The sequence below is a fragment of the Bubalus bubalis genome, chromosome 4 (assembly GCF_019923935.1).
Source record: "Bubalus bubalis isolate 160015118507 breed Murrah chromosome 4, NDDB_SH_1, whole genome shotgun sequence".
Classification (NCBI taxonomy): domain Eukaryota; kingdom Metazoa; phylum Chordata; class Mammalia; order Artiodactyla; family Bovidae; genus Bubalus; species Bubalus bubalis.
Genome location: NC_059160.1, coordinates 161,371,919 through 161,441,667, shown reverse-complemented (window position 1 = coordinate 161,441,667; position 69,749 = coordinate 161,371,919). Strand labels below are relative to the sequence as shown.

The 69,749-nt window shown below is 50.3% G+C and overlaps 5 protein-coding genes across 6 annotated transcripts in view; 3 read left to right on the top strand and 2 right to left on the bottom strand.

Moving 5' to 3' along the window:
• The first annotated feature begins 17,556 nt into the window (after positions 1-17,556).
• Positions 17,557-30,627, top strand: GDF10 (growth differentiation factor 10). 2 transcript variants are annotated; one of them, XM_006066799.3, is made up of 3 exons: positions 17,586-18,498; positions 26,727-27,652; positions 29,657-30,627. In XM_006066799.3, exons 1-3 carry the CDS (start codon positions 18,180-18,182, stop codon positions 29,846-29,848), a joined length of 1,437 nt encoding a protein of 478 aa, XP_006066861.1. In that variant the 5' UTR covers positions 17,586-18,179; the 3' UTR covers positions 29,849-30,627. The 2 variants fall into 2 exon arrangements, with proteins under 2 accessions (XP_025140674.2, XP_006066861.1); XM_025284889.2 differs by lacking the exon at positions 26,727-27,652 and having other exon boundaries at positions 17,557-18,498.
• Positions 30,628-37,432: 6,805 nt separating this feature from the next.
• LOC102392466 (histone H2B type 1-C/E/F/G/I-like) lies at positions 37,433-37,898 on the bottom strand. Its single transcript, XM_006066798.3, has one exon. It carries the CDS (start codon positions 37,848-37,850, stop codon positions 37,470-37,472), a length of 381 nt encoding a protein of 126 aa, XP_006066860.1. The 5' UTR covers positions 37,851-37,898; the 3' UTR covers positions 37,433-37,469.
• A 1,851-nt stretch (positions 37,899-39,749) lies between these two features.
• On the top strand, positions 39,750-45,289 carry GDF2 (growth differentiation factor 2). The gene is made up of 2 exons (XM_006066797.3): positions 39,750-40,325; positions 43,159-45,289. The coding sequence occupies exons 1-2, from the start codon at positions 39,980-39,982 to the stop codon at positions 44,106-44,108; spliced, it is 1,296 nt and encodes a 431-aa protein (XP_006066859.1). The 5' UTR covers positions 39,750-39,979; the 3' UTR covers positions 44,109-45,289.
• Positions 45,290-51,935: 6,646 nt separating this feature from the next.
• On the top strand, positions 51,936-61,977 carry RBP3 (retinol binding protein 3). Its single transcript, XM_025284888.2, has 4 exons — positions 51,936-55,228; positions 57,437-57,627; positions 59,585-59,727; positions 61,206-61,977. The coding sequence occupies exons 1-4, from the start codon at positions 52,181-52,183 to the stop codon at positions 61,682-61,684; spliced, it is 3,861 nt and encodes a 1,286-aa protein (XP_025140673.2). The 5' UTR covers positions 51,936-52,180; the 3' UTR covers positions 61,685-61,977.
• A 5,588-nt stretch (positions 61,978-67,565) lies between these two features.
• Positions 67,566-69,749, bottom strand: part of ZNF488 (zinc finger protein 488) — an 11,569-nt gene continuing 9,385 nt past the window's right edge. The window contains exon 3 of the mRNA XM_006066796.4: positions 67,566-69,749. This exon is cut by the window's right edge and continues 1,725 nt beyond it. The gene's annotated coding sequence lies outside the window, so the exon portion shown is untranslated.

The window sequence follows — 69,749 nt, the reverse complement described above, 5'->3', positions numbered from 1 at the left end:
CATGGGTTTCTTAGTGAAACTCATGAACCACAAATGGGGCATTTGTTCATCTATGTCGAGGGCATTTCTGTTGTCAGAAGGGGACTTCCGTCCAGGGCGGGTCCCGAGGCAGGAGTATAGCTTCATCTGGGGGAGGCCTGAGCTCGATAAACATTTTGTCCACTGCTGGGAGTCTACTGAGCAGCCTCAGGGAGACCCGAGGAACAGGGTTGTGCAGGAGTTGGGTTCCTGAAAAGCGTGATCCACAGCCACTGTTCCCAGTGGGTCAGCCTTCCTTTCAAAAGAACCTGGAGGAGAACAGACTTCAGAGAAGTGAGTGTAATCATGAATGAATGAATGAATGATCTGTTCCTTACCTAAGTGAACCCTCAGACAAAGCCTGAGAGGAAATACCCACGGAAAGTCACGAGAGGTAGCAGGCTTGAGATGAATCTGGGTTCAAACCATACTCGTGAGTAACTTTCGGTAAGTCATTTCTTTGAACCTTGTTTTTTCCTTCCATTAAATGGGCATGATACCGTCACCTTCATAGGACTGGTATTCATATTAACTGACCTAATATGTTAGTTTGCTGGGGCTGCCGTTAACAGAGGACCACAAACTGGGAGGCTTGAAGAACAGGAATCTACTGTCTCACAGCTCTGTCGAGGGAAGCCTGAGGCTTGATGTATGGAGGCTAGAAGCCCCAGATTGAGGTGTCAGGAGCTTTCTGGGGTCTGGGATGGAGTGTCTGTTCCACACCTTTCCTCTGCCATCCGGTGGCTGGCTGTCAATCTTTGATGTTTATGGGCTTAGCAAAGACAAACTCCAAATTCTGCCTTCATTTTCAAGTCGCATTTTCCCTGTGTAAGTGAAAGTGAAGTCACTCAGTCATGTCCCACTCTTTGCGACCCACCAAGCTCCTCCATCCATGGAATTTTCCAGGCCCCTTTTGTATAAGGACACCAATATATAGGAGCCCACCTTAGTGACCTCATATTAACTAGTTACATTGGTAATGACTCAACAGTCAGGTAAAGTCACATTCTGAGGTAATAGGGGTGAGGACTTCAGCTTACATTTCTGAAGGACACAATTCAACCCACAAAGGGAAATAATGTAAAATGACTGGCATATAATAGCTCCTCAATAAACATAAATAAAATAATTGCATGTTGAAATACTAATATTTTTGAACTGTTGAGTTAAAAAAAACATATTACTGGAATTAACGTCACCTGGCTTTCCTTTTTTTAATGTGGCTATGAGAACACATAAAATTACATATTTGGCTCCTATCTGTGGCTCGGATTCTGTTTCTATTGGACGGTGCTGGTCTAGAGTCTGAAGCAGTAGACAAAGCATGAGCTTTTGAGTCAAACTCCGTCGTTAGCAGCTTTGTCGACAAGGGCAAATGATTTAACCTCTATAACCCTCAGATTTCCTATACGTGAGATGGAGATAAGAATGGATTTCACTGTATTGTGGTGAGGATTACGTGGGATCAGGTACATGGGATGCCTAGCAGGAGTTTGCTACCTGGAAGAAACTTGGTACATATGTGTCTCCAACCCCCTCGTTAGGAGGAAGAGAAAGCCACACTGTCCATGCACTCTTAATCAACACCAGATGCAGACCTAGTGGCTTTGCAAAGATGGAGCTCTGAGAAAGCACAGAGAGGGAGGGGAAGCTCAAGCATGCAGCCAAAGTCCTCCATGTCGCTCTGTGTGCAAAGCTTTCAGGGTTTTGGGGGAGAAGGTCTTCATTTGAACTTACCTTCTTGCATTTCTTTTGCTCTAAAATGTGGACTGTGTCCCTGCGGAACAGAGAATTGTGCTGCATCAATACTGGTGCTTCATGTCTGATGAAGTCACGGTGTGTGATTTGCTCCTGTTCTCACTGTCCCAACCCAAACCTTAGAAACTCTGGGGAGGTGCTCTCATCTCCTGGTTTTCAGGCCACCTCTATCTCCCAAGTGCTCTGGGGACTACACCTCAGAGCACTCTCAGAAACCAGTCCAAGATAACCAGCCTCAAATATAATAGTTCAGTTCAGTTCAGTCACTCTCATGTCCGACTCTTTGCGACCCCATGAATCGCAGCATGCCAGGCCTCCCTGTCCATCATCAACTCCTAGAGTTCACCCAAACCCATGTCCATTGAGTCGGTGATGCCATCCAGCCATCTCATCCTCTGTTGTCCCCTTCTCCTCCTGCCCCCAATCCCTCCCAGCATCAGAGTCTTTTCCAATGGGTCAACTCTTTGCATGAGGTGGACAAAGTATTGGAGTTTCACCTTCAACATCAGTCCTTCCAATGAACACCCAGGACTGATCTCCTTTAGGACGGACTGGTTGGATCTCCTTGCAGTCCAAGGGACTCTCAAGAGTCTTCTCCAACACCACAGTTCAAAAGCATCAATTCTTTGGCACTCAGCTTTCTTTACAGTCCAACTCTCACATCCATACATGACCACTGGAAAAACCATAGCCTTGACTTGACAGACCTTTGTTGACAAAGTAATGTCTCTGCTTTTTAATATGCTGTCTAGGTTGGTGCAATCACCATCTGCAGTGATTTTGGAGCCCCAAAAAATAAAGTCAGCCACTGTTTCCACTGTTTCCCCATTCTATTTCCCATGAAGTGATGGGACCAGATGCCATGATCTTCATTTTCTGAATGCTGAGCTTTAAGCCAACTTTCTCACTCTCCTCTTTCACTTTCATCAAGAGGCTTTTGAGTTCCTCTTCACTTTCTGCCATAAGGGTGGTGTCATCTGCATATCTAAGGTTATTGATATTTCTCCCGGCAATCTTGATTCCAGCTTGTGCTTCTTCCAGCCCAGCGTTTCTCATGATGTACTCTGCATATAAGTTAAATAAGCAGGGTGACAATATACAGCCTTGACGTACTCCTTTTCCTATTTGGAACCAGTCTGTTGTTCCATGTTCAGTTCTAATTTTTGCTTCCTGACCTGCATACAGGTTTCTCAAGAGAAACTGCAATTGAGAGAAGCCAAATATCCTGTCATAGAGAGAAGGGTCTTACCTTGGTTTGGTTGCCTAGATGTTCATGTTAAAGGATGGGTGTATGGGGGTTAGGGTGAGGGGGACGGTGTGTTTATTGGCTGTGCGTTGAGTCAAAGGCCATGGTGGGCTGCTCGATGCATCAGATGGAGTCTGGAGGCACAGGGAGTCCAGAACACTGGTCCCAATGGCTCCATGTGCATGGGTTCATCTGAAGAATTGATCAGTTCTACAGACCACATTCTAAGAGGGGAAATTGATTAGTGGGGCTTGTCCTAAGGAAGATAAGCAAGTAGGAACCAGGTCATATGGAAACCATTGGCAGAATGGGAAGGTTTACTCTGAAAAGCGGAGACAGAGGAAGTCTATAAGAGTTGGGTTCCTTGCGTGTGAAGAAAGTTCTTGTCTCACTCTGCTGGCTCCTTTGGGTGTGACAGAGACCAGTGGGTAAACTCTCTGGGAGAGAGGTAATTGCCTTCCATGGAGGAGAGTGCATTTAATGATTGGTGCCTCCCCTTATTCCTAAAAAGATTTAAAATAACTGAAACAAACGGACGGAGCCCCAGTTCAGCAAGGAGTCTTGTGAGGCTGTGGGCTCCACGTCCCTGGAGACATCTGAGTAAACGTTTGCTGCCTGTGCTCCCGAGCAGAGGCCTTGGTTGAGCGAGAGCCTCCAGTCCTGGACCTGGAAGTGCAGACAGAGCTCCTGAGAGCAGCGGGGTGTTCCCATGAGATGCAGGGGGCCCGCCTGCTGCCTACCCCTCAGCATCACAAATGCTGGGCACTCTCAGGGCCATGTGCATGCTGTGAGGTTACGCGTGTGGCTTGGAACCTCCTTACCTCCTGAAAAATACACCTGCTATTTGTAAATTTCACTTTTTCATACCCCTTCTCCAGGTTCTGGTAACCTCAGGCTCCTGACCCCACCATCAGGGTGAAAGAGACTCCCAGACCAGCCTTTTATCTAATGCCCACATACAAAGGAAAATCCAAGCCAAGAGTGGCCAGCACACAGCTGGCATGGGTGGAGGAGGGCTGAGGCAGGTTGAAGGAAGCGTCTCCAGGGCTGAGGAGGAGCCCCCGGGCGGGGGTCGCCATGTGTGCCCACCTTCGCCTGGCTCTTGTTGTTTTCACCGGCCCTGCCTACGCCCCAGGATGAGCCAGCCCTGGGGACGGGCTGCTGCTGGGCGGGGTGGGAGGTGCTTTCAGTGTTTTCCAATTGCAGTTGCCTTTGGGGATGGGAAAGAGTGAGTCAGACACAGTTATTTGAACCTAGGACCCCCGGCCCACACTCTGAGGAGACAGGAAGGCACATGGGTTCGTCACTGAGTTGCTGTGGGCCATGTCGGGGTTGGGGCCTGCTCACGTGTTTTGCCATCACCAGCCTTTCCATGGGTGGGACAGGATGCTTGGGAGCAAGGGCTTCCATGGAATTGCCCAGGGCCAGCCAAGCACCCCAGCCTGGAATGCTCTTCAAGGCCTCTGAAGACCACAGCTTCCCACAGCTCTGGACAAGAGATGAGAAGTGGGGGGCGGGGAAAGGCCAGCCAAGAAGGGCCGCACATTTTTCAGGAGGTAAGAAGGTTCCAAGCCAAACGCATAACCTCACAAGCATGCACATGGCCCTCACAAGCATCCTCATGGTCAGATTGAGGCCAGTTGGCTGGTCAAAAACAAGTGGACAGGGGACTGATGCTGTTCCCTCTGGGCACACAGACGGTGGAATCCTCAGGTTGGCCTTCCACATGGGAGATCAAGAACCTGAAAGGGTATTCACACTGCTTCAAGTAGCTGTTCCACTCTGAGAACTGACTGTAAATAATTAATTCCAGATTTGAAAAAAAAAAAAATCTACCAGATGGCCACTGCACTATTATTTATCACAGTCAATGCTTAAAATGGACTAATTAACCAATAATTTGACTAAATTAACCTACTTTATGTTCTCAGTCACTACTTGTGGTGTTTAGGAAAATTTTGTAATTACATGGGAATATGTTTGTGTCTTTCAGTAAAAAACATAAAATCACAATACAAATGTATATAATTGTATAGCCCCAGCTGTGTTAAAAAGCAAAAACACAAGCAGGAAAAGTCAAAGATGGAAGAGACCAAAATGGTAGTTGCTGCTGCTGCTGCTGCTAAGTCACTTCAGTCATGTCTGACTCTGTGCAACCCCATAGACGGCAGCCCACCAGGCTCCCCCATCCCTGGGATTCTCCAGGCAAGAACACTGGAGTGGGTTGCCATTTCCTTCTCCAATGCATGAAAGTGAAAAGTGAAAGTGAAGTCGCTCAGTCGCATCTGACCCTCAGCGACCCCATGGACTGCAGCCCACCAGGCTCCTCCGTCCATGGGATTTTCCAGGCAAGAGTACTGGAGTGGGGTGCCACTGACTTCTCCAAAATGGTAGTTAACACTATGTAATAGGAATGAGGATTATATTTCTTCTTTCTTCAGTATCTTCCAAACTGCTTCTGATGAGTGGATATGTTTGATCATTATTTTGATGTTTTTCAAAGTAACTTCAGGCTTAAAGCAAATCAGTAGCCTTCCACGCGTCCACAAGTGGTCCCATGTATGGTAACCGAGAATAAGCTTTTTTATGCAAGAGGTTTCTGTACTGATGGAATTCAAAGAAACGTGAAGGCTCATGTCACAGAAAGTTGCCTGAGGATGAAAGTGCCCATTCCACCAAGCAGTCACCGGCTGTTCAGGGCTTTCATCTTGCCCTCCCCCACAGATCTCCACAAGCCCCAGGGAAACCTGACCATTTTTCAGGGGAGATTCTCGGTCCCCCACGAGGCCGCAGGGGAGGAGATGTCTACCGTCCCAGTGTCCCCGACACAGCCCAGAGATGGACAGACCCTGGGTGTGGACTGACTGTACGTTCTTAGTCTCCTGACACAATTCTGTCTCTCTTCTCATGCCGATGGTCACAAAGTGAACTATTTCCTCACTCTTCCCGTGAGTCTGGCCCCAGGACAGAGAGATACAATTGCCACATGCGTCCCGTTTACCAGCCTCAGAGGCTCTGACATTCACTGTGCCCGGGGAGGGATGTGATGACGCACACGCGGCAGGAACTGGCGCATGCCTTATGTTTCTCCATCACCACTGCTGCTTTCCTGTTAGCCCCACCAAATCAGGATGTTTTTGCCCTTCAGTTGGGTGTGCTTCCGGACCCCACAGACTTGCGCAAAAATAGTATTATGGTCTTAACAAGAGCATCTGTCCCTGAAGGGATTAAGGACTATCAACAAAGTGATTAACTATAAAAATCTCCTATTGGATCAACATGAAGTCTCTTGTTTCTGCCCCTGAGCAAGGGGGTGGAACAGCTGGCAGAGACCCCACCTGGGTGAAACGTCACTAGACTGCTGTGGACACTCATCTGGATCACAGACATGACTGAGAGCTAGAACATGTCTCTCCGTGATTGTGTTGAGAGTCCCCAGTTATGCGTCCCTTAGGGAAGGAAGATAACATAGAATGGGCTCAGGAGCTCACGGGCAGGACCCTGCTGCCTGTCCCCTGAGTTCCCAGGGGACACAAGCCTAGCACGAGCCCCGGCAGGAACTGGAGGAATGTGGCTGAAAGGGCCATGATGCTTCCTTGCTCTAAAACGCCTGCAGCCCTGGAGCTCCCAGCAATCCCGGGCTCCCAGGAACCTGTCTCTGCCTACCCACCTGACATCTGGCTCTATCCCCCTGCACCTGGCTCAACCCAGCCCTCCTGTGAACTAATGGAAAGACTCATCTCAGGAGAGGAAAGCTGCAGCCAGGAAAGCCCAGCCGCCCCTGCTCTGTGTCTGGGCCTGAGGGAGTGGGGTGGGGCAGTCCCCAGGGTGGGCCAGCTGGGGTGGCCGATGGCTTCTATTCTTGGGGCCCAGTCAGGAGCACGGACACCCCCCAGCCACCCACACACCTAGTCAGACACATATCTGCCAGGCTGCACCATGAAACCCTAACTAGGCACATAAAAGCTGCCTGCCAGCCCTCCGGTGCCTCTGCTGGCTCCACAGAGCCTCCCAAACCAGCCAAGACAGACGGAAAGGGTCCGGACACAGTGGCACCAGGGTACACAGGGTCCCCAGATACCTGACACCTCGGCACAGATTGTAGCCACAGCAAGGCTGTGGTGGCCAGTTTGGAGAATCACCTGGCTGCCCCCTCTCTCGGGAGTAGAAGAGACTTGGCATCACCAAAGTGGCTTAAAGAATGAAGTTTAAGCCTTGGGATCCACCAGGCAAGGTGAATATTACACGAGATGCAGACAGTATGCTTGGAAAGTTAAAGGTCATCCAAGGTCACACAGTCAGAGGTCAGGCTAGTCCTCTACCCTCTGCTGTCTGGGGGATAGCCACTCTCCGTTACTGTTCCCCTCCATGGACCAGGCTTTAGAGAACCACTTTTGGGTTGGCAGGAAGTTAGACCCTGTCCTCAGGGAGAGCAGAGAGCCACTGTTTCCAGAATCCCAGATCCAGGGAGGGTGATGGCTCCAGGAGATGGTGTGGTTGGCAACCCTAGACCTGATCCTGCTTCATGACTCTCTTAATTGTCTCACCTGAAGGGAGGCCCCAGGCCCCAGGCATCTGCCCATGAACAGTCTCTGAGTTTCTTAAACGGCCTTGAAGAGCCACATCTCTTATTCAGTGGACACCACATGCTTCTCCTTCTCTCCTAAAGACTCACCTCTGTTGTGCTGGTGGCTGACTGGGCAGAGTCTACAAGGGCCAGGGGTTACCTTCCACCCTACTTGCAGTTCTTGGAAAGACCATGCCTCTTCCTCTCCCTCTTACTCTGTATACTCCCTTGGCTGGAACATCCCTCTTTTCTCTCTCCTTATGCTATTTCACCACCTCCTCCAGGAAGCCTTCCTGGACCTCTCCACCCAGGCTCAACTAGGTCTCCCAGTGACATCTCTACCATGGCTTTCACTCTACACCTACCTCTCTGACCGCATCTTGTGACCCACCCACCTTACTCTCAGGTCTTGGAAGCCTTGAACCCACCTGCTTTTTCTGCATTCCCAGGACTACCTGCCCAGCACTCAGCTCATCATAGATCCTCAAGAAACATTGTTAAATGGATTCTGAACAGGAAAAAAATTTCCATATCCTGCGGATGTAGTGAGAGTCCAGAAACAAGACTCCAAAGAGCTGTGTAAGTGGACTGGGATGAGAGCCAGCACCTCCCTGAGCTGCTCTTGAGGGGCGCCCTGGTACCTGCTCCAGTCTCCTCTCATTTGCACGTGGGACCAGGCCCCATGCTGGCTGGCTGACTGCCCTGGATAATGGCAGTGGGGGGCTGTTCAGGGGCCTATCAGTGTTCCAGAATGAGGCTGGGGTGCAGGGATGCAAAGAAGACCACCAAGGGAGGATGTGAGGTGTAAGGGGTGCCCCTTCCACACCACAGCCCTGCCAGTAGGCTCCTGGAATATTATTACAGCATTTCACATTCCCTTATAACCCCTCGGCTCCACCACGAAGGGTGCACAAAACCTGACTGATGAGCTCAGAGGAGGGAAGGCGGCTTGGGAGGTGAGTGTATTCCTAGATTTTACGCCCAAGCAAATTAGAAGCCAGCAATCAGAGCCCAACTACCTTACCTCACATGGCAGGTCAAAGAAACTGCACCCAGACCAAATGGCAAATGTAACAATGTATAATAATAAAACGAAATAAATAAACAGCATAGGACAAAACTGCCATTGCATATTTAATCTGTAGAAGAGGCTGTAACAAGGCTTAGAAGTATAAATGATATAAGAAGAACCAGACATGATTTTATAAAACATGTACAACTTGATACATTAAAAAAATTAACTTTAGTAATAAGCTTACTGGACAGAAGTTTAAGATATGCAAATAAGTCCTGTAAAATATTCATACTCATTGATCAAATAATTTCATTTCTGAAAATCCATTTTTGGTATTATTTGCAAAATTCAATAATTTTAAATGTGGAAAAAACATTTATTGCACAAAGATGTATCTTTTGGTATTGTTTATCATAGGAAAAATGAGAGTAATCAATAAGAGAATATTGGTTAATTGAACCATGGTAAAGCTACTCAATGAAATATGCAGTCAATTAAAATACACTTTTGTAAAAATTTTTTGCATTATAAATAAATATTTATGCTCCAAAGTTTACTGACAAATGAAAAATTGAAGCCTGTGAATCCAGAATGATGTCAACCATGTGAAAACAAAAGACATTCACAGAGTTAGAATGGGCGAGAACTGAATAATCTATTGACACTGAGTTTGGATGGTACAAAAATAGAGAATTCTTTTCATCTCTGCTTTTCATATTTTCCATATATTCTTTAATGAGGTTGAAGTATATTTATAATAAGAAAGCAAATATCCTTCTGAAGCAAAGCTAAAATGCTTCTGCTTTATGCTCTGACACTGTGCTGACTTGGGTGTGAGGGCCTAACACACTGGCCGCGGGCTCAGGGTCCCTGGTCAGAGACAGCACCCCCGGCAGCAGGGCTGAACTCGGCAGTATTTACTGCGCCCAGAGATGGGCAAACGGAAGCAGTAAGCCACACAGAGGAGCACATACTGAGAAGCACCGCATCTTATGGCTTTACCTGAAGCAGGCAAATTTAAGACATACTAGAATTCCGGATTGGGTAAAAAAAAAAAAAAATGCTCATAAAGAAAAAAAGCGGGAAAAACTCAATAGATTACCAACTGTCTCATACAGGGCAAAGTTATCCCAGGTGAAATGTTAATCTGATTAACCTAAGTCTGAGATAAGAGCATCACTGCACACTGGCCCTAGAAGAATGGACTATAATCTAGCTTGCTTTCAGGGCACTTGGCTTTAAGTCCCTTCATCAGCTCAGCCTTGGTCATAGGAGAACATGTACAGGCCAAGGACCTTGCACCCTGGTGTCACGTGACACTCCTGCGCCCCTCAGCAGGCACCACAAACACAGGACAGAAGGACCACTGTCCGAGTCCTCAGGAAGCAGGTGGGGATGCGGCAGCCCCTCATAGGCCTCTTGGCATACTCTCCAGGCCCAGCCCCCCACTCTTCTGAACCCCTCCCCATGTAGCCTGTCCCTGCTGGCAAGCCTCCCCAGGGCTCCCAGGGCCACAGAAGACATACACCTGCAGCCTAGCAGTCCAGCTGCCTTCTCAGTCCAGCCCGCCTCATCCTGTTTCATTTCATATTCCTCACAGCAAGTCCACCAAACCATTACATTTTCCCGAAAATAGCTAAACTTTGGGAAAGAGCCTAAACGGTATCATGAACAGGAGCCCCCAGGAGGTAGTGCCTGGCATGCAGAGAAGGAGGAGGTTGCACAGAGCTTGGAAAGCCAGGAGGGGTGCCCAATGCCACAGCGGAAGGGAGGCGAGAGCAGAGGACCCTCTGCGGACTGGCAGTTTTCATCGGCACATTTGTCCTTTGTCAGGCAGGCCTGAGTGAGTGTCAGCACACATGGTGGAGCTGGGACTTGGGTGTGATGGACAGCAGGGCATGTCCCAGGCTTGCAGCAGGGCCTGAGTCCTCCTAGGATGGAACAGTAGGGAAAGCTGAGGCTGAGCCCAGCGTAAAGAGGACACTCAGAGTGGGGTATCATCCTGGGGTCTGAGCACAGCAGGAGAAGGAGCTGTTCTCCATGCAGCAGCTTAGGGAATTCCAAAGCTGGAAATGAAGGTGTATGAGGACATCATCCCCTGTGAAAGGGCCCCACTGGGAGAGGAGGAAAGCAGAAGTGATGTTTCCTACAGCATCTGCTGCAGTATTCATTTGCCCAGGTCTGAGAGTTTCCTGGGATGCAGGACTCTCAGCACTAAAACCAGGAAGGTCCTGGGTGAGCAGACATCACTGCCACCCTCACCTTAGAGTGAGTCAAGAATAGGGCTCACCTCAATCGTTTTACTTTTCACAAGCAACCCATGAGGTCCATTCACTATTCTCTGCATTTTACAAAAGAGAAAGTAGAGCTTGCCAAAGTCTCATACCAGCTCAAGGATGAAGCCTTGGGCCAGACCTTGATCCACAGATCCCATTGTGATCTCTTTCCACAGGATCATGGTGCTTTCCAGCGGACCAGACATTTAAATAGTGCATACTGAAGTCTAAGCTAAAGCCAGAGGTGAATGGAAGCCAGAGAAGGGAAGAGCAGTCAGTCAGACCATTCAGGCAGGTCCAAAAGGAAATTGGAGACAGGTGGGCTGATCCCAGAGGTGAGCTGGGCTTGGGGACTTCGGGCAGCCAGGGAAGGAGGTAGAGGGTAGGGTCTCCTCCACGGTCTCTAAGGTGCAAAGCGACTCAGTCACTAGTCTGAATCTGTAGCTTGTCTGAGCTGGGATAGATGCCTGGGTTCGTGACAGGTTGAGCTGGGTTCACAGGTAGGGATTGAGGGGCTCAACCATCAGAGTCAAAAGTAGGAGGTCAGGGCACAGTTTTGGCCATAATGGGATCTGACCAGACAGAAGCCTGTCAACAGCCTCTAGAGTCTGACCTATTCATGGCAGGAGATGGAATGGAGAAGGGCTGTGGGGAAGGGGGACACATTAATAAGAAACCAGGTAGGTCCCAGGAGGCCAATATTCTGAGTCTCTCTGAGTGTAAAAATACCAGTTAGGAGACACATGCCAAAGCCTGGAGTGCATTTACAAGGATGGGAATGGATCGGGGACCAACTAAACTCTGAGGTGGTAACAATAGTGAGACATGAGAACATTTTTTTTTTTAATCATGCTGTAGTAATAGACTGATTTCACAAAAGCTGAGCTTTATGACCGGGATCCATTAATGACCTAGTCCCATAAACGTCTGCTCTAACAGGAAGTTAGTGATGCTCTGAGTACCCCATACCAATGTTAACTTGGATCTTGTGTCCATCCACCCCTGAAGTTCTGGATGGTCCCCTTCTCCCAGGTATAGCTGCTCTCTGGCTGAATGCCGTGGGTCCTCTGGGGAAGGATGGGGAATCGCCACTGTTTACCTTTGCTGTGCTTTTGCAGTCTCCATCCTCCTGGGGACCCAGCCTCTCTAGTCCATGTGTCCTGGGCCTAAAAACTGTCTCAGGGCCAGAAATTGGGCAAGACTGTGATTTTTATTGGGGTGGCTGCCCCAAGTCTCGCTCATCTACCCTTGATCTCATTTTGATGTTCAAATTAAGCAGTGCTCCCATTGGGCTGCCCATCTAAGGATTCTGGGTTCCTCTAGGGAGTCTGGGTTCTACTGAGCATCTCCATAGCTTCATGTGAGTCAGGCATCCTGGCTGCACTCCAATTATGCCTTCTTCTGATAATTGTTTTACCCCGAACAGGCAACTATTCCATTATCTGGGGATCCTTCTATCCCATGTCTACTAAGGATCCCAGTTCAGTAGTACCATCTCCTATCCCAAGCCCCAGTCCACAGAGAACAGCCATCAGTGAGCTCTTTATGGTGTTGATGCCCTACTCACCACCGAATTCCTTGTCACCGGTAAATGAAGAGTCCTCTGAACCCTTCCATGGAATATACAGGCTTGTAGTTCTCTGGTCCATAGGAGTCCTGGAGCCAGATGGTCCTTGTAGATGGCCCTGCCTTGGGGACAAGGGATCCTTCAGGGCATTCAACACAGCACTCAGACTGTCCTGGGGAGAGGGACAGCTTTGGGTGAGGTAATGCTTGGGATAGGAGGATGCTGGAGGTGGGGGGGTGGGGGGGATTCAGCTGTGAGTGATCAGCAGATTACTGTCCTGGCTGCCGGAGATGACGAGGGCTTGAGTCCTGGAAGGGGTACTGGTGAGGCACCATAGCCTGTGTGTAGGGAAGCATTGCAAGGGGAGGCTGGGATGTGTCCTGAGAGCATGTGGAGACTTCTAATTCTGGGGCACAAGAGGACTGGCAGGAAGAGAGAGACTAGAGCAAGACTCTACCAAGACGGATAAAATGGCTGAGCCAGAGGATGAGAGCTTGGATGCCAGCACAAGAACTTCAGGCTTGGTCCCTCCCTCAAAGGTTTTGAGGAAGATTATTTGAGATTGTAAAGAGATGGTGCAGCCCCTAAGGGGTACACATTTCTAAAGTGTCCCTATGGCTGCCTCCCCCACCGACTTCTAACTGGCTTGTTCTGGCCAACTCACACACACCACCCCCTCTTCCCTCAAGTCGGCTCCCTTCAAATTGTCACTCCCCACAGTGCAGCATTCATGCATCGGCTCTAAATAGTCCCACTGTTCAGCTTTAACGAGAAGTAATACCAATTCCCATGTTTGCTCAGAGAGCACCATATTTCATCAAACCAGAGCCCATGCCGGCTCAGATTACTGGCCAAGACAATGTTCTGTAATCCTGGTTTATTCACATGTCACGGGTATTTTAGCAAAACAGAAATGAATGGCCTGAGCCACCCTAGGAAGTAACGGGAGAGTTGGGTTCCCGCCCGGGGAAAGTCATGCTTTCTCCTGCCACGGTTCTCCGAGGAGCTGACTTTGATTCTCTGAGTTTTTCCCAACTTTCAGAAAGAGAATATGGGCTGAGGAGGAGTCACAAAGTGGGTAGTTATTTCCCTATAAAATGTTAACTCCATGGATGGATTTTGCCAGAGCAAAAATAAAATCTGTCATTGATTATAAAGTCTTTTGTGCTTGTTATTTCACAGATTTATTACACTCGGGCCTGGCGGCCTGGGGGAGGCCCTGGGATTCTTGTCTCTAGCGTCCCAGCAAACCCTTCAGCCGCCTTTTCACAGCTCATGCCCCAAATGGGAAGAGGGATTTGCTCGCATTTCTTTTGTCCTAAGGGCCAAGAGCTTAGCAAATCTATATGAAGAGGCATGAATCATTCACCCTATCCTTGGATGGAGACCCACAGATACTGATGATAAAGGCACGTTAGTTGAAGTCTATGACTTCTTAAATAAGGAAACATTCTCTCTTTTTCTTTATCTTTTCAGCTCTTGGCACTGTGCACTAAGAAATACATTTCCTCTGCAGAACAAGGAATGAGCAGGCTGAACTTCTCATCAGATCTCCCAGAATCTGGAGCCATTTTAAACAGGCTACAACCTCTTTGAAACACATGATAAACAAAAAGAGTAGTTAATAAGGATCAATGCTATTCAGTACCACCTCATGTTAAAACCTTAACGATGATAATCCTAATAACCTACTTTTGTCCCCATTTTAGAGTTGAAGAAACCAAGACCCAGAGAAGACAAGTAACTTGCTTAAGGCCATACAACAAGAAAGGATTAAAAATAGGGCTACGAATCTTATCTCAATAGACTCTAAAAGCTCATGGAGATGTTCTCATTTCCAAGAGTGAGTTGACATGGACTCAGGCATATAGACTCAGGCATAGCGTGTTGGGGCCTTCTTGTTTAAACAGGAGGCACCCAGGGGTTCCAAAGAGATGATGGGGCTGTCCCTAGGTGACAGAGATAATTAGAGCCACAAACCGATTCTCCCACAAGGTAACTGGACAACATCATGAAACAACTTCTCAGGCACATTTCCTTCGGGTTTACTTGGGGTGAGGTTCCACATGAAACCAAACGAGCCTACTTCCCCAACTGTCCAGAGTTTGATTTCTCCTTTATTCAAGTGTAGAGTTTTATAATTGTGGAGCCTCAGGGTTTTCTGAGCCCAAGAAAAGTCTGCTATCCCAGAATATGGAGCAGATAGACCTGGGAGACACAGGGGCCCCAAACAATCTCTCACCACCCAAGAGAGAACATTTTCTACCCCCAACAGTAAGTTCAAGACTTCAGAGCCCTTGATAAAAATAGCGTCGGATGCTCCCAGGACTCGGACCATTTTGGTAACAAGCTGCAAGAAATCACAGCTCTGGGGACTTGTATCTACCGTCCGCCATCTCAACTCTTATTTTGAGCTGCAGCCTGAGCTATTAAAAACCAAACATTCTCATTGGCAAGCTCCACAATTAGCCTCATTTCCACGCTCGGAACACTGTTGTGCTTGAGCTGAAGTTGCACAGTGATTGTTTCTTGTCTCAGCGATGCTGTTTGCAGGCGATGCTGGGAGCCAGCGAGGATGTGACCCGGTGGTAATCTGAATTGCTTCACCAAACACATTTTTATCCCATCATCTCGGCTACATGAAAGGGGGCCATAGTGCTCCAGTGTTCAAGACTTTACAGTCCCGCTGTTCGGCAATAAAATGAGGCAAGAAATATTAGCCGTCCCCGGCTGATGCCTTAATTCTTCCCCAACAATGTCAGAGAATCTGTACCCTCCAGGTTTTAGTGCCGTCTAAAGCCTGACCCTCAGGCTGGCTTGAATGGAGCGGGAATGAGTTAAGGAGAGCAAGGAGGCTTTAATGGACACAGACCCCAAATAGCCCAGCTTGTCCCGGCCTCCTGCGGACTCACCCTCCTTTTCACAGGCCTCGATTGTGTATGGCCCCAGCAGAGACAAAACTACCCATGAGCAGAGGTTACCCCCAGCCGGTACAGGTCAGAGGCATTCTGGGGGAGAAGAAGAGAGGGGGGCGGAGGGGAAGTAAGGGGCACACGAAGAAAGAGGGAAGTGAGGATGGGGGTGGGAGAATGGAGTAGTAAAAGTTGGTGTGGATCATTTATGAGGAGAGATTCATCAAGTCCAAGACTGTGACTGGTCACCTCGCCTTCAAGCAAATCGCTTTCGAAAACGGTTTCACTGGACGAAGGGGAGCTATACTAATGGGGAGTTGAACATGAAGTGTGTGAATTATCAAAAGAAATAAAATGCTTCTCTATCATTCTTCCAAAATATATAGGCCTAAGGTTCTGAGGCTTTCAATGGGATGGCCTCTAATTTGACACTACAAGATTTTGAAAAATTACAAATGGGTTGTGCTTTACGCACCAAATGGAAGATTTCTCCAGCAATTTTTCAATTATTGAATTGTGAGCCCTCCAAGAAAAGTAACTATTTTGGCTCACGCAACCCAGAGTTATCAAGGAATGGGAAAAGCATGTTTGCAAGTTTGCAGATAGTCCTTTAAAATGTAGTATGGTTAGCATCCTGGACCTTGCTGGAAGAATATGAGTTTGAAGAGGTCCTTTCCTTCCCTCAGAAGGGTTCCTAAACCTTCTGTGACTCCTAGCTCGGTCCAAAGAAGCCTATAGACCCTTTCTCAAAAGACTGTTCTTACTATGCAGGGTTACAGAGGAAGCCAATCACGTTCAAATAGAGCTATCAAAATGTTTTTTAAAACAACTTTGCTACATAGTATACATTTCTTTTAATGAATTCATTAAGTAAATAGCAGCAGAATTAATTACTTTAATTTCAGAATAGTGATGAGCAAGAGTGATAATCTTGAGAACCTTGAAAACATGATAAGAAAATGTGATATGAAAATATCTGTGGTTGGTGGCCATTGGTGACAAAGTCACAGGGAGGGTTAATACCATTTTGGTTGTGTTTACCTGGGTTTTTTTACATTACAGAATGTAAGTTTCACGGAGAAGGCAATGGCACCCCACTCCAGTACTCTTGCCTGGAAAATCCCATGGACAGAGGAGCCTGGTAGGCTGCAGTCCATGGGGTCTCGAAGAATCGGACACGACTGAGCAACTTCACTTTCACTTTTCACTTTCATGCTTTGAAGAAATGGCAACCCACTCCAGTGTTCTTGCCTGGTGAATCCCAGGGATGGGGGAGCCTGCCGTCTATGGGGTCGCACAGAGTCGGACACGACTGAAGCGACTTAGCAGTAGCAGCAGCAAGTTTCAAGCTTCTCTGGTGGCTCAGTTGGTGAAGAATCTGCCTGAAATGCAGGAGACCCAGGTTTGATCCCTGGGTCAGGAAGGTCCCATAGAGAAGGGCATGGCAACCCACTCCAGTATTCTTGCCTGGAGAATTCCACCAACAGAGGAGCCTGGTGGACTACTGTCCACGGGGTTGCAAAGAGTTAGACATGACTGAGGGTCTAACACACACACACACAAGTTTCAGGTATAGGTTAGTGAAAATACAGATGGAAGCTTTTTCCATCCAAGTTCACAGATGCCCTAAAATTTTATCTCTGGACAAGAAATCCAGCTAAAGGCAAGATGAAGTTCAGGACCTCCTGCCCTAGGGCTAAACTGAGAGGCAGTGGTCCAGGATTCACTGTACCCTCACTGTGGAACTTTCTTGGGAAAGTCAAGTTTTTTTCTTCTCCTGTCCTGAAGCTCTGGAAACGTTTTGTAAAACAATTTAAAACCATGTCCTTTTTTCAGGACAAGCCTGATGTCCAAAGATTAATAAGCGCCTTTGATGTGTTTCTTCAACAGGAATTATTGTTGCCAAAAAAAGGGTCAGTTAATCGACTAATTATGAATTTTAATCAGGATCTTGTTTCAGTTACCCTAGGTTGGTTGAGCTTTAGTGTCAAGGTTTTTCTTTTCAAAGGATGCCCAGGGAGGGTTTGTGTTCCCCTCACTTTTGCATTTTGGATGCACACTGGCTCAGAGACACCCGGGCGCACACACATCCCCCTTCCCCTCCCCAGCCCGCCTCTGTTGCTCACGGGGGAGCTGTCATCTTGCAACCACAATCATCGCATGCCATTGCAGGGGCAACCCGGCAGGAGGGCCCCCCTCTAAATGCCTCCCAGCCCTCGCGCAGTCCAGGCCAGGCCAAGGCGCCGACACACAGGAGCCGGGCTGGGTCCCCGGGTCTCCGGCTCTCCGCAGGGGAGCGACGAGCGCGCCTGCCTACGCCCACGCCCCCTATATTTTGGGCGCACACTCGGGCGCACACCCCTGCGAGCGCGCGCCGCCACACTCGGGCGTAGGCACACCGCTGTCGGGCCAGGGATTGCCGTGTCGGCGGCGGCCCGGAGTGGTCCGGGGCGCTCAGCCCGGTCTCCCTCTAGGGCTCCGCCGGCCGCCCCGCCCCGCCCCGCCCCTCGAACCCGCCGAGCCGAGCGCGCCTGGGGCTGCAAAGTTTTGCCTTCTGTCCGCCAAGGCAGCGCGCAGGCTTGGGCTCGGCTCGGCTCTGCGTGGCTCCGGATTGCCGTGACCGCTGGCCTTACCGTGCGCCCGGCTGTGCGCCCCGCTCTGCCCCGCGCCCCGCGCGGATCTCGGCATCCCGAGCCCCCGCCTGCGTGTGCAGTCTGCGTGCCCTCCTGCCGCAGGGTCTGTTCTCAGCCTCCTGTGCGTCCTCGATCTCCTTTCTCCTCCTCCCCGGCGGCTCCGGCCCCTTCGCCTCCGCCACCCATCATGGCTCGTGGCCCCGCTCGGACCAGCCTGGGACCCGGGTCCCAACAGCTGCCGCTGCTGTCGCTACTGCTGCTGCTGCTGCTCCGGGACGCGGACGGCAGCCACACGGCCGCCGCTCGGCCTGCCCCGCCCGCGGCCGCCGACGGCCTTGCAGGGGACAAGAACCCCCAGCGGTCTCCAGGAGACGTGGCCGCTGCACAGAGCCCAGGCGCGCAGGACATGGTCGCTGTCCACATGCTCCGGCTTTATGAGAAATACAGCCGAAGGGGCGCGAGGCCGGGAGGGGGCAACACGGTCCGCAGTTTCCGTGCCCGGCTGGGTAAGTAGAGGGGACCCCCCACTCCCCTTCTCCTCATCCTCCCGCCCTCCTCGCTTGTCCATCCTCTCACATCCCTGCACCTTTGCTTTTCCTCTTTCTTCTACTCATTGACCAGTTCATTCATTCTTTCACGAACTATTCTGCCTTCCCCCTCCTCGCCCCTCCGCGCTCGCAGCACTCTAGGCCAGGCCCTGAGCCTCCAGTGGGAAGCCAGAGTGACACAGAGTGACAGATTTCCTGCCCCTGGGGTGCCGCTAAGCCTGTGAAGGTGGAAACCTTGCTGGATACAGACCACCTCTCCCCCGCCCACCCCCCCCCCCACCCCCCACAGGCTGTAAGCACAGGATGAAGATGGCACTGGGCTGGCAGAGCTCAGGGTCTCTGTGTGTGGGTAGAGTGTGAGGGTGGGGGTTGGGGGATCCAGGTAGCAGGGTTTAGTTGTGTGGACTCTTGACAGATGAGGCAGGCGCTGAGGAGCGCCCACCAGGTGGGTATAATGCAGCCCTGACGGAAGAGCAGGCACTGGGCCCAGGCACATACAGTTGGGGCATTTAGTGGGTATGGGGTTGGGGAAGCAGGGTGGACTGAGAATGGGCTTGAGTGCCCAGCCTTGGGTACATGGGACTGAAGTCTGCTGAGCACTAGCATGAAGTTTCAACCATGGTGGCTTGAGGAAAGTTCTAGAAGCTTGGGCAGTGGGGGTTCCCCTTTTCTCTCCTACCCTTGCCCCTCTTGGGTTGATCCTTTCCCTTCTCCCCACACCCTGGATGAAACTGGACAGAGATCATTTGCAGACCCCTACCCGCGCTACTTCCAAGAACCCTTCAGAATCCAGCTTCCGCTGACTGCCCGCCCAGCCTGGGCTACCTCTGCAGGCCCTGAGTGAGCAGAGGGGAGAGGTGCAGCCTGGTGGCAGGGGCTGAGGGAAGACCCTCGTTGTCATGGAGATTACTCATGGTCTCAGAATGCCATTGCAGAAAATGTAGGTAGGGGTTCCCTGCAGCCCTTGTGAAGGAGGAGGCCATTCATCAGGAGAAAGATCATTGATCTGTAAGGCCCCCTTTTGAGGTAGAGGGGAACAAGCCCAACACTGCACAGCCAGACAGCCTGGGGTCAGATCTGCCATCTCCCTGTTGATCACTGGCTGTGTGACTTGGGGTAACACAGCCATGACCACAGAGCCAAATTCCAGAAGCTTGGTCTCCCATAAATGTATACTGGGAACTCCTGCCACAGAGAGACCCCTCCCCCACCCCACTCCCATCACCTACTGGACAGACTCACTAGGTCAGAGTTCCTGGGTTCCAAGCCAACCAGATCTAACTCCATCCTCCCTGGTGCCTTTAGTTACATCTTGGGACACATTTCTGGAGTATTATTATTAAGCCACTGAAGACTCATCTAGCATGACTGTGACCTTGGGCAAATGGCTGAAATGAAGGTCTGTGGACTTGAGTGTACTCATCTCCAAACTGGCAGGTCATGGCAGCATCTTCCCTGTGCAGTTGCAGGAAAGATGACATGAAATGATACGTGTAAGCCCTGAGCCCAGCACTGTCTGGGTTAGGTGTTGGTACATTGTATTTCCCCATATATAAAACATTTGTGTTCACAACGGTGTAGACTTGACCTTGCATCCATTAATTCAGTCCCCAAAGCCTTGCAGCTGAGGAAAGCAAGGCTGGCAAGGTTACTGCTGCAGTAAGGGGTGAATATGACTGCTGAGCCCACGTGACTCCTACAGGCCCAGGCGTGAAGGTGCACGATCTGTTTTTCTGTTTTCACAGACTGGGGGTACAATAACAGTGAAGTAACAGTTAGCCCTGAGAAGAGCGTGGTGGCAGCGCTTCAGGTCCAGCCTCTGATTTTACAGATAAAGAGCCCAGGCCAGGCCAGGCCAGGCAGAGCGCTGCACAGCAGCAACGATTGGCACTGTCCGCTTGTCAGGATCAGGCTGTTTTCACTGCTGGCCCTTCTGCAAACTTCCATCAAAACCGAGCCCAGGACTTAGGAGACAGAGAGTGGAACAGACAATTACTCTGTTAGGCACATCAGAATTATTCTGGACCAGTCTTGGACTTTCTGATAAATCCAGCACTCTTGTTTGGAGCCATCTGGCAGCCATGGGTAGAAGCCCCAGCTCCGCCAGCTACTGGCTGTGTTCCGCAGCAGGTATTACTATACCTCTCTGAGCACTGGTTTCTTTGCACATAGAGGCAAGGTGAACATTCAGTGGGACGAACTAAATTTTGTGTCTGACTCAGGAAGCTTGGTTTCTCGTCCCCTCCCTTGATTGCCTTAAGTTGGGTCGTACCCAGCTACAGCCCTCAGAGGTGCCTGCTTCATGCCCAGTGACCCTGCTGTGAGGAGGTGTGAGCCTGGGCAGGACTCCTTATTTTATGAATGAGGCACAGATGCAAGGGTTTCAGCTCTGGATGATATCAGTGCCAGTCTGCTCCAGGACGGTGGCCTCTGCTGTCTCAATGGGGTGGTCCCCGCAGCCCATGTTGCAGTGGAATCATGTCCTCTGCCTGCCAACAGGCAGCACAGCTCAGATTCCAAGTGCAGGCTGGGAGCTGGACCAAATCCTGAATCTGTGACCAGGGCCGGGGACTGGACTTGTCCATGACTCGGTTTTGTCACTTCTAAAATGGAGCTAATCATGTTCTCTTCCTTATAGGGCTTTTCAAATGAATTGCAGTAAGTCCCGTGCTTAACACTGCCTGGCATGTGTAGGTTCAGTAATGTATTAGCTCTACTATTAATATTCCAGCCACCTGGCTCCTTCCCTCCCTTCCATTGCTCTCTGAAGTATGTCTTGTTCCCTACAAGTCCACATCAATGGAGAGAGCTTCTGAACCTGACCATAAAGGTTAAAGGTTAGACACCTCCAGCCCCACACAATCTGCATTTAAGTCTAGGCCTTTCCACCTTCCCATAGGATACTGGGCAAGTTACTTAACCTCTCTGAGGTTGGTGTCATCTCTAAAATGCGAGTAATGATACATACCCATCTATCAATAATGTCAAAAGTCACATTCAGTTGCCGAAGTCCTTCCTCAGCACCTCATTCAGTGGCAGATGCTGTAAGCCCAAAGGACACGAAGAAACAAAAACTATTGGCCCTTTCCAGGAAAGCTCACAAGCTGGTCGAGAAGGAAGAAGTAAACAGAAGAATATGAGCAGTGGGACAAGTAGAGCAATGGAGTAAGAGCGGGTTGGGACTGGGCTTCAGGAGCCCCAAGGGACAGCACTCACCTGGCAGGGAAAGGGCTGATGGGGAGGGGCTGGGGAAGCCTCCACGGAGCAGGGGGAGCACCAGACAGATTCTGAAGAGCAGAGGGTGTTAGCCAGGTATGGGAGTGAAGCATACCCCCGTGCACCAGGACCTCTGAGGAGTTTGGTTTCCATGAGGAGATAACAGGAGGAAACAGTTAGGAAATGGAAGTGGACCAGTGGTCCATCAAGGCCATCAAGAGCTTTGAGTGTGATGAATTTGCCTATAGGCAGTAGGGCAGTGTAGAGTGTGTGTGCGGGGGTGGGGGGTGGAGAAGAGAAGAGGAGAGGGGAGAGATTATAGGAGTAATGCGTACTATGCAAAAATCATGGAAAATCACAGTAAGGAAAAGAAATTATCCCCAATCACAGCCCAGATATAACCAGAGTTAATAATATTTTGTGGAATATTACATATAGTTTTTACCCTAATGGGATTATATTTTCAACATGTATGTAAAACCTGCCATATTTTCATTCTTATTTGAAGTTACTAGGGTGCTTTTTCATTACTGGTCATCCTGAATTTTTTTCTTATGCTTTTTTGGCCATTTGCAAATTTTCCTGTGGAAATCACTTCATCCACTTGGGGTTCTTATCTTTTTCTTAGTGATGTGTAGAGCTTGTGAAGGATGTTGACTCTTCATCTGTGACAGAGGATTTCCTTGTGAAGGGTGAGTGTGGGTGTGAGGGTGACTGGTGCTGGGTTCACACTGGCAGTCGAGGTCAGGTTGTAGGCAAAGACAGTGGTGGAAAGATGCAGAGTTCAGGGTGGTTGTGGAGAAACAAGATGCAGCAGCTGGGATTGGTTGGATGCAGGAAGGAAAAGAGGCTGTGAAAATCCTCAGGCTCCAGGTGGAGAGAGTGGACAGGTGGCAGTGCCTCCTGTTGGGCAGAAGGACAGTGGTCAGGGGAATGGGGTCCTAAGTGTAGCAGAAGCTTGTGAAACCAAATGACCTTGTGTTCTGAGCACGTGCTGTGTGCCAGCCACCTTGTGGAGAGTGTGCAGGAAGCACGCACACATTCTGCCTAGTTGACTGAGGCACAGAGAGGCTGAGTGACTCGCCTAAGGCCCCGCAGCTAGTCAGTGATGAAGCAGGGTTTCCACCCTGACTCTGGAGCCTGCCTCAAAATAGCCACTCAGTACACATTAGTCCTCTCTGCTTCTCTGCACCCCACTGACTGGCCACCGCTGCCTGCTTCCAGCTTATTATGTTGGTGCTTGCGTCTTCAGTCTGGTGTTCGCATGCTGGTCTCCCTGACGGCTGTTTCAGGGGCAATAGGTGAGGGGACAGATCGCCAAATGGATTCTGTTTCTATTGAGCAGAGCAGTCTGAGGGTCCTGGCCAGCAGGGAGCCTGGAGTGACCACTGGGCTAGAGCCCTTTCCCTACCTTTTTCCCCTCCAATCCCGTCCCTAGGAAATCAGGAGGAGGTTGAGTGCCCAGTAGAGTGGACCTGATTAAGGTTCTAAGACTTCCAAAGATCCATAGAGAGATCAACTTGTCTAAATCAGGTCCTTTCTTTCCTGGAGAGTCAGAATGCAAAATCATCAAAGTAATGACTTGAGTTTGCAAAATATTTTAAGATTTCACAGCACATGACCTTTGTTAATCAGCTGTTAGGCAGATCCAGATTCTATCCAAGGTACCTGGTTGGGGAGGATGGGGAAGTGCGTGGGCTTGGGGTCAAACAGGCCTGGAAGCATACTCTGACTCTGCCCCTTACCAACTGGGGAACTTTAGGCAAGTTACGTAGTCATGTACCCTCTCTGAAGCTCCATGCTTTTGTCCACTTGCCATCTCTGCTGCCCTGATTATGAACACAAGGAATCAAGCCTGCATATATGCTTGGAACTTTCAGTTTCCTGACTGGTAAACAATGCAGCAGCTGTTTATATATATAATATATATATATATAATATATATATATTATATATATATAATATATATATATAATAAACAATATTATTCCCATTTTAAAGATGAGAAAACTAAGGCTCAAAGGGAAGTAACTGGACAAATGTCCTGCCATGCAGTGCCTCCAGCTGAATTTGCATAATTGGCTGTGTTTTTCCAAAGAAAGAGACTTTCTGGACTTCTTTCAGGATGTTTGCTGAGCCCCAGGGCAGCAGGCCAGGAACCGTCTTTGTTCAGTGAAGCAGATTGGTCAAGCAAAGACCCCTTCCTACCCTACCATTCAGCATGCATTTCTGAGCAGTGACAATCACTTAGGCTTTGCACTGGGATCTGGAGATACAGCAGTGTACTCAGCTGCAAAGCCCTGCCCTCTTGAACGCTGTGTTCTAGGGGGAAAGAGAAAAAGTTACAATGAAATATATATCAGCGTGTCCCAAAGTGATGTGAAGACAGATGAAGCCCAGGACAGACAGAGTGATGAGGCTGCTCCTCCAGCCAGGGAGACTAGTGGTGCCCTTTGTTAGGGATGCTGCTTGCGCGGAACCCTGCAGGAGAGAGGCACTGTGATTCCTGCGGGAGAAGTGATAATGGCAGAAGGAAGAGCTGGGACAAAGCCCTGAGATGGGAGCTTCACGTGTGGAAGGAGAGGATACCAGGGCGACTGGGGCAGAGATAGGGGTGCGGAGGACAGATGGAGCTGGGGACGTAGGCAGGCCAGATCATAGGGCCTTGGTAAGAGGTTGAGTTTTTTTGAGGGGGCGCTATGGAGGGCTCTGAGCAGGACGGTGACCTGATGCTGAGAACACCCAGCCCACGGGGGGCCTCACGTGGACAGTGTCCTATGAAGCTGTGACAGGCACTGCAGCTGCTCCCAATCATTGCCATCTGTCTCATCCCGGCAATGAACTCCTCTGAGTACCTCTGTCCACCTCTGCCAGGACCCTGATTGGCCCAGCACTTAGCCCAAAGTAGAAGTATCCCAAATATTTATCTGGAAAAGAGAGGGAGGCAGGGGAGGGTGCAGGAATGGAGACAGGAATCATAGGAAGGAGGAAGGAAGGCTCTTTTCTAGCTACCATGAGACAGGAGCCACGGGCACCAGCATGGTTCACAGGAAACAGGGACTTCTTTTCGGGGATTCTCCTTTCTAGCTGGGGCTAATGCAAGCTAGGAGACTTCACGTGGGTGGCCTTTCTCTCAGTCTGGAGTTCCCTGCAATGTAGGGATGCAGGCACAGTCAGAGCTGGGCCAGTCTGTGGCCCTTCAGGCCACCGGAGGCTTGGGGGTTACCCACCCACACGGTTCCCAGCAGGGAGGGTCTTCATGTAGCAGGCTGCCTAGTGAACACCAAGCTGCCTATGGCCAAAGGCATTCAAGCCAAATGGAGGAAAGACTCCTGCCTGCCCTGAGTGTAATTGATCAGGCTGCCTGACTGCTAAGATTCCTCCCTCTCTGAGTTCCTGAGCATGCTGTCCCTGGCTCTCCATCCTAAGGGAGGGGCCACATGCACCATTCCCCTCCCATACCCCATGCAGTAATAACCTCCAGGGCAGGCCACACTCTCCTCCTCTACATCACATCTTGCCACCCAGGGGACAGTCCTCCCAGTACCTTCGTCTGGTCATACACGCCTCAAGTCAAGGTTGTTGTCCTGACCTTGGTGGTCCCAGTTATACTTCTTTAGTCCCTCTCTTGCCCTCTACTTTGTTACTGGAAGGGGAGCCAAGGTGCTTTCCTCTAGAAAGTCCCATCTTGGTTCCCCCCGGTCTGCTGTTTTCCTTCTCATCACGCACTGCAGATTTCTAGGCCAGAGATGCTTGCATCCTGCTGTGAAGAGCCAGCTCTTTGGAAAGAGTCAGAAATGTCTGCCCTCAAGCCTCTTAAGCGTTCTCCAGCAAAGAACCTGTTAGCAGAATGACAGAGTTGAATTGGATAAAAGAAACGTTCTTCCTCAGCTGTGTTAGCTGGACCACTGCGTGAGAGGGGCCTGTGTGGGTGTAGGAGGCACTCGCTCTGCCAGCCTGGGTCATTTGGGTAAAAGTGGTGAGGAAGCACATTTGGGGGATTCCTCCTCTGTGCCTGGCACCTTCTATATGTTCTTTATTTAATCCTCCAAGCATTCAGGTGAGACAGAGATTCTAGGTCCCCCTGAGGCAGATGAGCAAGGTGTCGTCCCACTAGGGCCTGGAAGCCTGGTTCCTAGGGTCTTTCCCAGCTTGAAGGGTGGGGCTGCCTTGTTGGTGAACTTGTGCAGGTCAACCCCAGATGTGTTTGAGGGATCCTGGTCCTTAAGGTTCTGGCCTCTGGAGAGCAACCTGATGTTGGAGGTTCTATTGAGTGACCTGCTGCGACCCTGATAGTGTTCTTTCTTTGTAAAACAAGTTTAGAAGGCCTTGGGCAGAATAAATAGCAGACACTCAAATAGCTGTGTTCTTAAGTTCAGTTTTTCTCAGAAGCCACTCAGAATGCAGGTACAGTGTGAGGCATGCTACTTCATTTACCTCATTTGGTAAATTGAGGACTGCATTTACTGTCTATAAAATAGAGGGCTGTGCAAATACAAGAGGCCGCAGAGGCGGGGTCGGGGGCACCACTGTCAGGGGGGCTTGGACCCAACCCAAGCTGTCCCAGAGACCTCCTTCCAGCTTGTCCCATGAATGAAGGTGGTGGGAACACTTGTTCATTGAGAGGCATCAGAGTGCAGGGGTGGGAATGGGAGCTTCAGCGTGCAGCAACCCGGAGCATTTACCCTGTCTGCTGGCTTTTTTTTCTTCCTTTCTTTGTAATGAGATGTGGACAATCTCCCTAACCTCTCTGACCTTAATCCCTGGTACTCATCTGGTCACTGAAAATAGCAAAGGGTGCCCTCGTCAGTTCAATGTGAGAATTACAGGGGATGCGGAAAGCCTGGCTGGCCTGGAAGTGCTCCCATCGACAGGCGTTCCTCCTCGGTAACTTGAGGAGGAAGACCTTGTAAACATGGGGCTTATCCAGGAGACAGCCTAACAGGCTGTGGTCTGTCCTTCCCTCACAGAAGTGGTCAACCAGAAGGCCGTGTATTTCTTCAACCTGACTTCCATGCAAGACTCAGAAATGATCCTGATGGCCACATTCCACTTCTACTCAGAGCCACAGTGGCACCCTGCGCGTGAGGTGCCCTGCAAGCAGCGGGCCAAGAATGCATCCTGCCGCCTGCTGCCCTCTGGCCCACCTGCACGCCAGCACTTGCTCTTCCGCAGCCTCTCGCAGAACATGGCCACTCAGGGGCTGCTCCGTGGGGCCATGGCCCTGCCACCCCCGCCGCGAGGCCTGTGGCAGGCCAAGGACATCTCCCTCATTGTCAAGGCGGCCCGCCGGGATGGCGAGCTGCTCCTGGCAGCTCAGCTGGATTCTGGGGAGAAGGACACGGGAGTACCCAGGCTCGGCCCTCACGCACCCTACATTCTCATCTATGCCAATGACCTGGCCATCTCAGAGCCCAACAGCGTGGCAGTCACACTGCAAAGATATGATCCCTTCCAGGCTGGGGACCCGGAGCCTGGTGCAGCCCCCAACAGCTCAGCAGACCCCCGAGTGCGCCGGGCCACGCAGGCCACCGGGCCCCTCCAGAATAATGAGCTGCCTGGGCTGGATGAGAGGCCAGCACATGCCCCCCATGCCCAGCACTATCACAAGCACGAGCTGTGGCCCAACCCCCTCCGTGCACTGAAGCCACGGCCAGGCCGCAAGGACCGCAGGAAGAAGGGCCAGGATGTGTTCATGGCCTCCTCACAGGTGCTGGACTTCGATGAGAAGACGATGCAGAAAGCCCGGAAGAAGCAATGGGATGAGCCACGGGTCTGTTCCCGGAGGTATCTGAAGGTGGACTTCGCGGACATAGGGTGGAATGAATGGATCATCTCACCCAAGTCCTTCGACGCCTACTACTGCTCGGGAGCCTGTGAGTTCCCGATGCCCAAGGTAGGGGCCGTCAGGGTCACCCTGCTGTGCTCCGCTCACTGTCACCCCAGCTCTGCCCTTGCAGGCAAGTCCTTCTGCCTCCTGACTCTGTTCCCTGTCTGTAAACAGGGGTGATAACACCTCCCATCCATTCAAGCCAGGGAGTAGCTAGACAGAGATGCCCGAATGGCAGCCTGTTGGGTGGATACAGCCCACAGATGGATGCTGTCTGGCTGTCCTTTTGAAAGTGTTGCCTTCATAGTGTTTGAATTTTAAATCAGAACCTTTCTGCTTTGGCAGAGCAGGAGAGCCATCCTTTTAGGCATGTGTTTCCACACAGCAAAATCACAGAGATTCGTGGACACTGGCCATTCCCCCACGCGCCCCCCCACCCTACACCCGCACACAGGTCTGGTGTCTTAAACCCCTTCCTTGCCAAGGCTCTTCTGGAAATCTGGTTTGGATTTCAGGGCATGGGGTCTGTAACCAGCGGTGCTGGCCTAAGTGGCTTCCCCGTGTGCCTCTCCCTGTCCCCACCCTCCCTTCCCCCACTCAGGGCAGAGGCTCACGTGGCACCTGGCTCTCACTGTTCACAAGTCTGCAGGACACACGTGGGACTGTTTGCGCCATTGCGCTGACCTGGGTTTTCAAATGCTCACCTTCCCTCTGGGCTGGGCCACGGCTCTGTCCATCCATCTCCCCACAGCCTGCACTGTCGTGGGATGGCTGCCAGAAATGTCAACCTCGGCACAGAGCACACGCTTTCCTCCTACTTAGCTCTTCCGCTGAGTTCCAGGTCATGCCTTCCCCTCCAAGAGAGGAAGTCAGTGCGTAAATTCACTGTGAATGTAAATAAATCAGTCAGCTGGGGAAATCCCAGACCCAGACCTAGGGCCGTATTAACCTGTTTGGGAATTAAGAGGCTTCTCCTCAAAGCTGTGCATGTGCGGGAGAGAGGAAGGGAGGTGCCTGATAGAGAGACAAGCGTCTGCTGGAAGGATGCAGCCCCAGCGGATGCAGAGTGAGTATGTGGCAGCCCCCCGCCCCCCTCCCCGACCCTGTTGGCTGACCCAGCACTTACCTTATCAGTCTACCTCACTGTCTTCCCACCTTCCCTGACATCAGTCTGAACTCCCCAAATGCCGGAGTCCCGGCTTCGCTTCCCACCTCCCACCTCCCCACCAGAGGCACAGGACATATAAAACTCTGGCCGACAATGAGCTGAAGCACCTGTAACGTGGTCCTGTTACTCTTAGGGGAGGTGCTTGAAAAATGGCATTCTCTGTGTTTGCAGCTGGGACCCAGACACTCCTGGATATGAGAGGCTGCCTGGAGAGGGAGGGGGAGAGAGCTGGAGTGGGCCCAGCGAGTGTGGTTTCCAGGCCAAACTACTTTCTAACTGAGGGTTCTCGATCAAGTTATTTAGTCATTTTAAGCCTCAGTTTCACCAATAGAATTAGAATCATGCCCACCCCATAAGACGGATATGAGGACAAGATGGGGCGATGCCAGTGAAGCAGCACCCGCTGCCTCACAGGCAGACCCGCCCAGGAACTGGGTTTCCAGCCCCGTCACAGTGGCGCACGTGTGCCTGCTGGCCTTCCCCTCCTGCGTGGACAGCACGTGTCAGTGCTCGCTGGACTCTGAAGGCTGGGTGGCTGTGGCCCGAGGCGCCTTCTCCAGTCTTTTCCCTGGCCAGTTCCAGGTGCTCCTTGGGGATGTGTGACTTGCAGCTGCCCTCAAGTGGCCAGTGCCTTCCTCGATGCACCTTCCCTCCAAGAGCCCAAGGTTTGGGGGGAAGGGAGTGGGAGGACGCCTTTTGCAAAGGTCTCTAGGACTCAGCCTGTAAGTGATTTCAGAGGAAATGTATACCCAGCCCTGGGATCTCATCTTGTTTTCTTTCTCACTTTTTCTTCTTCACTCTTTTCTGTGTCCTCAGTCAAGGACATGCGGCAGCATGGTGGGTGGTGAGGACTGTGGGGTGGGCAGAGCTCGGAGGTGACCATGCTCCCTTCCCCCTTGTAGATGGTCCGCCCATCCAACCACGCCACCATCCAGAGCATCGTCAGGGCCGTGGGCATCGTCCCGGGCATCCCAGAGCCGTGCTGCGTTCCCGACAAGATGAGCTCTCTTGGGGTCCTTTTCCTGGACGAGAACCGGAATGTGGTTCTGAAGGTATACCCCAACATGTCTGTGGAGACCTGTGCCTGCCGGTAAGACCAGCTGCTCTGGAGTGGAAGGAGCCTGCCCTGCCCACACACAGCAGGGTAGTATTCTGGGAACCTTCTGGAGTGAGCGCTTGACTCAGGGTGCAGCTGCAAAAATAGGGCAGAGCCCACAGACAGCCATCTGTCACCCCAGGGCATCGCTCTGGGGTCTTTCATTGCTGGTGATTCAGCCTCCTCAATGCCAGTTCGAATCCTTTAAAGGGATCTGGGAATTAAACCTGACCTGATGGCTGCTCACAGCCCATCCCTTCTGCTCTGAAGGCCTGAAAACCAGACATATCCATATGTTGGGTTTTGTGACCATCATCTCATAACCTGGAAAGAAGACTACGAACTTGAAAGTGCTCACTCCCTTCATATGGAAAGAACCTCTGTTTAAATAATCAGTTTAAAACACTTTGGGCCACAGAGTGATGCTGGAAAATGGATATGGAATATGGTATAAATGGATGTTTTCTCTCAAAACCCACTGCAGATGCTTTTATACATACAGTATGCACATATAACCAATTTTGGTTTCTTTTTCTTAATATATATTTTATTTTAAAACAAAAAGGAGGGAGTTGACACTGTTCCCCCACAGAGGTAGTCATGCTGGTTGCGTGTGCATTGTTTAAACATGCTTATTGAAATAACCCACACAGCAATATGTTGGAATACTAAAACATAACCAAGATTTTATATTTTTGTAAATTATACTTTCTATACTGTAGATTGTGTATGGTATGTGTTTTTATGGAAAGCTAATAAATTAAAGGGACAATGGTATCTTGAAAAACTGAATGTCACCCGTTCCAAAATATGGATGGATCCCCCTGCATAAGTATGACATCGGGGTCATAGCCTTCTTTAGGAGCCGAGGCCCCTGTAAGTCATCTCCACTCTCTCATCTTTAGCCTAAGCTCCAGACACTGGCCACTCCTATGCCTTCCAGGGTCCTACTCACTTATACTGCACCTCAGGTCCCCACCGTGGGCTTGTCCAGGTAGAACACAGCCCAGGCACATTTAGGGGTCTCACATCCTTAGCTTCAGTGGGGATATCAATTGATGGGGAGCTGCTTGAGACACTTAAAGGAACATCTATGGAAGCCTGGTCAGAGGTCTTCTCGGAGTAGTTCAAGCAAGAGACTCAACAGGAGTCAGGGATCTTTCCAGAGATTCGGGGACTGCTCCTGAGGGACTAAAATGTCTGCTCCTCCCTGCCGCCTTGTCAGCATCTCTGTCCCAAACAGCCTCCCCCAAGCGACTCCCTTGTCCCCGAGTTGACATTGCCTTTCAGTTGTAGAGCCTGAAGCTGACTGACTGGCATTTCTGAGTGAAAGAAAAAGTGAAAGTGAAAGTCGCTCAGTTGTGTCCAACTGTTTGAGACCCCATGGACTGTAGTCCATGGAATGAAACTGGGTCCAGTTGGGGGCAGATGTGTAACAGTCCTTTGGCGGGAAACTAAAAGGATGCCATGGTCCCCAGTCTTGGAGAAGATTGAAAAACTATGAGCAGTTCTCCAAGAGGGAACTTAGAAGGAGAAAGGAGCCCAGGCTCCCGAGGTCAGGGTTCCTGAGCGAGGGACGTACTCCCTTGTGAAGCAGGTGAGGCGTGGGTGGAGCGGGACAGGAGGGCAAGCAGCCAAGCATCTGAACACTGCTGGATCCTGTGGGAGCTCTTGCATTTAAGCTATACCTCCATGTTAGTCCAGCTTTGAGGCCAGGAGGCTGGACGTTCAGACCCCCACCCCAGCCTACTGCGGGTGGAGAGGCGGAAACCCCCAGTTCTCTGGCCGTCTGCAGAATCAGCCACGGTGGCTTAGGAAGCCCAGGGAGCCTCTGAAGAAGGCTGCAACCACAGCCACTGGAGACAAATCGACCTACACAGAAGAGAATACAGGGAAGGTAAGTAAGTGGGGCTGGGGGTACCTGGGTTGGGGTCTAAGTATTTTCCTCATAAATATCTTTGCTGCAAGCAGTTTCTTCAAAAGCATTTTTGCTGCACAGCCAGTTGGTCATGAGGCCATTTTGCCGTAGAAGATAAACTAGTTGGGGGCAGTTCCATTACAGTAAATAGTAGGTCAGTCTGTACAGAGCTTCTGTGAGCACTCATACCTCTCACCCATCAAAACCAAAAGCTTACTCTGCGGAATCCAGGGAAATGGTACAGATGAACTTATTTGCAAAACAGAAATGGAGTCATAGATACATAGCTCAAACCTATGGTTACAAGTGGGGAAGGGGGTGGGCTGAATTAGCAGATTAGTATTGACATATATACACTAAATGTGTGGACACTGCTATGTATAAAATAGGCAACTAATGAGAACTTATTGCATAGCACAGAGAACTCTATTCAATGCTCTGTGTTCACCTAAATGGAGGGAAATCTTAAAAAGAGTGGACATAGGTATACATGCAGCTGATTCAGTTTGCTGTACAGCAGAAACTAACACAACGTTTAAAGCAGCTATACTCCAACAAAATAAAGTTTAAAAAACCTGCAAAAAAAAAAAAAAAACCACACACACACACACTGCAAACAAAAGTTTGCTAAGCTTTCAAAAATATAGAAGAGGCAGCTACTAATTCACAACAGTCTTCAAGAACATTAATGATGGATTCTTTAGCTAATTTAGATATGGCAGTTTGTTCTCTTGGGCCATCTTTACCAAATTTATCATGCAGTGTTAGAAGTTGGAGGTAAAAGAAGAATGAAGCTCCTCCTATCCCTCCTTGCAAAAGAGATTTTTATGTGATTCCTGATGAGTAGAAGTTTTTGGGAAATGGTGAAAATTTTTAACGAAATCTGGCTTAGATTAATTCAACCAAGTGTTTGCAAAAACCGATGTGTTATCATTTTCTAGTGTAATATAACTGTCAAGCAGTTTTTTTTTTTTTTTTTTAAGGCAAAATGGCCTTACGGCCAATTAGTTGTACTGCAAAGCTGCTAGCGGCAAAGATGTTTACTAGTGAAAATACTGGACACACCTGGCTGGAGCCCAGCAGCATCTGCTGAGCATCCCCTCCGAGGTGCTCCAAATGGCCGTGGGACATGTGTGTGAACAGCTGCCCTGGGCACATGGCCCTACCTCTTGGCAGAGATCAGGTGAGGCAAGGGGGGTGGTCCTTAAGGCACACTGCCTTATTCCTGCAGGACTTGTACTGGGACTAAATGATTCATTCATTGGATGGCTGGGATGTCTCAAATTGGTCTGCAAATTGGTTATGGCTTGGTTTGCCATGTCTAATCCTTTTTGAAATATGACAGGATATAAATTACTTGCAAAATAAGTAAAAACATTAGGGCTTGATAAAGTTCCAAATGCCTTTTTTTTCCTTTCAATATTAGAGTCTTCCTTTTCCTTTCTCCCCCTCATTTTTTTTTTCTCATCCAACTGCTCCCTTTCCATTTCTTAGGAAAGATAGGGTGTTCTATACCATTTCTTAGGAAAGTTGGGGTATCCTATAATACTTCTATCTTATTCTCTCTGGCATTTGCTGTTTCTGGGAGATCTCTGAGGTCACTATGAAAGCCTGCAACTTCCCCTGTGCCCTCAATTCTGGATTACAGGGGTGGAGGGAGAAGGCTGGGAGGCTCAGCCCTGTGTCAGCCATGGACAGGGGCGTTGTGCTTGAGCTGGGATGGATGGTACCCAGTGCTGATGATTTTGCTGTGGGGTGAAAGGAACTAGTGTCAGCAGGGACCCTCGTGTTTAGAGTGCCATGCAGCTTGGAGAGGGTATCTCCTTCAGCCACATAGCAACCCTGCAACTGACTCCGCAGTTGGTGTTCCAGAAAAACCAGCTCAAAACAGGTAAGTAATATGGCCACCAGTGTCTACCAAGACCACAGGTAATATAGGCTTTGATATGCAAGGCTGACCAGAGAAGGCAATGGCACCCCACTCCAGTACCCTTGCCTGGAAAATCCCATGGATGGAGGAGCCTGGAAGGCTGCAGTCCATGGGGCCACTAAGAGTCGGACACGACTGTGCGACTTCACTTTCACTTTTCACTTGCATGCATTGGAGAAGGCAACGGCAACCCACTCCAGTGTTCTTGCCTGGAGAATCCCAGGGACGGGGGAGCCTGGTGGGCTGCCGTCTATGGGGTTGCACAGAGTCAAACACAACTGAAGTGACTTAGAAGCATGCAAGGCTGACAGGTTCAAGGCCAGTGTGGTTGCTGCTGCTTCCCAGCTTCCCAGCCAGTGATGCCCCTCCGCCCCCCACCTCCAGCCTACTAGGGTTGTCTCAATGGTACTGAGTGCCCTTACAATAAAGCAAGGTTTAAAAAGAAACGTAAATATGAAACAACTTTTCCCCCCTCTCTCTATATATATATCAACATCACATGATCACAGGAGCAAGAGGTCCTAGCACACAGCCCAGACGTGCACAGCCCTTGAATTCTCTTAGCCACACCTGGGTCTGTCTGGAGGGAGCAGGGTGATGGCCTGCCAGCCACTGAGCCCTAGTCCTGAAGTTGTGCTTCCTCTGAAAGAGGAGAGCCTTAGTCCATGTGCAACTGGATGACAGTGCAGCCGTGAGCTGAAAATAGTAAGGCTGGAAGAAACCTTTGCAAAACTTCTGGTGCAACCCTTTTATTCAAAAAGAGGGGAAACTGAGTCTGGATACTACCAGATGTCTTGCTTGAGGCATCCCAACAGGTGCCTCTGTATGTCTAAATCACTCTTAAAATGTCATCAGAGCTATAGCCTGTAACTCAGGCTCCTTCTGTGGCCAAGGTAGAGACGGGCCCATGATGAAAGAGGCTGAAGAAGTCTGGGGTGAGGGTGTGAGGAAGAGCCTCCAGGGGAAGAGGAGTGGAGAGAAGCAGAGATGGCTCCCCCAGGATGGAAGAGCGGGACTGAGCTGGTGGCATAAAGCCGCTGAAGGCCCCAGCTTGTGCAAAATGTGTTTGATGGCAGCATGTGCCAAGGAAGGCTGGAGTGGGTTTCTGTGGGAAAACAAGGAGGGCAGAACCACTTTGGCAGCTCTGACTCCAAGCTGTGCACCAAAATATTGAAGTTAGAGCCAAAGGCTATTTCCTTTTACCAAAGTCAGGAAACATAAAATCTCATTCACTGATAAACTGGTGCTTCTGAGATTTCCAAATCTCCTCCTGTCTTCTACTCCCTAAGATGATGGTGCTCTTTCAAGCTTTGTACCACTTTTCCTTCTGACTCAAGTCTAATCCAATCCTAGATTTGTCCAATCTCTCCTGGCAGTCTTGTTTGTATATGGAGAGGGTGGGCGAGCAGAGGAATGAACGAACTGTTCATCCGTTTGGTTATTCAGCATCTGCTACATGCCAAATGCCATAACAGGCAGTATACGCATACTCGATCTCTTGGAAGGCTCATATGAATTTCCTCTTTTATCAAAGCCAGTGTGCGAGTTTGAATGATCAGAATCACCTGGAGAGCTTGACTAGCTTGCTGGGCTGAATCAGAGTTTTTGATTTGGGGAAAGACTTCACATTTTTAAACCAGTTCCCAGGTGCTGCTACGCAATGGTCCAGGGACCACATTTTAGGAACCACTGTTCTAACAAACTTGCTGACCACTTGGGCACAGTTCAGAGACAAAGTGCCAGGAGTAAGCAGGATCTCAAGAAGTTGAGGCATGGAGCTGGGAAGTGACAGATCTGCTGCTCTGCCTGGTTCATGTTCTCTCCTTAGAACCTCAAAGTGGGGCTGTTTCACTCCTCTGAGCAATAAGTGCGTGAGTGCGGAACTTGAGAGGTCAAGCCTCTTGTGATGGAAGGGGCTCCTGACCCGTGGAGGCAGCCGTATCACAGTCAACCACCCCCAGCCCCTGGCAACCACCATTCTACTCCCTAATCTCTATGCATTTCACTACTCTTAAGTACTTCATATAAGTGGGATCATACAATATTTATCTTTTTGTGACTGGCTTATTTTATTTAGCAAATCTTCAAGATTCCTCCACGTCATGGTATGTGTCAGAATTCCCTTCCTTTTTAAGGCTGAATAACATTCCATTGGGTGGATGTACTACATTTTGTTTATCCATTCATGGGTCAATAGACACTAGAGTTGTTTCTGCCCTTTGGCTACTGTGAGTAATACTGCTATGAACATGTGTTTACAAATATCTTTTTGAGACCCTACTTTCGATTCTTTTGGCTATATATACAGAAATAGAATTGCTAGATCACAGAGTAAACTGCTTGGGGGAAGAGAAAAAGGAGAGAGGAGTAGGAAATAACATCATTGTGGTGCAGTTAAGGCAGCCCTTCCCTGAGGCAAGCAGGCGGCAGGAAGAGAGGGAGTGCTTTGACACAGGAAGAGAGGATATAATTGACAATCCCAGATTGTCATCTGGGAAAGACAGAACAAGACCCAAACCTTGTTCTCTAAGACCCCGAGTCAAGGGAATCTGTCCAGAGGAACCAAGGCCTGTTCATTCAGAGAGGTAGTAAGGGCTCTAAGTCACCTTGAAGAAAATGGGAGTCCAGGCTGGTAACTCGGAGAAGGCAATGGCACCCTACTCCAGTGTTCTTGCCTGGAGCATCCCAGGGTGGGGGGAGCCTGGTGGGCTGCCGTCTACGGGGTGGCACAGAGTCGGACACGACTGAAGCGACTTAGCAGCAGCAGGCTGGTAACTGAAATTCCCCATAAGAACCTAGAAATCTGTGGGAGAGGGTAGGATGGGATCAGCGTGTGAGCACAGCTGGTCTCTTCTCTCCACCCAGCCACCTGCCCCCTCAGTGCCTTCTGGAGAAAGGGTAAGCCTGGGAGGATGTTTAAGAAAACTGTCACCTTGGTGCCCAATCGGAAACATCGTGGGGACCTGAGCAGAAACGTGGATCTGCCAGGCCATCCCAGCAGCTGTGCACCAGCCAGCTATAAACTGTGTGGGACCCACCCCAACAGCAAAGCTGCGTGTCAGTGAGAAGCAACGGCCAGGGGGATCTTCCAGGACCTCTATCCCAGCCTTATTTCCCTTTCCAGCCTTAAAATTTGGACTGATACCATCCCCCCTCGATCTCTTTTGGAATAAATAAACCTCTAGAGCTCTTGGACAATTCAGGAAAGGGATGCTCTAAGAAAGAAAAGCAGACCTTCCAGTAATATGGATCAGGAGGTCTCATACAATTACTTAAGAACAATAAAGGAGATATGGACATATTGATATTCTGAGTTTGTGGCGCAGATCATTGCACACAGAGGCACAGGTCTGCAGGCGCCATCCTCATCACAGTCCATGTGGCCAGGACCTCCAGACAGTGCAGCCTCCATGACCGGATGTGATGACCCCATATGTAAACAGGTCTACAGTCCGATATCCGAGATGACCAAATCCAAAACTATTAGAAAACCTGAAGTTTATTTCAATTTGTTTCAAGACAAAACCTGACCTGAAAGGAGATTTGTGTTTTTATTTGTTTCACTGCATAAATATCAATATGTTGTCCCCACTGGGGATATGACAGTATATACTCCATATACTGTATAGTGAAGTCGCTCAGTCGTGTCCGACTCTTAGCGACCCCATGGACTACGCCTACCAGGCCCTCCGTCCATGGGATTTTCCAGGCAAGAGTACTGGAGTGGGGTGCCATTGCCTTCTCCGTTAACAGCGGCTAGGTATATTATATTTACCTGGAGCTGGTATACTTGGTGACAGCCTTAGTGCCCTCAGACACGGCGTGCTTGGCCAGCTCCCCAGGTAGCAGCAAGCGCACGGCGGTCTGTATTTCCCTGAATGTGATAGTCGAGCGCTTGTTGTAATGCGCCAGGCGTGATGCCTCGCCAGCGATGCGCTCGAAAATGTCGTTGACGAAGGAGTTCATGATGCCCATGGCCTTGGACGAGATGCTGGTGTCCGGATGGACTTGCTTCAGCACCTTGTACACGTACACGGAGTAGCTCTCCTTGCGGCTGCGCTTGCGCTTCTTGCCGTCCTTCTTCTGGGCCTTGGCTACAGCTTTTTTAGAGCCCTTTTTAGGGGCAGGAGCAGACTTAGCTGGTTCAGGCATGTCTATAATGACAACACCCAACAACACAGAAAGATCCTTCCCCAAATCTGAAGCTTCCTGAACTTCAAAACCCTCCTGGCCACAAGAGTTTTAAATAGGGGATTGTGGAGCTGCATATATCTCAAAATGGTGAGACTGAAGGTTATTTTTACATTCTTTCTAATGCTTTGCATTTCCAAAATTATCTGCGCTATATATAGTACTCTTATCATCAGAATAGCAATCTGTCATGTTTTTAAGAAAACATCGAAGAGCAGCTCCTCCCGCTTCAAGAGCACATTCAGCCCACCCCAGCCCCCTGAGTCCCCTGGCTCCACCTCTTGAACATGACAGGCTTCTGGGCTGCCTCCAGGGACTAGAGAACCCTGGGGGGGGGGGAGGTGCCTGCCTAGTTCCCCAGCTCCTCCCAGCCCGCTCCCTGCTGGGAAATTGCAGCCCCACTTCTGGGGGCCATGCACCCATTCATCTTTCCCCTGCCTCAGAGTTCTTGAGTTGAGTTGGCTCAAAGCCCAGCATGTTTCCCATCCGCTCTGCAAGCAGCCCTTCTGAAACAGCACCCTTCCCATCCATCCTCCTTGGCAGAGTCCCCAAAGGACAGGGACAGCAAGTTCTGTCCAGGCCTGGCCACTGGGGATTCCTGGTTCCGGCCCACCCTCACTAGGGGTGGGGAAAAGCTGGATGCACACCCGGGATCTCTGACCCTGCCTGTCCTGGCCCCTTGTTCATCTTCCTGAATCTGCTTAGCTCACTGCACCCCCCACCCCCAGAAGCCTCACCAGCTTGAAAAAACCTCACATTTAAATCCTCCTCACAGTAGACTCCCAGAATATTTTATGCTTATTCTTTGCTACGGTCAAACCCACATGCAATGGAAATGTTCAGATCTAAGTGTGGGTCTGCCGTTCTTAAAATAACGCAGACCCTGAAGCCCAGCAGGGCTCAGCTGGGCCACAGTCTCTCAGCTTCTTCCGGCAGGTGAAACATCTCCTGGGCATGCCCTGGATTCAGTGCTTCCCTGCTCCATTGTCTCCCAGATTACATGGTTCTCCTGACTGACAAGTGTGGCCCAGGCAACCGCCCGGATGACGTGAGTCAAGACCTCACCATCACCCCCAGACCACTGACAGAGCTGTACTTAGGTGCCAGGGCCAGGAGGCCTTGGTGTGTAAGTGATGTTTCTAGAGAGCAGGCCAGGCAGGTGCAGGGCCTCTGGGGATTCCCCCCGAGCTCCCATTCAGTCAGACCCAGGGTAGAGAAGCTGTAGCCAGAATGCAACCGCCCAACCGACTGAGGCTTGCAGTGGCTGCCATGGTGGTTAGCACTTATCACCTTAAGTCCTTACTGCTCTCTTCTGAAGTGGAGGCCCGGAAAGGTAAATGACTTGCTCCGGGTCATGCAGGTAAGGACAGCTGAGTGAGCCGGGATTTGAACCCACATCTGGTCTGACTCCAAAGTCTCTACCACCTCACTAAATTATATGTGCCACCTTTACCCATGATCTCTAAGACTCAGGAATTCACTTGACAGATGAGAAGCCGAGGCACCAAGTACTTGAGCCACAGACGCACATTCCAGTTCCAGGGAACCAGGCTTCTTACTAACCCCCCATCCCCACCACAGTGGTCAGCCCAGGGGCTTCTGGGAGTTTTGTGCTGTTGTTTCCATATATGGAGGACTTCTGGGTCTTATTTCTTTCCTGGATTCTTTGTTTCTGTGGCCCAGGAGATGGAGCATATGTCACCCTGCCTCAAGATTCTTTTGAGAGCTGGCAAGGAAATGAGAGAGGATCCATCCTAATTAGGGGGCGATAACCCCAAGGAGAAACTCGGATTCTTTGCAGCAGTCCGTGTCCTTCCCATTAGCCCTGCGCGTTTGTCAGATGTTTATAGAGCCTTCATTAACAGAGAGCCCCCTTAGATAAGAGGCCTGAACAGCATCAAGGGCCAGATAAGAACAAGTGGAGGGCACTTCGGGGACAGCAGAAGGGTGAGAGCCTGTGAACTGGCCCGGGTGCGCCGTACAGAGCTGTGGGCAGGACAATGCAGGCCGGCTCCTTCTGGGCTCCTCCCGGCACCCGCTAACACGCCGCGGCTGCCGCAGTCTCTAGACTGGGGCGAGAGCATACCAAGATGGGTTGTGGGGCGCTCTGGGTGGCCCTGCCTGTGCTCTCCCTGCTGGCCTGCTCCGCCCTAGGGAAGCCACTGGAGAACCGGGGGCGGCCGTCCACTGGGGCAGATGCCCACCGCCTGCTAGGGGGGCCCGGCGGTGAGCAGGAGGGGGTCACCTTCGACCTGAGGATGTTCCTGGAGAACATGAAAGTGGATTTTCTGCGCAACCTCAACCTGAGTGGGGTCCCTTCTCAGGACAGAACCCGAGCCGAGCCACCGCAGTACATGATCGATCTATACAACAGATACACCACCGACAAGACGTCCACCCCTGCGTCAAACATTGTGCGGAGCTTCAGCGTGGAAGGTAGAGGCGGCTCCACGGGGCGCCCCGGGTGGGGGCGGGGGGGCTCAGTGGTCGGTCCACGGCTGCGCTGCCCAATATGGTGGCCACTTGAGACGTGGGACTCTTTGTTTCAATTTAGGTTAATTTAAATGAAATAAAATTAATAATTTAGTTAGTTTCAGTAGCTTGGGTGCAAGTGCTCAGCAATCACGCCTAGCTACCCTATAGGAAATGGAGACTGTAGAGCAATTCCATCATTGCATAAAGTTCTACCAGACAGCTCTGCTCTAGAAAATTCTCCTTCTCTGGGCCCAGCACCACATTAACACAGTAGGTGCTGAAGGAATGCTGCTCGCTTTCTTCCATCCCTTCCCTACCCCTCGCTTCCCATCCTGTCTCCTTCCTACTTAGACACAGACAACTTATTTAGCCTCTAACAGGCGTCTTTTTAAACACTGAAAGACTGCATTTATCACTCATCAAAAGGTGTTTAAAATTCAGACAAATTCCTCTGAGAAACACTGGAAGACAACGTAATTATTTTCTAAGTATAAAATAATTTCCCTGATTTAGTAGGACTAGAAGAGAACGAATGTCAACTTAGGGCTTATGTCCTCTAATTCACACCACGTAGGTGACATGATCTTGTGAGCAGTGAGCCGAGGCTTGCAGACCATGAGGGAACTTTCCCAGTTCACATATTAATTAAGCAGCTGGATTCTGACCCAGTCCCACCTGTTTGCACAGCTCAGGCTTTTTCTGCAGTTGCAGCCTCTAACCAACCAGGCACACAGGACTTCTTCCCTCCTGAGCTTGAGGCCTGCAGACTCCTGACCATATGCCCTGGCTAAAACATGCTGTGGTCATGCCGTGTGCCTGGCAAAGCTGTATTTCCAGTGGCCCCTGTGCTGTGCTTATTTGCTCCCTCATGTCTGACTCTTTGTGACCCCATGGACTATAGCCTGCCAGACTCCTCTGGCCATGGGCTTTCTCCAGGCAAGAATACTGGAGTGGGTTGCCATGCCCTCCTCCTGAGGATCTTCCCAACCCAAGGATCGAACCCAGGACTCCTGCATTGCAGGCAGATTCTTTATCATCTGAGCCACCAGGGAGGCCCCTGATGGCCCCAAAGGAAAACAAAAATCTAGATTTAATGTGGACCTGTCTTATTTCTAAAAGATGGGTTTAATTTTTTTTACATGCAGTCTGCAGGTAATATAGATACTGCCAGCATCACACTACGCCCATGGGACATGTCTGTAACCCCTGCTTTAGGCAAAGGCTGAGCTTCTTTGGCTGGCCCTAATCACCAAATCCTGTAGTCTGGGAGTGCAATGTTGGGAGCCATCTCGGTGACCCCTCCCTGCTCCCCTACCCCCAGCATATTCTGTGTCCTGGAAGCAAGTGCTCTGATCTAATCCCAGCTCTGCCTGTGGCCAGTACTGCTGTGGAGGCAGTGATCATTATCACAAATAGCCTGAGTGTGGCTCAGGCAGAGAGAGCACTTGTTCTCTAGATACCTGATGTGGTCCCTTGGCAATTTTCAAGGCATGCCGCAGAGCACAGCCAGTAGTTAATGCACTGCTCGTGGATCCCACTCACTACCCGCATATGACACAGCGGGCTTAACAAATGGTACGGAAACCTGAACAGCTCATCCAGGCTGGGTGAGGGCGCGCAGAGAGCTGTGTGAAAGGCCACGAGCTTGGGGTAGGGGAGCAGGCACAGGTTAAGTGGGGTGTGCACAGTTTCTGGGAGGACATAGAAGTACTGACTGAGCACCTGCTGTGAACCAGGGACACTGTTGGGTAGGCACACTTCATGTGCCTTCTTGTCAAAGCTTCACACCAACCCTGGGAAGGTGGTAGGATGGAGCCCCATTCCACAGATGAGGAAACCAAGGCCCAGAGAGACTCAGGACTTCTCCCAGTTCATATGCCTAGAAGAGGGAGAGTAAGGATTGGAATTTTAGGCTGCCAGATGCTGCCAGGTTCCATGAAGCACACAGTCTCCCCTCATGTTGGCACATAGTAGATGCTCAGGAAACACAACTTGTCTTCCCTCCTGTGACCAGGCCGTGGTATAATAGAGATGTGCTAGTGAGATTCGGCCAGGGAAGTGGGAAGAGAGACAGTTGTGTGGCTAAAAGGCAAGCTCCATATATCTGTCTAACATATATCTGTCTCCATATGTCTAACATGACCAAGCCATTGAGATTAATCTATTTTTTCCTCACACACTGAAAAAAAAAAGAAAAACCACCTTCATTTTGCTCATAAGTGACCATTCTGAATGATTTTCTATGTGATTTAGGTGATATTTTTAACACTGTAGTAACAAAATTCCACCATCCCCTCCCAGGGTCTCTCCTTTAATACTGGACGCTCAGGATTTGCACTCTGAGGCTGAGAGTGTGCTTTGCCGTTTTGTTTACTTGGTTCTTTTTTTTTTTTAAGTGGGGATCTTTACAGGATATGTGCACTTTGGCAGCTGCACATGCTAAATCCAAGTCTCCACATCTGTAAAAGTGTAGTAATAATTACATGTTCCTTGGGTCAATGTGAAGAGAAAAGTAAAATATAGTATGCAAAGGTGGGCACATAGTAGACGCTCAGTAAACAGCTGGAGCTGTCAGCTTCAATGCAAGACATCTCCTGCCTTTGTTTTTCTTTGGAAGATGTCAAATGTATCTTTTAAATACCCTACTACATTAAGGTCTTTAGTGAAACCAAAGAGAGACTTGTTAGAGATAGACAGTGTCATGCCCAGTGCCCTTTCATATAAACCATGAGTCTCAGGTTTGGTATTGTGAAAACAGACCCTCCCGGCAGATGGCTGTATATTTGCATTTCAGATGCTGTCTCTATAGCCACCACAGAAGACTTCCCTTTCCAGAAGCACATCTTGCTCTTCAATATCTCCATTCCCAGGCATGAGCAGATCACCAGGGCCGAGCTCAGACTCTACCTCTCCTGTCAGAGTCACATGGACTCCCCACACGAGCTGAAAGGAAACATGGTCATTTATGACGTTCTGGATGGAGCTGAGGTCTGGGACGCTCCTGGGGGAACCAAGACCTTCCTGGTGTCTCAGGACATCCGGGACGAGGGCTGGGAGACCTTTGAGGTGTCCAGTGCCGTGAAGCGGTGGGTCCGGGCAGACTCCACCAAGAGCAAAAATAAACTGGAAGTGACGGTGGAGAGTCACAGGAAGGGCTGTGACAAGCTGGATATCAGTGTCCCCCCGGGATCCAAAAACCTGCCCTTCTTTGTCGTCTTCTCCAATGACCGCAGCAACGGGACTAAGGAGACCAGGCTGGAGCTCAGGGAGATGATCAGCCACGAGCAGGAGAGTGTGCTCAGGAAGTTGTCCAAGAACACCGTGGTGGAGGCAGGTGAGAACAAAGATGAGGAGGAGGAGGATGTGCGAAACCACATGCCCACGGAATCTTCTTTGGTCAGACGGAAGAGGAGTGCTGCGGCCAACAACCACTGTCAGAAGACCTCCCTGCGGGTGAACTTCGAGGACATCGGCTGGGACAGCTGGATCATTGCGCCCAAGGAGTATGATGCCTTTGAATGTAAAGGTGGCTGCTTCTTCCCCCTGGCCGACGATGTGACCCCAACGAAACATGCCATCGTGAAGACCCTGGTGCATCTCAAGTTCCCCATGAAGGTGGGCAAGGCCTGCTGTGTGCCCACCAAACTGAGCCCCATCTCCATCCTCTACAAGGATGACATGGGGGTCCCCACCCTCAAGTACCACTATGAAGGGATGAGCGTGGCAGAGTGTGGGTGTAGGTAGTGCTGGCCTGAGGGCGGGGAGGCAGGGTGGATGGGCTCCTAATGACAGGTCCTGTGTCCCGCTGGGCATGACAGGGACCAAGTCCACCTGCATGCCAATCTGGAGAAGGAAGGGGAGCCACCAGGTCCCGGAGGTAAAGACCTGCTCTCCCTCTCAGGGCCCACCCCAAGCACATGCCACTGGGTAAATTACAGGGGAGGGGATGCCAATGGGCAGTAGGGTTTGGGGAGAAGAGGGAAGCCTGGAAGGGTTGCTGGGGTGGGAGGGGAGATGAAAAAATGGGGACAAGAGAAAGAATAATCCAGAGTCAGCAGAAAACTGAGCAAAAAAGAGGCCGAGAAGCCTAAACGGGAGATGCACACAGATTAATGGAAATTAAAGCGAGTGAGAGGACAGGATTGACTCCAATAACCACAGTGAATAAAGGGGAAAGGAATGGGCCGTGTGCACACCCACTGCACATTATTCCCACAACTCATGAGATGGGCGTCATGACTCCCAATTCACACATATGGGAGCCAAAACTTGGGCTCAAGTAGCCCAAATAGCAACAGTCAATGGCATGATTCCAATCCAGGGATCTCTACGGGTCCGTCGGTCACCAAAGCCAAGGGCTCCCCAAGTACCCTGCTGCAGTTTAGCAGGTCATCTGGTAACTGAAGACAATTAGACTTTGGGAAGTGGGGACTGGGGGCAAGCTGGACTAAGTCTGACCAGTACCCAGCAGGATGACTGGGCCACTTGTCACATCTAGGGTACATTCTGACTGCTCTGTGCCTGTGTTAACTCAGTGTCCAAGTGCTTTTTAAGATACCCCTGAGTCACAGAACTATCCCTTAAACCAGCTGCAGGATGGAGCGAATGCAGGACAAACGCCCTCAGGCTGCAGTGCACGCTGTGGCCAGAGGAACTTTGACCCACTGGCACAGAGCTTGTGTGACCAGTGGTTCATACAGAGCCACTCGCTGCCATGCACTCAGACTGCAAGATGGTTGGTGGGGGTGCACTGAGTTTACCCTGAGGGATGGGCAGCCCATGGCCTGTGTCTCTGCAGTTACTTAGCATAACCAGCTCACCACCATCACACACCCATGGGCTCCCATCCCACAAGGACTCCATGGATGACAAGACCTGGATTTGAATTTGTTGAAATAAAGGCATTCTTGCTTTGGTATTTGCAATATCCTTGTTTTTACTCCAGTACTCAGGTGATGACATCCAGTCTTCCTGGGTGAGGGCTCCCGCCATTGATGAACTCAGGTCCTTATTGGCCACATTTGACCCTGGCTGCACGCACTGGCTGTTTTGAGTAATGTGCATCCAGTCCTGGTCCTGGGCTTGGGCCTTGGGACCAGACTTCATCCCCACTGACCGCAAGAGAGGACCTCTGACTCTCAGAGTCACACATGGAAGGGGGTCCAGTAGGAAGAGTCTGGAAGTGGCGAAGATTCGACTCCATGGCCCTTCTGATCGCCGGCCAGAGCAGATCCCAAAGAAGGCCTGGAGAGACCCAGGTCGTTCCCATTGGTTGAAGTTCCCAGATTATTTTTTTAATGGCTTGTGTTAAATGTTTACATGGAACCAATGAACAGCTTTAATACCAAAACACAATAAAACATTATTGTTTAATTACTGGAGTTACAGAAAATACTAATTCGCGGTATGACAGTATTGCTCAATCATAAGGATGGATGACAGACATCTTTTAGTCCCTGTGGGGTGTTTCTGTGCCTGCATCAAAATTTCACTTGGAAATAAAGTCAGATGTCTAATATGTGGGCTTTCTTGTGTGTGAGACCTGGGCCTGATGGTCCCCTAGCCCCACACCCTGCCCATTCCTCCCTCCAGGCCCTTCTTTCCCTGGGGGGAGGTGGAATGGAGGGGCACAGAGACGGGTGGGCGTGTGCGAATGAAGTCTCTGCTGGACTGTGAGTGTGTCAGCTCCATGATCCTCTCAAGACCCCAGTATCACGCTTGCATTCTGGGGGCCATGCAGGGCCCCACCTCCAGTGCCTTCGGGGTCATCCAGGTTGGTGCCCAGACTGTCCTTCCTTTGCCTGGAAATGCTCCTGCCAGATGCTGCTTAACCAGCCTTTTCCTCTGGCTCAGTGACCATCACCCTGGTTTGCCTGGGATGGTCCTGGTTAATCCATGTTGTCCACATATAACTAGGGCTCCTGTTTGGATGAAAGGTCATATGGTATCCACAGTCAGGGACATCTCAGGGCCCAATAATGGAGGACAGTTAGGAGCAGCAGGTTGGCTGGAAGCACACCAGGTGTGGCATTGCCTACCCTGGGCTCACGTCCTGACCAGGTCACTCACTGGTTCACAGTCACATCAGTGGTCACTGAGTCTTTATGCCCTTGCTTACAACCCCCAAAGTGCAAATGCTTCCCAGTGCTTAGAAAAAGTTTATTGAGGTCTTGCTTCTCTTTCTGAATAATGCTTAGAAAAATATTAGAGCTACTCTGTTACCTTCTATTATTCTCTTTCACCCTGAAATCTTCATTTCTTTCCTCATTATCTTTTTGATCCCCCCTCTTCATTTTTCCCCATGCTCTGCCAATATCTTTGGCCTTCCTACCTGTACCTGGGTTGGAAGCAAGAGTCACCTCTGCCAGCATGTCCCCTTCCCAGGCACACACACCAGAGGTCCTCTGGCCCTGGGCATGCAAACCTGAAATGTAACCATATATTGGGAACTGAAAAGACAACTCTCTACTTCCTTGATTTGCCTGGACCCGGGGGTCTCATGGAGAAAATCCTGAAACCTGTTAACTATTGGGGTTTATGCATGTAATGACATGACTGGTGGGCCTAGGAGAAAAATGCAAGAATGGTTAAGTCATGGAGGGAAAGTGAGGTCAGCATCTGGAGGGCAGGCCTTGCTAACCAGCAATGTGCTGATCACTCCAGACACAAGGTGAGGCCACCCCGGGCAGGATGTCCCGGGAAGGACAGACTGCAGGTAAACCAGGCCAAAGAGCACCGTCGAGAGCGAAGGCTGCTAGGGTTGTGAGATGACGGGTGCAAGCTCCCAAGCCTTCCCGGAGAGAGCTGAAAGGGAAGTCTTTGCTAAGTGGCTTGGGAGGGTGATAGAAGGAGAGAGAGAGAGAGAGGGATGAACAGGAGAGGGCAGGAGGCAGCCCTCTTTGGGAACAGATATGCTCAGGGAACAGCTGAGCCTAGTAACCTGAGCAGATCCCCAGGTCCTCCAAGGTGTGCCCTGCAACCTGTTCCCAGGCCTGCCAGGTGGATCTGCTCTTAGATTTCCAAGGCTATGTTCCATTCACCGTTCCCAGTCATCTATGTCATCCCATCTTATCCTGTGGATTCCCATGGAATAGGGGATGGTGATCCCCCTGCTGGGTCCAAGCTTCACCCAAGCATCCAGCAGACTGCCCTGGAGTTACGGAGATGTGGCATTGTTGGCGTTACTAAAGCCAGAGGGAATCTAGGCCTTGATCGTGTTCCTACCCCCCACCTCCCACCACAAGTCCACGCCTGGGATTATGACACATAGTCAGGGACCAAAGCCCAGGTAAGTGTGTGCAGAATCTTCAGAGGATGACAATATCCTCCCTGCCTTCAGTCAATCCACTGCTCCTCAGCTCTGTGATTCTGGGCAAGTCCTATTATCCCGCCAAGCCCCAGCATCCTCACCCATAAAACAGGAGAAAGAGTGGTTTAGGAGAATTCGTCTTAGAAGCAGGATGTGAACAAGACCTGTGAGTGAAGGCATCATCATGAACAAATACTGCACAAGGCCTCGCCGACTGAGGGCAGCAAGAAACCCACTTGACCCTTGGTTATTACTCTTACGGTTTTCTCTCTCTGGTAACAATGACTGCTTAGGCACAAACTCTCTCCGGATTTAATTTAAAATAAATCTTATTTATTTGCAAAAAACAAGAAAGAAAGAAAAGCATTCATTCCCAGAACCTCTTTAGGCCCTGCACAGTTTCTAGGCGGGTTCTGGCCACAACTTACTCTCACTGTCTATAAACTTGAATTTCTGCCTGCACTGCGCAGAAAATATTTGATGCAGGGAAGAGGCTAGACAGCCTTGCTTCATAGAGCTTCCCTGCCTGCAGAGAAAGCATGTGGGTGATATTCCCACTGCTCTTAGGACCTTGGTCACTCTGAGAACCTTCCGCTCCCACCGCCCACACACACCTCCGAACTGATTCCAGTTCAAATCACCTCCCCCACCGCACCTGGCCCCGCCAGGCTCATAGCCTGACACACAGCACCCCCTGGAGGTGACAATGGGAGCTGCGCCCATAGTTACTTAGTTCTCTTCTGCCTTCCCATCAGGCAAACGATGTTGTTTGGGGGCAGTGAACACTTCTTAACGCGAGTGATTAACAGCTGGAGTGATTATTTATTCTGGGACTTCAATTATAGTTTTCCTGTCATGGCACAAAACTGTGAGAATGCTCTGTTGGGAAGTAGGGATAAGGAATAAACAGAACCAGCCCTCCTTCCTTATCTAGAGAAGTACTTCTTAGAGCCTTAATTACTTAAAATAATACCAATACTACATGAACTGTTCCATAAAGTATAAAAATTAGGAACTAGAAATGTTTTTCAACTCATTTAATAAGGTCAGCTTTGCCTAGAAACCAAAGCCAAATAAAAAGGGCTACATACAGAGATTCTTCATGAATGTGCAAAAATCCTCCAGAATTGAATTCAACAGCATATAACACAATAACACATCATGACCAATGGAGGCTTATCTACAAACACAAGGTTGGTTAAATATTAGAAAACCAATCAGTGTCCTCAGCAAACCACTGGTTTTTTCAGTGTTAACAAACTAAAAAAGGAAAAACACGGTCGTCTTAATAGATGCATCTGACAATATTTAACATCTGTTCATTATTTTTTTAATTCTCGAAATACTAGGAATATAAGAGAGTTTTCCTAATCTCAGTTCTCCTCGATGGATATATACCATTTTCATAGACGGGAAGTCTCAGTTTTGATAAGATGTCAATTGTTTCCCCTACTGATTTATAGCTTCAATTCAATTCAGATCAATTGTCTGATTATTTAAAAAAATATATCAGAATCTAAAATTTATATGGGTAATCAATGGAACTAGAATAACCAAAATAATTTTGATGAACAATAACAAAGCTACAGGGTTTACAGCACGTAATTTCAAGACATATAGTAACCAAGACAGTGTGGTACTGGTGAAAAAGACAAGCAAGTGGAGGCCACAGAGCAGGGAGGACAGAAATAGACCCGCACACATGTGGTTAATCACTTTTTGACCTAATGCCAAGGGAATTCAATGGAACAGGAAAGGTTTTTCAACAACTAGTGTTGGATCAACTGGATATCAACTTGGAAAAAAAATAAATCTTGACCCCTTCCTCATACAACAAAATTAACATACTCTACCAAAATATTAATTCAAAAAGGATTATAAAGGTTAAAACTTCTAGAAAATACTGAAGATAAACTGGTGACCTTGGAATAAGCAAGGATTTCTTAAATATGGCACCAAGGGTAGGAATCATAAAATAAAAAATCGATAAATTGGGATCTATCAAAAATCTTTTAATCTTCAAAAGACACCGTTAAGGTCATGAAAAGGCAAGCCACAGACTAGGAGGAAAATTTGCAACACATACATCAGGCAAAGACATTTAGAATCGCCAAAATAATTCTTACTTGATCAATAACAAGACAAAGAACAGCCCCCTTGACTCCTTTGTTACACATGCTGACAGTCAGCACTCACAATGCTGTGAGTCTCTTCTTATCTTATTTCCCTTTTGAGGAAGCTAGGGCAAAAACCAGTCAGGTCACCTAATCGGGGTCTATACTTTAGAAAGCAGTAGGCTTTGGGGATAACTCCTGACCCTTCTGCTCACATGGGTGCTGTACAAGTGAGGGGGAGGCAGAGGCTTATAACCATCCCAATTCCAAACACAGCCCTGGAGATCACCTCCAGGACTCTCTGTAGCCCTGGGGCCAAAAGCTGGGAGGGGCTGGATGGGAAGATCCTCCTGGCTCCCACATGCTCACCTTAGCCCACTACCACCTGCTCGTATCCCCCTTATCTGGGGGCCGGGGCATCCCTTCCTCTTGGAGAGTTCTGGGGACAGAATTATCCCACTGGCTTCAGGCCACATCCACGGACGACACATCACGTCCCCTCGCAGGCACTAACTCAGCACTTCAGGGACTTGCCACAGACCCTGCCCTGCTTCTACATCCTCCCTGAGGCTCTGGGCCATCTGCACAAATCAAAGCCCGGCACCAGCTCCAGGTATCCCATTCTAAGACTTCATTTTAATAAGAACTCAGAGAAACATTTTCTCCAAAGAGGTTCTTATTTCTGCTCATCATCCCCACCTTTCCTAGTCCAGAGGCTCTGCCTGGGCTCAAGCAATGATAGAAAAGTGTCCTCAGAGGATGAGGCTGAGTTGTGGTTCCCCAAGTGGAGGTGGAGCAGAGGGCTCAGCCTTCCCAGTGGGGACTAAGGAGGCCTTATTATTATAATAAATCAGTCTCACTTGATTGGCTGCAAATGGTGGAGTGATGTGACCATATGTCACTTGGGCATTAAACAAATCCTCATGAGCTAAGAATATGTTTGTTTAGCTAATTGACCTCTTTGGCCTTCATCAACCACTGGGTAAACATCCTCAGATAATGATTTCCAGAGAGCGGATTGTGGCTTTCAAGTGTGCTGAGAAGGGCCCCCAGCCCCAAGACCACCTCCTCTGGCTGCCTGCTGAAGCACATGCGTGCCTGGTCCCAGGAGGGTACCCTGGCGGTAACGGGGCTAAGGGAAGAGAGTGGAGCCTGGCAACTCTCCTTGGCTATGTGGACCACACTCTGAGCCATAATCATCCAGACAGTTATGTGAAGGAAATGCCCACGCCCAGAGGGATGGGGACATAAAGCAGGGGTTCCAGAGTCTAGGCTCTGTAGTACGTATTCTTGGAAATCTGTGATAAATCAGTCAGAAGATGGACCCATGTCACTTCTATGCAAAGGAGCAGAAGTCCAGCTGTTTACTGGGGACTAATGATTTGGATACCTGTGGGGCCTGGACCTTAGAGACCCAAGTCCTCCAACTCAATTCTCCTTGCAAACAGAGGGTTGTGGGCTGGGCACTCAACCAGGAGGGGAGTCTTCTCTAGTCAGGAGAATGGATACTTGTTATATCTCAGAGCTAACTTCTCCTGCCCTGGAATCACCAATCCCATTCCCCATGCCCCGTGGTGAAGTCCAGACGTTTCATTCCTGTCACATGAAAGCACCATTTCAGTTCCCTATGGAAGGGAATAACAAGCTGTGAGGCAGATGGAAGCTTAGACTCAACCTCGGCATGATCTGAGTGACTATGGCCCCACTGGTTTCTTCTGGCTGTCACATCCCCCTCACACCTAGGACGGTGGGCTTCTGGTAGCTACTGAACTCTTTATTCAGCTGCAAAATAGACTATCTAACACGGAAACCTTATCAGTAATTTAGTGCTTCCTTCTTGCCTGATGCTAAGCACCTTACACATATTTTCTCACTTAGTCTATACAATAAGTAAGACACTTCCCTAAGGCCACAGAGGGTGGCAGAACCAGATCTCCAGTGAGTTCTCCCTAATTCCAGTGGTGTGGGTCATCCAGTGTAGAGGGGAAATGCTATTTACTTGCACGTAAATAACTCTCCTTTGCAGGATGAAAACCATCTGCATATAAAGTATGGAGCACAGAGCTTGGCATATGGCAGGAATTCAAATGGAAGTTATTCATGTCATTCTACCAGAGGTGGTGCAGCCAGATGAGACCCCAACATACCTTCTGGGTCAAGCCACTTCCGCCCCTTCTCCCCAGTCCTCAGGGCTTACGAGCTTGAATTAAATAGGATTAAAGGCTTATCGAGGCTGGAAGCTACACCCCAACTCCTGAGTTTAGCCCCAGACCTTCTGTCCGCCAGCTGAGAAGGACGAGCGAGAAAGGCAGCTGCACAGGGGAGTTGCTGTTGCCTTGCGCACGGTGTCAAGAGAGCTCCTTTGCAGGAGCCAGCCCTCCCTCCGGATCCCCATGGTGAGAAAATGGGCCCTGCTCCTGCCTATGCTGCTCTGCGGCCTGACTGGTCCCGCACACCTCTTCCAGCCAAGCCTGGTGCTGGAGATGGCCCAGGTCCTCTTGGATAACTACTGCTTCCCAGAGAACCTGATGGGGATGCAGGGAGCCATCGAGCAGGCCATCAAAAGTCAGGAGATTCTGTCTATCTCAGACCCTCAGACTCTGGCCCATGTGTTGACAGCTGGGGTGCAGAGCTCCTTGAATGACCCTCGCCTGGTCATCTCCTATGAGCCCAGCACCCTCGAGGCCCCCCCGCGAGCTCCAGCATTCACGAACCTCACACTAGAGGAAATCATCGCAGGGCTGCAGGATGGCCTCCGCCATGAGGTTCTGGAAGGCAATGTGGGCTACCTGCGGGTGGACGACATCCCAGGCCAGGAGGTGATGAGCAAGCTGAGGAGCTTCCTGGTGGCCAACGTCTGGAGGAAGCTCATGAACACCTCCGCCTTGGTGCTGGACCTCCGGCACTGCACTGGGGGACACGTCTCTGGCATCCCCTATGTCATCTCCTACCTGCACCCGGGGAACACAGTCTCGCATGTGGACACCGTCTATGACCGCCCCTCCAATACAACCACTGAGATCTGGACCCTGCCTGAAGCCCTGGGAGAGAAGTACAGTGCCGACAAGGATGTGGTGGTCCTCACCAGCAGCCGCACGGGGGGCGTGGCTGAGGACATCGCGTACATCCTCAAACAGATGCGCAGGGCCATCGTGGTGGGCGAGCGGACTGTCGGGGGGGCTCTGGACCTCCAGAAGCTGAGGGTAGGCCAGTCCGACTTCTTTCTCACTGTGCCTGTGTCCAGATCCCTGGGGCCCCTGGGTGAAGGCAGCCAGACATGGGAGGGCAGCGGGGTGCTGCCCTGTGTGGGGACACCGGCCGAGCAGGCCCTGGAGAAAGCCCTGGCTGTTCTTACGCTGCGCCGGGCCCTGCCAGGAGTCATTCAGCGCCTTCAGGAGGCACTGCGTGAGTACTACACGCTGGTGGACCGTGTGCCCGCCCTGCTGAGCCACCTGGCCGCCATGGACCTGTCCTCGGTGGTCTCTGAGGAGGATCTGGTCACTAAGCTTAACACTGGCCTGCAGGCTGTTTCTGAGGACCCCAGGCTCCAGGTGCAGGTGGTCAGACCCAAAGAAGCCTCTTCTGGGCCTGAGGAGGAAGCTGAAGAAGCTCCAGAGACGGTCCCCGAAGTGCCCGAGGACGAGGCTGTTCGGCGGGCTCTGGTGGACTCCGTGTTCCAGGTGTCTGTGCTGCCAGGCAACGTGGGCTACCTGCGCTTCGACAGTTTTGCTGATGCCTCTGTCCTGGAGGTGCTGGGCCCGTACATCCTGCACCAGGTGTGGGAGCCCCTGCAGGACACGGAGCACCTCATCATGGACCTGCGGCAGAACCCTGGGGGGCCATCCTCTGCTGTGCCCCTGCTGCTCTCCTACTTCCAGAACCCTGACGCCAGCCCCGTGCGCCTCTTCTCCACCTACGACCGGCGCACCAACGTCACACAGGAGCACTTCAGCCAGACGGAGCTGCTGGGCCGGCCCTACGGCTCCCAGCGTGGCGTGTACCTGCTCACCAGCCACCGCACCGCCACCGCAGCCGAGGAGCTGGCCTTCCTCATGCAGTCACTGGGCTGGGCCACGCTGGTGGGCGAGATCACTGCGGGCAGCCTGCTGCACACACACACAGTATCCCTGCTGGAGACGCCCGAGGGCGGCCTGGCGCTCACGGTGCCTGTGCTCACCTTCATCGACAACCATGGCGAGTGCTGGCTGGGGGGCGGAGTGGTCCCCGACGCCATTGTGCTGGCCGAGGAAGCCCTAGATAGAGCCCAGGAGGTGCTGGAGTTCCACCGAAGCTTGGGGGAGTTGGTGGAGGGCACAGGGCACCTGCTGGAGGCCCACTACGCTCGGCCAGAGGTCGTGGGGCAGATGGGTGCCCTGCTGCGAGCCAAGCTGGCCCAGGGGGCCTACCGCACCGCCGTGGACCTGGACTCGCTGGCTTCCCAGCTTACGGCCGACCTGCAGGAGATGTCTGGGGACCACCGTCTGCTGGTGTTCCACAGCCCCGGCGAGATGGTGGCTGAGGAGGTGCCCCCACCACCTCCTGTTGTCCCCTCCCCAGAGGAGCTCTCCTATCTCATTGAGGCCCTGTTCAAGACTGAGGTGCTGCCCGGCCAGCTGGGCTACCTGCGTTTCGACGCCATGGCTGAGCTGGAGACGGTGAAGGCTGTCGGGCCGCAGCTGGTGCAGCTGGTGTGGCAGAAGCTGGTGGGCACGGCCGCGATGGTGGTCGACCTGCGCTACAACCCCGGCAGCTACTCCACAGCTGTGCCGCTGCTCTGCTCCTACTTCTTCGAGGCAGAGCCCCGCCGGCACCTCTACTCTGTCTTTGACAGGGCCACGTCAAGGGTCACAGAGGTATGGACCCTGCCCCAAGTTACAGGCCAGCGCTACGGCCCCCACAAGGACCTCTACGTTCTGGTGAGCCACACCAGTGGCTCAGCGGCTGAGGCTTTCGCTCACACCATGCAGGATCTGCAGCGAGCCACCATCATCGGGGAGCCCACGGCCGGAGGGGCACTCTCCGTGGGCATCTACCAGGTGGGCAGCAGCTCCTTATATGCCTCCATGCCCACGCAGATGGCCATGAGTGCCAGCACCGGCGAGGCCTGGGATCTGGCTGGGGTGGAGCCAGACATCACTGTGCCCATGAGCGTGGCCCTCTCCACAGCCCGGGACATAGTGACCCTGCGTGCCAAGGTGCCCACTGTGCTGCAGACAGCTGGGAAGCTCGTAGCGGATAACTACGCCTCCCCTGAGCTGGGAGTCAAGATGGCAGCCGAACTGAGTGGTCTGCAGAGCCGCTATGCCAGGGTGACCTCAGAAGCCGCCCTCGCCGAGCTGCTGCAAGCCGACCTGCAGGTGCTGTCCGGGGACCCACACCTGAAGACAGCTCATATACCTGAGGATGCCAAAGACCGCATTCCTGGAATTGTACCCATGCAGGTGAGTCTCAAGGGAGAGTTGGTCCCACATGGTCCCATGAGGAAGTCAATCAACTGTCCACACATCCAGGACTCTGTGCAGGGTTCAAGGCAATGGCTTCCAGACTTGTTTTCATGTTAAAGTTTTCACCAGTCAAATCTTTTCCTCTCTCTGACCCTGTCCTCCACTCCTCGTGCTCATGAGGTCCCTGACCACCTCTGTAGAACATCAGTATCCACAGAAGCTCATGTTGAAAAACGCTAGTACAGAAGGAACTTCATTCTTGTCTGGGTAAAAAGCAAGAGTTTGCAGAATTTCTCTTTGTTTTGGTGTTAGAGAAAGAGGTTGCTAAGTCACATGAGGTCCCCATGAGTTCCTCTCCTAGAAATGTGGGGTTTGTGTCCATCCACGTCACCTGTCTGCCTTGGGGGAACTGCAGTTTTTGTGAATGAGTCGGCGGGATGGAGACAGGGAATCAGGCAGTGGCCCTGGCCTCACATTTGCCTTGGAGCTAGAACATGGAGCCTGGGGACAGGCCCAGGGGTGCTGGTGCCCAGCCTAGACAACTCCTGAGGTGAGGCTGCCTTGGTGGGGCACTGACTGCCAAGTACTGTCTCCCAAAGGTGTCATGCTGGGTGAGTGTGTGCCTAGATACAAGGGCCAACAGAATGGGAAATTCTGAGTGAAGCTGTGTGGTCAAAATATTTGATGTCAGCATTGCAGATCTGGGTAAATCAAGGCTAAGGAGGTTTGCCGCAGGGTGGATGAGAGAAAAATTCTGCAGATCAGGGGCCAAAGTACGCCGCAAGCCTCAGCAAGCTCTCCTGTCAACAAGAGCTCCATCAAAACAGCTTTACAACACCTCTCCACGGCCTTTATCATCTACTATTTCACTGCATGGCCACAACACTTAAGCAGGGAGCATTTGTCCTGGTTCCTTTGAAGGCAGGACCTGAGACAAGGCAGTTGGTGTGGGAGATGTTTGCTGAAGCTGGAGTGAGGGAGCAGGGTGAATTGGATGGAGTCCAATTGGTGAGTCCATTATTGAGGCTATTGTTTCTGAAGAGTCCAATAGCACCCTGACAAGTGTGAAGAGTGCCTCCTGGAGCTGTCCCTCTGCAGATGGGACTCAGTAGTTCCATCCCCTGTTAGCTGAAAGTCACCCCCAAACACGAACTCGCTCAGGCTCTGGAGCAGCTTGGAGAAGATCCTGAAGTAGAAAAAGACAAGGGTGCCAGAGGCAGGACCCTGTCAGCTGTGGCTGAAAATCAGAGGGCTGAGGCACCTAAAGCCTCTACGACTGAATCGTCATCTCATTTTACCAAAAGCGGGACTGAGGCCTGGAGGAGAACACGGGAGAGTGGCCAGAGAACTTGTGACTGAGATCAGCTCAAGGTCTGGAAGGCAGGGGTCGTGAAGTCAGCAGGGGTGTTCTTGGGTTGGAGTCACCTTGTATGGATTCATATCCTAGCTCTACCACTTGCTGGCTATATAAGCTTAAGCAAGTTACTTAATCACTCTGTGCTTTGTTTTTTTTTGTTTGTTTGTTTGTTTGTTTTTAATTTAAAAGATGAGGATAATAGTGTCTTCTCTACAGTAACTTCTACACTGTGCTCAGCCCAGATCCAGATCCCTGGTAAAGACTCAAGAGCCCTGTAGTTCATGCCTTCCCTCCCTGCCTCGGGGAGGGAGGGGATGATGAACTCAGAGACAAAAAGTATCTGGGGAGCTCAGGGAAGTCAGAGTGGAGACTGTGCCTGGGTCTCTCAACTCAGATGCCAGGTTGAGGAGTTGGCACCCATGAGCATTCCCTGTAAGGAGGCTGCTGATCACACATGGGATTCACATCCCAGGCCCACTACCCATTTAACTTTCCAGGTACCATCAGGAAAGGCCCTGGAACCCACTACTTCCTTACGAAATGTTAGCTCCCTTCCTGTGCCATCAATATTTCTCATGATGTAAAGGAACTCCATGGCACCCACTTTCAGATCTGAGCTTTCACTGTATCTGGCAGAAGTGACATACGCCGGGCGGGGCTTGGCAGAACAGGGAACCACAGCTATGGAAGAGTTGGACGTGGACTTTCTTCTTTAGCAGAGGTGGTTGTCCATTTAAGGTCCATGATCAGTAATGAAATAAAGAAATAAAGTAATCAAAACCCTAAAAAACAAGTGAGCTTTCAAATGTCTCCTTTCCTGACATGGAGCTGACCTCCCACTCTTTCAGATCCCTTCCCCTGAAGCCTTTGAAGACCTGATCAAGTTCTCTTTCCACACTAACGTGCTGGAGGGCAATGTTGGCTACCTGAGGTTTGACATGTTTGGGGACTGTGAGCTGCTCACCCAGGTCTCCGAGCTGCTGGTGGAGCACGTCTGGAAGAAGATTGTACACACGGATGCTCTGATTGTCGACATGAGGTCAGTGGGCCTGGGCAGCTGCTGTGGACAGTCAAAGCCATGAGCATGGTAGGAAAGAAAGGACTCTGGGACACAGGACGGGACCAAGGGGAGCACCTGGCTGTCGGGGCTCAGGCCAGCTAGCCTGGGGTTCTGGTGTAATTGGCCGGATGGGGCCCCACTACTGGTAGTTTTTAAGCTCACATGGCCTCAATGTGCATTCTAGGCTGAGAAGCGCTGGGCCAGTCTGGTGGTCCCCAAATGTCCCTGGTCATAGGATTCAGTGAGGAGAGAGGGGAAGGGTGACCTTAAAAACACTGAGTCCAGGGTCCTTCTGAATCCAAATCCCTGCGAATCCAAAGCCCCAGGGGTGAGACCCAGTGACTAGTATATTTGACAAGCATCATCCAAGTGACTCTGATGATCAGCCACGTTTGGGAGAGCTAGGCCTCCTCCTATGCTTGCGTCTCATATCTTACAAAATCAGCGCAGGACAACCCTGGTCATGAGAATCATAAAGCCAATGGCCCAGTCAGAATGTTACAGTTCAGCCACTATTGTTGCAAAAAGAACTCTTTACATCACAAAATTATTGCTGAAGGGATGCTTTCAACTAGACCTCCCATCTGCTTCTGTGAAGGTATGCGTGAGTTTCCTTCCTAGAGCTGGGGGAGGGGAGTTAGGAGGATAATGGGTAGAAGAATGCCCGTGTGTAGTGGCCAGCCCTCTCCTCACTCCCAGGACCATCAGTGGACTTGCCCTGGGCACCTTTCACGGGCACTGGGAGGAGGGAAGCCTGCTCCCCGGGGAAATGGGCACTGCCCCCACCCCCAGCTGCTGGATTGACCAAGAGAGAACTCTGGTCGCTGGCTTGCAATACTGTTGTAATTCTTAACTGTCACTAGGTGGCGCTGGATCACAGAGGTGGGTTCCCCTCCGTGGAAGAGAAACTCCCAGGGCTTGGGTTTGGCTATGTCAGAACTTGTGGTGTCTCTAATGACTTTATTCTTCAAACGCTCTATTGAACATCCAAATGACCCTCATGCTAAATCTCTTTCTGCTTAACTATTTGTTGTTCAGTCGCTCAGTCGTATCGGACTTTTTGTCACCCCATAGACTGCAGCATGCCAGGCCTCCCGTCCTTCACCAGCTTAACAGTATAGTCCACATTTTTTTTTTTTTTACAGAGGAGGCCCATCCCACAGGTGTGCTTTGCTTAAAGATCCTTCCAAACCACAGTTTGGAGGTTCGGATGCTGAAGTCATGGGCCCTGAGCCCATCCAGGCCATCCTAGACCATCAACCAGAAGAGACTGCTAATACACTGCTAAGGCAGTTGCCGGCATTCCTTGCTGGACTCCTTGTTTCACAGATAAGGAGACAGGGGCCAGAGAAGTCACGCAGTGGGACATATACAAATGGCCTGGAATGACCACAGGCTCCGCGGTGCAGTCCCACAGCTCTGAACACCAGTCAAGGACAGACTCCACCCCACTAAATGCCCTGTTAGGACATCTCAGCTAAGATGCCCAGTGGGGACTGTGAAATTGCAAGCATGAACCTGGGAAGATAGTGTTCTCAAAATGTGCACCACTCACAGGCAGCATGAGTTCAGGGGAGCAGTCCATGTCAGTAAGCTGAGGAAATTTATCAACAAGTTCCAAGCTGCAGGACTTGTCAGAGCCTTTAATATAACATACAATATGTATCACATAACGTATTAATACATGAACAGAAAGAATGGGTCTGTTATGTAGTATTTTTTTTTAAACGAATTTGACCACAAAGTCTCTTGTTTTCAAGAATCTTGTACTCTGGGAAATGCCAATCAAAGAATTCTGTAAGATAAGGAAAGGGCACCATACTTAGGCTGCCTGTAATTAAGAACCCTTCCCAGGGCGAGGATTTGGGCCCCCTGGGGGCATCAAGGGCTTCCCGTGGGTTCCAGCCCTTAGTGGGCAACTTTTCCCTTCCTTCAGGTTCAACATCGGTGGCCCCACCTCCTCTATATCTGCCCTGTGCTCCTACTTTTTCGACGAAGGCCCACCTATTCTGCTGGACAAAATCTACAACCGGCCCAACGACTCTGTCAGTGAGCTCTGGACGCTTTCTCAGCTTGAAGGTGAGTGCAGAAGGCTTTCCTTCCTATTATTCTAGAAGCTCCTGAGAAATCAAGGAAAGACAGTTTGGGTTCAGGTAAAAGTACTCATAGCCAGAATATAAAACCCCTGTCCTATTCCATGCACTCTGTGCATGAGACCTTCAATCCCTGCAAAACATTTACCATTATGCCCATTTTCTAGACTAGAAAAATGAGTTCTAACTAAGTCAGCTACCTTGTCTAAGGTCACTCAGCTAATGATTATTCCAAAATTTGAACATTGGTTTGTCTAAAACCAAAATGCCTGTCGTTCTTGCCATGGCAACCATCAGTCTGAAAGACAAATGTAGAGCCAGAAGGATCCCCTGCTCCTAACCAAATCCCAATGGGTTTCCAGCGGTTTTCCACCTTATCTGAACTCTCAGCAGCTGCCCAGCCCATCTGCCTGAAGAAAGTTCGTAACTCTAATGAACCTTCTGTTACCTGCCCTGGGCCCAGAGCAGAGGCTGGAGGATGCAGTACAGCCCCTACGCTTTACAGAACCACCGGTCTCCCGCTCACATCCCAGGGGATAGCCTGGCTCTGTCTCCCTTGCTTAGCTTGCAAAACCAAGGAACCGGGATGCCCATCTGACAGGAAGGGGCTGGGAAACCCACGGAGGTGGTGCATCTAATCAGAAAAGTGCTCTGCAATTTTCATTTGCACATTTTCTTATCACACAAGCATTTGGGGGCAATCTTCCAAGATACACATTCAATAATATTATAAAATGTAAATAAAAATCAGGACCAGATGAGTTCTCAATTTAAATAGATATTCAAGACTGGAAGTTAAAACCAGATCTGCAGACCATGGAGCCCAGGAATTGCCACGTCCAATATGGGAGCCACATGCCCCGCATGGATTGGAATGTGTTAAGTGTTAAGTGCACACAAGATTTTGAAGATTTTATGAAAAAAAGGATGTAAAATATCTCAATAATTTTATTGTTTAAAAATTTTGAGAGGAGCATATTTTGGATTCATGGAGTTAGATAAAACAGTATTAAAATTCATTTTATCAATTTCCTTTTACTTGTTTAACGTGGTTTCTAGAAAACTTGAAATGACATTGTTGGCTTGCATTTAGGCTCATGTTGCATTCCTATTGGACATCACTGTCCTAGAGGTTCTCACCATTAAATCACAACCGTGGCTCTTCTGGGGGTCCAGAGTGAAAAGAGTCTGGTCAGGTTAGCCCTTCTCTCAGGTAAGTCAGTCAAGCCTTTTCCCATCATTGGTGAAAAAGACTCTCAAGCACTTGCATGCTCAGGATCAGGCACACATCCTTATCCTCATTTTACAGATGCAGAAACTGGGGCTCAGAAAGGTGGAGTGAATCACATGCAGACATGAGGATACAGAACCAACCCCCCTCTCTCTGAGTTGAGGCAGTCTGGAGAAGACCGGTACCCAGCGTGGGGATTTGACTCCTATTTTGAAGGGTCTTGTATCTTGCAGGTGAACGCTATGGCTCCAAGAAGAGTATGGTCATTCTGACCAGCAGTTTGACTGCCGGTGCCGCAGAGGAATTCACCTACATCATGAAGAGGCTGGGCCGAGCACTGGTCATCGGAGAGGTGACCAGTGGGGGCTGCCAGCCACCGCAAACCTACCACGTGGATGACACTGACCTGTACATCACCATCCCCACTGCCCGCTCAGTGGGGGCTGCAGACGGCAGCTCATGGGAAGGGGTGGGCGTGGTACCTGACGTGGCTGTTCCTGCAGATGCCGCCCTTACCAGAGCCAAGGAGATGCTCCAGCACGCTCTGCTAAGGGTGAGGCGCAGCCCACGCCTGCATGGCCGCCGCAAGGGCCACCACAGGCAGAGCCAGGGAAGGGCGGGATCTCTGGGCCGCAACCAAGGGGTAGTCAGGCCTGAGGTCCTCACTGAGGCCCCCAGTGGGCAGAAAAGGGGCCTGCTGCAGTCTGGTTAGGCTTAGAATCGCAGCTACCCTTGGAGCTCATACATTTGGTCTCTTCCCAACTGCCAGCATCCTTTCTGTTGGAACACCTAGGGACAGGAAATTCATCCCCTTCGAAGTCAATCCCCTGCAGGGAAGTGAAATCCAAATCTATCCCCACCCATGCTTCTTAATCACCAACCCCTGGTCCTCACGCTGTCAACTAGAGCATCTCGGTCTAATCGCATCATAATGTGAGCCACAGATGCTAGGCACATGTACATTTTCTGGTAGACACGTTTAAGAAAAGTACAAAGAAGCGGGTAAGATTAATTTGAATGGTGTACTTTAACTCACTATATTCACAGTAATATCATTTCAATGTATACTCAATACAAAAATCACTATGAATTGGGATGCTTTTGCACCAAGTCTTTGAGATCGGGTATGTGGCCGATGCTTGTACCTTTCCATCAGCACATGTCACGTTGGTCCAGCTCACAGCAGCCACCTGCAGCTGGAGGCTCCCGTGTGGCACAGTGCAGGCCCAGGGGTCCGGAGCGCCCACTCCCTCTCTGCACTGTCCCTTCTGTCCTCCCTGAGCCTGCGTCTTCCCCATTAGAGCGCCTCTCTCCCTCTGCCTGGGACCACGTCTGTCCCCATCATGCTGTGTTGCTCTCAGGGACAGGGATGTCCTGCTCAGCTCGTGTCCTACTGCTGCCAGCTGGCATGGCGCCTGACACGGGCAGTGGATACACAATGAACACACACCTATCAAGCTGAAAAGCTACGTGTTCCTCCAGGTAGCTGCTCTCAGACCCGCGAACACAAGTTCAGGTCGCTTTGTAATCCTCTCTTCTCTGCCCCAAACCCTCCCAATCCAATTGTACACGATAAATCTATCTTTCCTGCACGTTCCTCCCATGACCGCTTCTCCTGCTTCTGCCACGGACTCAAAAATGAGCTCTGATGCCATGAAGCTTCCCACCATGCAGTGTTGCTGTCAGAGGAGAGAGTGGCCCTGGGTGGCAGTCTGGGAACCTGCCCAGCTCGTCCAAGTGCAGCCTGTCACTGTGCCAGCTCTGACAACCGAGCTGACTCCTAACAGGGTGAGAAGTTTGAGGCAGGCAGAGCCCAAGAACTCCCCTGGATCTGGGCCAGCCCTGGGAGGAGACCTGGAGCCCAGCGGTGGCCTGGGGAAATGAGACACCTCTAGCTGATGTCCTGGGACCATGCAACCCTGCTCTGCTAGAGTCACAGGGACCAAAAGTAAGAGACCTCCAAGGCCTGCTCAAAGTCGTGGTAGGGCGAGGCCAGGAGGACAGGGGGCCCCCACTGCCCCATCCCTGCTCCTGGAATCCCAGGCTCCAGGGCTGCACGCTGAGGATGAAGTTCTGCCTTGCCCTCTTGTGAGTCCAGGCTGTGGTCGCCACAGTGACTTCCCCAGGGGGCTAGGAACAGCTTGGACTTCATCAGTCCCCTTCCCCAGACCTCAGAGATCTGGAGAATCTGGGCTACCACCAATCCCTAGGGGTTTTCTCTGCTAGAAGACCTCAAACCAGCCCTGGAAAGCCCCCATGAAAGGCAAGATTTTACTCCAGCTCCTTTTCCTCCTGCTAAATTCAAGAAAGATTCAGGGCATGATTGAATTTAGTAGTATCATATATCCTGTGATCTATCCTTTTTCTTCATTAGACCTATTGCCATACAGACAAATGTATGATCACCTTCTATGCTTCCACTCTAGGACTCTCTCTCCTCCCTCTTCTCTCTCTCTCACATACACACACACACACACACACACACATATACATGCATATATATTACATATATAGCTATCTGATGATTACCTAAAGCAAACAATAGTATCTTCTAGATGGTAGTATTTGGGGTGATATTTTAACTTTCTTCTTTATGCTTTCTCTTTTTCTTAAATTCTTATGATTAGCATATGTCATTATTTCAGGATGCAGCAGTCATTATTCCAAAAATATAATAAGATAAAATAAATTATATAACTGAGTCACTATCATAGTGATCATCAGCAGTTGTTTATCTTTTATGAGTTTTCCTTTTACATCATTTGGATTTCCTTGATTTGTACCACTGACATTTACTATAGCTTATTTTGTTTAAGCTGTCTTGTATGTGTTGTGGGGTCCACAGATGGAGAAGATCCTGGTGGGTCTTAAATGTCTTAAGTAGAGGAAGGGGTGGAGCAGTTCTTGGGGTGGGTGACATACACAGATCTCCCTTCCAAGTTTCACACCACCTGGACACCCATTATTACCATCTCCGCAGAGTTGACTCTGCCTCAGAGCCATAGACATCAGCGGTTATTCACTGGCAGCCATACGTCTAGCACAGTGGCTGTTTGCCCTCGTTTAGGCCACCAGCATTTGCATCCACTTTGGGTGTTCAGAGAATTGCTTCATATGAACTTGTGGGAAACAGGCTCACTCAGAAGCAGAGAGGTGGTTGAGAGCCCAAGTTCCAGCTTGAGCCTGCCCAGGCGGGAAGGCCAGCTGTGTGACTCTGGGCAACTTAATTCATATCTCTGTGCCTCAGGTTCCTCTTCCATGCGATGGGCAAGATATTAGCACCTTTGGGGCTGTGTACATGCATGAGTTAATCTCATGCTTGGCCAATGTCCACTATAACCATTCCTCCACCATGAAACCAGATACCCTGGAGTGCACTTTTCCAGCTCTCTGTTGGACATGTGTTCCTGCCTGGGCCAATCAGAGGCCCCTGATGGGATGTTTTGTTTTGTTTAAATTTCTGCAGCAAGTGACCCAGGGAAGCTGAGTAGCAGCGATGGCCAGATGTCGAGTGTGCAGGGCAGCACCGCCACGCCCCAACTTATCAGGGGCGGCGGCAGCACCCTCCAGAGGCAGTTCCTGTGCCTGGCCACAGTTGAGGTCTTGCTGAGTAGCTCCCTGCTTCTGCTTACTATTCATCCTGGGCCCCCAGCTTGCCCACCCAACACCAGGTGAAGCCCTGGCTCCTCTCAAGACAAACTTTTCTGCTTCAACCATACACAGACTTTGTTTTCGTACAATGAACTGCACCATCCCTCCCCCTCCCTTGTCTTGAGGTCCTGGCTCAGTGCCTGAGTCCCCACCAGCCTTCTGCTCCATTTCTGTATCCCGGCCTGTAGCCAGGGCCACTGTTTTGCCATGCAGTCTTCTCACATCTCCTGCTGCTTGAGAACCCCTCAAGGCACCCACTGATGTGCTGGGGGAGGGTTTAGACAAGACTGTGTACCCCCTCTCCCAAGATATACCCAGTTACAGACGTGCTGGACCTTCATCATCAGGATTGCTGCTGGGCCCAGCTCCCAGGCACCACGCTGAAGCTCCAGAGTATAAGATGCCAGCTTCTCTCCTATCTCACCCCCATGCTTCCTGTGTGCCTGCCTCTGCCAAGCAGCCCAACATGAAGCAAATAGACATGTCTGTGTTTCAGGGAGGGTCATGACCACCCACACAGCTTTAATGCAATGAGAGGACAGAGTTCAGAAGGTAAAAGGATGCAGCCTGAAACACAGTCATGAGCAAGGAAACCTGCTTCCAAGGTCCCCGCTGGAGGGCACCCATCTCCCACCCCCTGGTTTCTCTAGGATTAGCTGCCACCTGGCCTAAGGATCTCCTTACTACCTTGCAGATCAGGGTGGCTGGCAGTGAAAATAGCTGCATAATCCAAGCAGCTTAGAATAAGGGTATCAGAGGCCACTGGCTTCCTGTCTCCAGTTCCAGGAAAACATGAGATGGTTGGGGAACAAAAGGTTAAACGTAAAGAATGGCAACCCTCCTTTCAGAAAGCACTGACTCCCCAACCCCTATTCAAAATTGCCTTCCAAAATTCTTTTCTAGGACGTGGCACAAATCAAAACACATTGGAGAATAATTTGTTTTTTAAATAGAAGCTTCATTCTATTACTTTCATATCTTACTATATGATCTTTAGACCGCCCACATGACTTCTACTAGGAAAAAAAAAAAAATATATATATATATATATATATATATATATATATATATATATATACACACACACACAAATAGGCTCTTAAGAGAAGTGACCTGCAGGGGAGGCCTGCTGCCACCAGGGGGCACCAGCACCTCCCAAGGAAAGAAAGACGACAGGCTTCATCTTGGGACAACCCCTGCTGACTTTCACCCCTCTGTAGGGGTCTCCCCCTCTGGCCAGAGGAACAGGGCGCCACTGCAAGGCTACAAGGCTAGGCCAGCACCTAGTCGATTCAAAGGCTGGGATCGCAGTAGAGGTAAAGGTCTCCATCTGGTGGCTCCTGCCCCTCCCCATTGCCGCCACCACTGAAGTGCTTCCTTCACCCCGTGCCATTTTGACCATCAGTTTTTAAAGGACAACTGGATAAATGGTAATAATGTCACATACAGCCCTGATTGCTGGCCTCGCTTGAGGCCTGTGTTCAGCTGGCCCTAAGGAGCCCTCACCCAGAGATCATCACTCTAGGTTTCAGGGCCTCCCTACCTCCTCTTCCCTTGCCACCCTGCCCCAAGCCCCGTGGGCTTCACTCACTTTCTTTAACCTAATTTTATAGCCATTTGACTAGACTCCCTGGTCTAGGATTCAGAAACTGGCCAGAAGTAGAAAACTGGGACCCTGGCCTTGTTAAGGTTTTACTTCTCTTCCAGATAAAAGCAGAGAGAAAACCAGATCTTGGTCAAAATTGAGAACTAACATGGATGTGGATGCAGAATGTCTTATCTTAGTCTCATTAGCACACTTGGGGGACTTTTAAAAACCCTAATTGAATGGCTGCTACTTGGGAGATCACGTATTAAAACATAATTTGCTATTTTTTTCCAGCCACGATAGGTATTTTCCCTTCCATTGTCCAGAAAGGAACCCAAGACTTTGTTTATCGGCTCAGTGGTTCCTGCATTACCTGCCTAATGCTGGCATTGCCAGAAAACCACCCGGGCTGAGATCCAGGGAGAAGGTCCACAGCACACTGGAGGACAGAGGCAAAGACGCCAACACAGCTCGGGGAGGCTGTTTGATGCTGAGAGGGTATTCTCAGGCGTGAGGTGCTGGGGAACCTTCTGTAAACTGGAGAGACAGGGCAGGGATTTTAAAAAGACAGCCAGCCTACACTACCAGAACAGGATTGGGGTGAAGAACAGATTGAATTATATAAAGAGAATTTAAGGAATGTGGCAGTTCTAACTCCAGAATTGTCAAGTAAAATTCATACCTGCTGATGTGATGTTTTGTGGCAACTTCACCCGCCAACTCTTAACCGGGATGGAAGGTGGCAGAGAGAGTGTGGGCAAAGTTGTGATTAAAAGTGACTGCTCTCCGGCAGATACAGGAGGGTGGGAGAGAAAAGGGGTGAGACAGTCTTCAACCGCCATGGGGACTTTGGGAACCCAGCCTAGGGACAAGGAGGAAATGCCACATTAATAAACCGTAAGGCATCACCTCCATGAGTCATCTTGGAGTCTGTCGATCTGAATGTCAGCAAAACGACCTGCATTTGCATCAATTTTTACCACAATGAACTCTGTCTTAAAAAGTTAAGTTGGGGGATGTTTTCTTGTGCTTCTTCATTAAATTATTAATTTTTTTTCAAAATGTTTCTCTCGCTTACGAGTGATGTGGTCACTATTAGTAAGCGTTCTGTTTGCAACCATAGCCAAGTTTCCCAGAGGAGTATGGGTGGGCCAGGGAAGACACAGTGGTCTAGACATCTACAGGGTCCTAGCCTTGACCTCACCACCTCCTGTCCCTGCATCGCTTTGCACGTCAGCTCTTGGTGGACCTCATTGCTATAAAGTGAGGTGATGGACCAGAAATGCAGAATCCCTTACAATTCTAAATTTCTATTTATAATTTTTTTTTATTTTAGTGTACTTATACCTGTCAAACTGATTTCCAAGAAATTATGGAATAATCCAACAAGCCAGAGGAAGACAACTGTGCATGCAGTTTAACAGATGTCAAAACCCTTGTGAGAAGCTGGTTTGTCAGGGGTGAGGCCAGACCAGGCATCTTACTCATTCCTTCTAGAGGTCTGTTGAACACTTGCTTTGGCCTCCATTGTTCTAGTTGCTGGGGACATAGCAGTGAACAACACAGCAAAAATTCCTTACATTCTAGTGATGGGAGATACAATAAACCAGATAATTCAGTAAAAACAGTATGCAAGAGAATGAAAATCCTCAAGAGAAGGGCAACGGAAAATGTTGGGGAGGGCAGTGTGCAAGTTGAATTTTTAGACAGGGAGTCGATGCCTGGTCCTAAGTCCCAGTTTTTCAACTGTCCACAATGCTACACGGCCCCGCTGGGCTGAGCAGACACGTGGCAGGCTGGGAAGGATGTGAGCACAGTGGGGCAGTCTAGGTTCTTATTCTCGCACTGCTTCTCTGGAACCCATAGTCTTAGGAAAATCAGCTGGCCTCTTGGAGTTCAGTTTCTTCTGCTGTAAAATGGGAATTAAGTGTCTATCTCCAGGGCATATCATGCAAATTAAATGGCATAATGTATGTTGCTGCGCGATGTGGAGTCTCAGGTTCCAACCACGTGAGGTGTCCTTCCCTGCCCCGCTTGGGACAGTAGGGGAGGGAGACTCCCCAGAGCTTCAGTCTCCTTCTGGGCAGAACCTCCCTGTGGGCAAATTCTAGCTCCATGCAGTTTCCAAAGGGACTCAGCCTGCAGGGCTCCTGGACTCCAAGCCTCTCTGTAGAAACAGGGGTGCTTCCTTGGTGCCTCTAGGGAACCCTGCTTCTTCCTTCCAGATGGAGAGGAAATGGTTCAGGAGGTACATCTTCGCTCCTCCAGCCCACTTTACCTGTTGCAGCCAGAGGCCCCTGGAAGGGCTTCTCGGAGCCAGCCCTCCATGGCTCAAACTCCTTTCCTTCAATCCTTCCCACCATTGCATCTCCAAGAGTCGCATCCTCTCTCTGTCTGCCCATCTGTGCCTTGCAGCAGCCTCAGACACCTGTATCTCAGGACCACCTTCTCCCTAGCATTTCCTGCCCTTTCTGAATCACCAGCTCTTGCTGGACTCTGCAGCTCAGCTTACACCTCCACCCCTCAGGGTAGGGGTACCCCCACCCCTACCCATGGGTTGAACTCATTGTGGCCCCACCAGGGCCTGGCACACAATCTGACCCAGCCCAGATACCCAGGGAGGCCAAGAAATGGATGAATATATGGGTGGCTATGGAGAGTGGATGGGACGGTAGGTAGGAAGTGGGGAGAGTGGGAGAGAGGGGGATGGGGCAGGGTGGGCAGGAGGGACAAGCAGCTGCCTCGGACAAGGCGGGAGCCAGACGTGGCGACGGAGAGAGGTGGAGTCTGGGGGTGTTTAGATGGATGGCGGCCGGCTGAGACCCCCACCAGCTCTTTTCTATCCACAAGGCTGAATTCTGTAACTGAGGTCTGCAGGTCAAATGAGCAAATCTTGAACGTGAAGTAGAAACCAATTTAAAAAACTGCACTTTGAAAGAAATTCCAACAAATGGCTTTCACAAACTAGCCTGTGTTTCAGCAGAGTTTATGATCTGAATTTTGCATCATTAGGAATAAGGACAAATGTGGATGAACAGCAGGTGCTGAAACAACATGCATTAGACGATAAATGGCATCCACAGCTCTCCCCGCCCTCACAGTGCTTCACGCCCTAAGGTTTTATGGTCACTTTCCAAGAACTACGAGGGGAGTGTTGTTTCACTTTCCCATTTGCACGTATTCAGAATGTGAATAACCATGGACCAGGTGTTGGTTGAATCATTGGTCCCAATTCCTCCAGCCCCTGTAGGATTAGACACGCACTCATGACTTCCCTACTGGCCCCACGCACATCTCACCCCTTAACTCTGGGTTTGGCCATCAACTTGTTTTGGCCGAGCAGATGTTAGTGGAAGTGACTGAAGCAGAGGCTTGAAATGTGTGTATGTATTTGGACTCATCCTTCTGTGCTCTTGGCATAACCATGAGAGAAGCACAATGTGGTAGCCCATGAGTCCTGAGAGAAAAAGCAATTTGGAACCAAGATCAGGCAAGCCCGGCTCAACCCCATCCAACTCACAGACCCAGGACTGAGAAA

Coding starts and splice junctions, on each gene's coding strand:
- GDF2 (XM_006066797.3), top strand. CDS start 39,980: ATGGGTTGTGGGGCGCTCTGGGTGGCCCTGCCTGTGCTCTCCCTGCTG. Junction 40,326..43,158: donor GCGGAGCTTCAGCGTGGAAG/GTAGAGGCGGCT, acceptor TTTGCATTTCAG/ATGCTGTCTCTATAGCCACC.
- GDF10 (XM_006066799.3), top strand. CDS start 18,180: ATGGCTCGTGGCCCCGCTCGGACCAGCCTGGGACCCGGGTCCCAACAG. Junction 18,499..26,726: donor CAGTTTCCGTGCCCGGCTGG/GTAAGTAGAGGG, acceptor CTTCCCTCACAG/AAGTGGTCAACCAGAAGGCC. Junction 27,653..29,656: donor GTGAGTTCCCGATGCCCAAG/GTAGGGGCCGTC, acceptor TCCCCCTTGTAG/ATGGTCCGCCCATCCAACCA.
- RBP3 (XM_025284888.2), top strand. CDS start 52,181: ATGGTGAGAAAATGGGCCCTGCTCCTGCCTATGCTGCTCTGCGGCCTG. Junction 55,229..57,436: donor CTGGAATTGTACCCATGCAG/GTGAGTCTCAAG, acceptor CCACTCTTTCAG/ATCCCTTCCCCTGAAGCCTT. Junction 59,728..61,205: donor GACGCTTTCTCAGCTTGAAG/GTGAGTGCAGAA, acceptor TGTATCTTGCAG/GTGAACGCTATGGCTCCAAG.
- LOC102392466 (XM_006066798.3), bottom strand. CDS start 37,850: ATGCCTGAACCAGCTAAGTCTGCTCCTGCCCCTAAAAAGGGCTCTAAA.